This window comes from Sapajus apella, unplaced genomic scaffold (assembly GCF_009761245.1).
Source record: "Sapajus apella isolate SASKATOON/1434 unplaced genomic scaffold, GSC_monkey_1.0 scaffold80, whole genome shotgun sequence".
NCBI lineage: Eukaryota > Metazoa > Chordata > Mammalia > Primates > Cebidae > Sapajus > Sapajus apella.
In genome coordinates this window covers 586,313-658,401 of record NW_022437020.1, presented here as the reverse complement: position 1 = coordinate 658,401, position 72,089 = coordinate 586,313, and positions in this window count along the sequence as shown.

Sequence of the window (72,089 nt, the reverse complement as noted above, 5' to 3'; positions counted from 1 at the left end):
ATCAATTTCTATTACCACATCTTCAATAACTCCCAGGAGGCAGATCACTTTCTCTGGTCATTTACTAGTTCATTCTTCTCCCGGTACCTTTAAAGGGGAATCACATCATACCAACACATCATATTTGAATCATCTGCCCATTAACATCTGCAATTTCTTTCGATTTCACACACTGTCTGTCAATCATCTGTGTTGACTCTTTTCTGTGTGTGAAGAGCTAGGCCGCAGTATTGGCTAATTGTTGGCACACTCACTGTTAGTGGTTCTGAAGTCACATTCTCCCCCACGGGGACCCAAAACACAATGTGACACCCATCTGCTGCCCTAGGAGTCCAACAAAATAGAATACCCTCAGGAAATCTAAGGCCTTGAACGTGGGAATGCACAAGAAAAAGATATATGCAGCTTCACAGTCTAAATCTGAGTGTAGCTATATTAACTTTGTCATTTTGTTAGGATTGTTGATATTGCTATTGCTACAACCACCATTACTACAGTTGCTTCTAATTTGGGTTCAGACAGCTCCTGTGAAGCTGCTGGCAGCTGACTAACACTGGTGTCAACCATACATATTTGACTCCCTGACATGATTTCTGTGTGTGGTTGTGCCTATTCTTTTTGGCAGCGGCTGAACCTTGAGGCCATAATCCATGGTACTTGCAAAGGTGAGTGTCTTAGCATGATGGCATAGTGCAAAAGATACAGGGAAGAAAAGCACACTCCTGGAAATTAGCATATGCTTTTTTTTATTGCTGAAGGCCAGGAGCCGAGTGGAGCCGAGTGGATCTCCGTACTTGTGAGTGTGAGAATTCGAGCCCACTGCTTTCTCACGTGCTGTTTCACAGCCCAGGATGGCTAGTACGGCAAACTTCTATTGGCGGAAGTTCAAAATATCTGGTAGATGGATAGTCGAGGAAGCAGAGCAGCAAAATAGGAATATACACAATACTGTGTTTAAGGGAATATTTTTTAAAATATCTTCTTGAAACTTGGAGGAATTATATCACACAGAAGACTAAATGACAGAATTCACACCAAGCAGTTGCGCAAAGCCTTGTTGGACTTGGGCTTCGAAGTATGCCCACTGTGTGGCAGAGTATGTCTACTCTTGGATACAGCGGATGTATAGAGAATAAAGCTTAATCCCTCTCTTAAGTGGAACCCACTAGTGAAAAAGTCAGAGCACAAAAGAAAAAAAAAGGTATTACCACAATACCACACCACAAAATATGTGTACAGCACAAATAGCCAGTATTACATAGGGATGTGATACCAGGCTTTCTCAGAGTAGTTTTTTAAAACTAAGGAGTATCTGTGAGAGAAATAAAAAGTGTAGTTAACAATTGAACAGAAATCCCTGGATTGCTGAATTTCAGAACTCAGGGCTGAAGCTTTCATCTAACAACTCTAACACATGAATATTGTATCCTTTAAGTTCAGTGATCAGTGAGTAAACAATGACTATGTAACGTTTCATGTACACTATGTTAGTGAACAAGACAGATACGATCCTCTTTTTCTTTGGGTTTTTATATTCTAGAAAATGAAGACAGATAATAAATAAGTAAACAAAAAAATGAGAGGGACAGTTTCTGGTAGCGATAAACACTATAATGGAAATGAGGCAGGCAGGCCGAGATAGCGTGGTAGAGGGGACAAGGGGGTGGACTGCTTCTTTAGAATGTAAAGTCCAAAGACATTTGTGAACCAAGCGCAGAAAGCTGTTTAATAATAAGACCCTCCTGGGAAATAAATAACAATGGATGAAGAATCTGTTTTGAGGATTTTCCTCATTTCTTTTCACCCCCATTCAACCTGGGTGTCTGATCCAGCACAATTCTTACCAAAGAGTTAGGTAGTGTCTTAGTCCACTTGTGTTACTTTAACAAAATACTGATAGAGGGTAATTAATAAAGAATAGAAATTTACTTATCACAGTTCTGGAGGCTGTAAGATCAAGGCACTGGAAGATTCCATGTCCAGTGAGGGCTACTCTCTGCTTCCAAGATGGCACCTTGTTACTGTGTCTCCCAGAGGGGACAAATGTTGTGTCCTCACATGTCAGAAGGGACACAAAGGCAAAAAAGGATCTAATTAATTCTCTCCAGCCTTTCATAAGGTTGCTAATCCATGTACGAGTGTTTCACTCTCATGACTTATTTACTTCCTAAAGGTCCCACATCTTCATACCATTACATGGGGCTGTAAGTTTCAACATGAATTGTGAAGGAGACACAAACATTCAGACCATAGCAGGTGGTGATAAGAGCATTAAGCAATAGCGTTCACAGGCATGTTTCTAAAATCTTGGTGGTTCCTCCGAGGTGTCTGGCAGTTCAAAAGAGGACCCAGGGTCCAATTATGTTAATGTTGACAAATAATCGTCCTTTCTAGAAGAACAAAAAAAAATTTTTCACTAGTGCTTATATGCTCTGAAGAGTAAGAGCCCTGACTTCCTAAGTTAGGGTTAAGGTGCTGGCTCTGACAAGCACTAAACTTTCAACCTGGTCGAGTCTGTGTAGTCTCTGAAATACACACCCCAGGGTCCAATTCTACTTGCCTGTGATGTGACCAGGAGGCCTGAGCTATGGAGAAGAGGATGAGATTCCTGGGCTCCACTTCTTTCTTGCTCCAAAATCCTCTGCTCTTGCCTGACTCTTAAAAGTTTTCTGCCAGTTTTCAAAGGAAACACTTTCAGTTTTTGCCCATTCAGTATGATATTGGCTGTGGGTTTGTCATAAATAGCTCTTATTATTTTGAGATACATTCCATCAATACCTAGTTCATTTAGAGTTTTTAGCATAAAGGGCTGTTGAATTTTGTTCAAGGCCTTCTCTGCATCTATTGAGATTATCATGTGGTTTTGGTGTTTGATTCCGTTTATGTGATGGATTACATTGATAGATTTGAGTATGTTGAACCAGCCTTACATCCCAGGGATGAGGCCGACTTGATCATGATGGATAAGCTTTTTGATATGCTGTTAGATTCAGTTTGCCAGTATTTTATTGAGGATTTTTGCATCAATGTTGATCATGGACACTGGCCTGAAATTTTCTTTTTTTTTTTTTTTTTTTTTTTGATGTGTTTCTACCAGGCTTGAGTATCAGGATGATGTTGGTCTCATAAAATGAGTTAGGGAGGATTTCCTCTTTTTCTGTTGTTTATAATAGTTTCAGAAGGAATGGTACCAGCTTCTCTTACTAAAATAATAAAATACTAAAAGTTATTTATGACAAACTGACAGCCAATATCATGCTGAACAGGCAAAAACTAGAAGCATTCCCTCTGAAATCTGGCACTAGACAAGGATGCCCTCTCTCACCTTTCCTATTCAACATAGTATTGGAAGTTCTGACCACAGCAATCAGGCAAGAAAAAGAAATAAAGGGTATTCAATTAGGAAAAGAGCAGGTCAAACTGCCTCTATTTGCATACGACATGATTGTATATTTGGAAGACCCCATCATCTCAGCCCAAAATCTCCTGAAAATGGTAAGCAACTTCAGCAAAGTCTCAGGATACAAAATGAATGTGCAGAAATCACAAGCATTCGTATACACCAATAACAGACAGAGAGCCAAATCATGAGCGAACTCCCATTCACAATTCCTACAAAGAGAATTAAATACCTAGGAATACAACTAACAAGGAATGTGAAGGACCTCTTCAAGGAGAACTACAAACCACTGCTCAAGGAAATAAGAGAGGACACAAACAGATGGAAAAACATTCCACACTCATGGTTAGGAAGAATGAATATCGTGAAAATGGCCATCCTGCCCAAAGTAATTTATAGGTTCAATGCTATCCTATCAAGATACCACTGACTTTCTTCACAGAATTGGAAAAAATCACCTTAAACTTCATATGGAACCAAAAAAGAACCTACATAGCCAAGACAATCCTAAGCAACAACAACAAAAAAAAAAACAAAGCTGGAAGCATCATGCTACCTGACTTCAAACTATACTGCAAGGCTATAGTAATCAAAACAGCATGGTACCGGTATCCAAACAGAGATATAAACCAATGGAACAGAACAGAGTCCTCAGAAATAATACCACACATGTACACCATCTGATCTTTGATGGACCTGACAAAAACAAGCAATGGGGAAGGGATTCCCTATTTAATAAATGGTATTGGGAAAACTGGCTAGCTACATGCAGAAAGCTGAAACTGGATCCCTTCCTTCCACCTTATACAAAAATTAACTGCAGATGGATTAAAATTTTAAGCATAAGACCTAACACCATAAAAAGCCTAGAAGAAAACCTAGGCAAAACCATTCAGGACACAGGCATAGGCAAGGACTTCATGACTAAAACCAAAAGCAATGGCAACAAAAGCCAAAATAGACATATGGAATCTAAGTAAACTAAAGTGCTTCTGCACAGCAAAAGAAACCATCATCAGAGTGAACCAGCAACCAAAAGAATCGGAAAAAATTTCTGCAATCTACCCATCTGACACAGGGCTAATATCCAGAATCTACAAAGAACTAAAACAAATTTACAAGAAAAAAAAAATCCAATCAAAAGTGGGTGAAGGATATGAAATGACACTTCTCAAAAGAAAATATTTATGCAACAACAAACAGATGAAAAAAAAACTCATCATCACTGGTCATTAGAGAATACAAATGAAAACCACATTGAGATACCATCTCACATCAGTTTGAATGGTGATCATTAAAAAACCAGGAGACAACAGATGCTGGAGAGAGTGTGGAGAAACAGGAATGCTTTTACACTGTTGGTGGGCATATAAATTAGTTCAACCATTGAGGAAGACAGTGTGGTGATTCCTCAAGAACCTACAACTAGAAATACCGTTTGATCCAGCAATCCCATTATTGGGTATATACCCAAAAGATTATAAGTCATTCTATTATAAAGACACGTGCACACATATGTTTATTGTGGCGCTGTTCACAATAACAAGGACTTGGAACCAACCCAAATGTCCATCAATGATAGAACAGATAAAGAAACTGTGGCACATATACACCATGGAATAGTATACAGTCATCAAAAAGGATGAGTTCATGTCCTTTGCAGGGACATGGATAAAGCTGGAAATCATCATTCTCAGCAAACTGACAAAAGAACAGCAAGAAAACCAAACATTGTATTTTCTCACTCATAAATGGGTGTTGAGTAATGAAAACACATGGACACAGGGAGAGGAACATCACACACCAGGGCCTGTGGAGGGTAAGGGGCTAGGGGAGGGATAGCATTAGGATAAATACCTAATGTAGATGACAGGGTGATGGATGCAGCAAACCACCATGGCATGTGTATACCTATGTAACAAACCTGCATGTTCTGTACACGTACCCCAGAACTTAAAATATAATTTAAAAAAAAAAGCTTTCTGAACATTTATCACCCAGACTAGTCCTCCCTCAGGAGAAAAAACAAAGCATTATTGGCCTAGAATTTTCCATTTTGGAGATGTTTCCAATGACTATATGATATTACACTGAGTGTCCTCTTTTCCTTTCCTGGACACAGAATCCTGAATTTTGCCTTTGGTTGGAAGTGGCCCCCATACACAAGTCACAGGAGTCTTGGACCCTAGGGCTGTGATACATGGTCACCTTATAACACCTTACAATCTCCTTGCAGAATCTCAGGATATTTCTTTGGCCACCTGATACCCCTCGTTCCATTTGGGTATTCAAAGATTCCAAACTCCTCACGCCAAATCATGAGCAACAACACATATCAGACACAGAGAAGTGCATTTGTAGTTATTTTATATTCTAGAATTCCCAATCCCATCTTTCCAGTTTGGCCCCATCCCAGCATAACTATATGCCATCCATGTGACAAAGCGAGGTCATGGTGGGTGAACTGTAGACAACTCTTCCCTCCAACACTGACTTCATATTCCACAGAGGCCAGCTGCCATGGAGCTGTACACCAAACACCGCAAGAGCCTAAATGCTAGACTTTATATATGAGAAAGAGAAATAGGTATCCTTCCCCTTTCCCCTACACCCTTATACTCACACTGTCTTCATAGATGGTATGCTCTGACTTGGTGCAATGTCTGTAAGAGAGTGAGCTGAACAGAATGTTTTATGTGATTAAGCAGAGTGAGCAAAACAAGGCAAAGCCACCGAGGAAATCTGTCTCTTGGCACCCTTTTGCCCCGAGGAGGAATGGAGTGTATTTGCCTTCTCAGATCCGCTCGTAGTTATCATCAGCCTCCTGTTGTCAGTGCTGGGGTGGGGAGAGGGGTATTGCTTTTTCCTGCTTCCAGAGCCACCTCCTGGGACGTAGTAAAAGATGTTATTGACAAGAGTATGTAGGGCTTGTGAAATGGGTGGAGAGATAAAACCTGTTGTAAACCACTCCTAAAAAGTAATAGGTTGCTAATTAAGTAATAAGAAGCAATATTTTGGAACAGAGCCACAAGAACTTATGTGTCCAAATGAGTATTGTTTCCTTCAAAGTGGTCTCTGTGAAAATAAACAGTTATTCCAACAACGCTGCCATTGATCAAATTATTTCTGCAACTGGAATATTTTCCTTCAAGCCAGTTCTAGTAACACCAGAAAACAGCCTCACTGGAGGATTACATCTCATTTTTCACAATCAAATACAACTCCATACAGCCTGAGCATCCATAAGAAGCTTCCAGAGCTGCCTAGTGAGCCTGCTTTTGGGCTCAGATGGTGGGCAGCTACAGAGGAGCCATCTCTCACAGTGTCCTCTGTCTTAATCACCCAGCGTCGATGCTACTCCCATGCTCCCAAACCCACTGCATCAGTGAGCTAGTGACCATACTGGGTTCCTAACCTAGCCTGAGTCAGTGGGCCCTTTAGGTATAAATATTGGTTGGCTAAAGTCTTTCCTTCTCAGAGTTCATCTTGGTTATTTTGGCATTCATGGAAATGCACTTTGCAGACTTCCAATAAGGGTAATTAACCAGGAATGTCTTGGACCAAGATTCCCAATTGCTGTGCTCTACGTGGACATCAAGCTTCAGCCACAGGCTACTCCCAGCCAACCATGGAACAATGCATGGATACCATTTCTAGGAGCTCAGGATTCCTCTGATGGCCAAATTTGGCTAAAGGATGCCCAGGAACTGCATCAAACCTCTCTTAGACTGCATGGCTATTCAGAAGTTTCCATCCAGCCTCCTCCCCACCTCTCTCTCATTTGGGATCAGACTTGCTTTGAGGACTGAAGACTCTCTCAGCACCCTCCCTGCTTTTTCACAGGTGGGCATATCTCTTCATAAGAAGCCTTGCACATTTAATCTCATCTTGGCATCTGCTTCTCAGAGGACTCAGACTAATAGAGTCCTTCTGTTTGTTTCCTCAGTTTTAGCTTCCTCTGATTTCCAGTTCTCACACATCTGTAGCCTTCCTTTCCTAACCAGGATGCTTAGTGTGTGGGGACTCTGAACTATAACTGGAAGCATCCATTCTGGCCACCCCCGACCTGATTATCAGAGGGAGCTTAACTTCATCCTTTTATAATAGTTGTGTCTATTAACCTTTTGGCTGTTTGCTGTATGAATCCTTTACAGCTGACAATGTGCAGTATTGAGGATATCTCAAAATGACACACAAACTCTAGAGGCTCTTCCCAAGAGGAGATCCACGTCCTCACTACCACCCTAAGCCCTGGAAGCATCTCTAGGACAAATACCTAGTACCTGATAAGAACTATTTCGAAGATAACAACACCCATTTGACTGTTCTAATGTATTTGTTTAAAAAAAAAAATTGTGGTTTTATAGCCTCACCTCATGCACTAGAAATACATTAACAAGCAGAGAAGAAGAAAAGGCTGTCCCAAGCCAAATATACCCCAAGCACTTGGGTTGGGAGAGAGGGAATTATCATTGACATGAATTGACTGAACTGAGTTACAGGGAAGCACCCCAAACTTCCTGCCCAAGAAAACTGCTCCAGTTTCCAAAATCCAGTTTCCACATTTTTCTAGAACTTTATCACTCATGATTCTATTATAGACACTAACCTAGGCACAGGGCTATTGCTGACCACCCCATCAGAAGTATGCAAAACACTCAGCTCTATTTGCAGCACCCAGAAATACTCAATTTATTAAAGACCTAGTTCTTCCTACCCTTTTAGGAGCGTATCCCCTACTTTCACGTGTATTTTAGAAAAAAAACTTAGAACCATTCCCATTCCAAAAAGTTAATAAATTGGGATTCTCTATTCATGATCTGATTGTCAGGATGAAGTATCTCAGGGAAAAGTAGGGTAAGCAGTTGCATGCCTTGATCCAGAAAATATGCAGAAGATGTATGTATTGCTAGAAACCCATTTCAGAATTTAAAAATGCTTACCCAGGGCCAAAGCTTCTGGGTGATCCTCCCATTCACCACCTGTGCACAGAGACTATGAAAATAGAAGGGAGAGGAACTAAATGCTGCCTCTCCAAGCTTCACATAAGAAAACAGAGGAGAAACATAAGTGTGCAATACAGGGCAAACAGCGTCAAAAAGAACCACGAGAGATAAAACTATTCCAGTGTCTGAGAGTCATCATCTATGAGACTTCCTTAGAATCTACTGAATAGCTGCATCATTTTAGTGTCTCACTGTCCAAAGGCTTCCCCACCGAGCGAGGGTACAAAGTGGGTAAAATCCAGCCCTGCTTGGATTATCAAGTTATATTCAACAGTTTAAAATAAAATGTCCCTGACATCCTATTGGGGAGTAAACTTTTCAGTAACAGATTTGAGAAGTATGTATTTTCAAATAGGTATGGCAAATTAAAAAAAAAATGACAACGGAAGACAGCATCTTTCTTTTCTGTAGAGTTCTACCAATTGGAAAGGGTACCCTAAGATACTTGAGACCCCCTTCTTTCTGAGGTTAATAAAAAATGTCATTGGGGACATAAACTGTCTTGATACGTTGGTATCTTATATCTACATCTTATTATCTTACATCTAGATGATACAATTGTCTTTGAAAGGATATTGAAACTACCCTTCTATTGAACTACCTGGGAGAAAAAGCTCTGAAATTTCCTCCTTACCATAGCCAGTCCTGCTGGCCTTAGTTAAGTATGTAGGGCATAAAGTATCATTAAAAAATCACTTATATGGCCCCAAAGAAATGGATGAGTAGTGGCCTCCAAGACCACTACTATTACCAATTGACCCTGTTAAAGTGGATTTTCACATCTTAAAGGATTCATGGGTATTTCAGAAGTTTTGTAGAAAAGTATTCCATTGCTCCAAAACTCATTAAATTGTCATGGCCTTAAGCCCTCAATTCTCACTGGGAACACTGAGAACAAAGGGAGAGCTTGGGGACCACAGGACAGCAAAGTGCTGTCACAACTCCTCAACCCTTTGGAGATCTACAGGCATCACGTGTAGCAGGTACTAAGGTATTCAGGAGCTGTTTAGTGGGGCTTTAGATGCAGCATTTGCTGACCCCATTAGCTCTTTGTCTGCATTAAAACTACAGGTCTTGAAGGCCTACAGGTTGAACTATAGCAAGTTCAGGAAGCCCCTCATTCTCACCAGCAGAAGTCTGTCCAAGAGTGAGGCTTGATATCCCATCCACAAACTACATTGCCTTGCTGTAGCATGAGGAACCAGCGCCACAGCCTGTGTTTTACTTCAACATCAGAAGAGTTCGGTATTTCACTGGTAAAACTCCAGACGATATAATTGGTTTGTGTTTGGGTTATCTTGTATAAAATAAAAAATATTTTTAAAGGATAGAGTCCCTTGGTGTGCAATGTTCTTACACTGTGTGCAGCCTGAGAGACCTGGGACCCATGGAAGGAGCAGCTGGCTTACATCACAGTGTGAGGCACATATTCCTTGACAGATAATGGGACTTATCAGCCACACTTTTTTAAAAATTGGTATTTTTCCTGCTGAGCAGCTACTGTTGAATTCATATACATTAAAAGGTTGTTTAGCAGGTTTGAAATGTACAAACACAAAATTAGATGTGAAAGAATATAACTCTATTGTCTGTAACACCTTCATCCATCAGGATATGCTAACTACAGTAACAAACAACCCCCAAGTCCCAGTAGCTTCAAGTAACAAAGGTTGATTTCCCACTCATGATACATGTCTAGTATGGATCTGTTGTAGTCATTTACAACCCCAAGATGATAAAATCTCTATCATCTCATGTCATCACCATCTTAATATAAGTCTTCATAATCTCTGGTGGTCAAGCAGAGAGGAGAGTCGTGTTTCAGGCTGTTAAGTGATTTCACGCACAAGTGATATACATCATTTCCACTCATATTTCATAGTCCAAAAGAAATCGAATGGCCACACACAACTTTGTAGGAATAAGTGTCCTAAAGGAGAGGAAATACACTTTCATAAGCACTGGTAATGTTACTATATGAATCAACAATCATTGTAAATTTTGGGGCCGTAGTGGAGAGTTATCGTAAGATTTGAGGACATGGCTTCCAACTGTAAGACTGAGTCTCGAAGCACCCAGCGGAATGTTGCTAATGTTTACTATACACATCTTAGCTTTGGAACTACCGTTTCCACTGATGTTAAGCATTTCTTAATCCTGGCACTTACACAGGATCACTTTAAGTGTTAGGCAAGGCTCCTGCTCCTCCCTTCCAACATGAATTCTGTCTCTAGCCCTTCTATGTAGTAATTCTGGATTCATGCTGAAGGTAGCTCAGTCCCTTCTGGCTTAAATTGTCTCTTTGGGATAGTCAATCAGTTTGGGATCTAAACTCACTCAATCAGAGCTGTAGTCTTCTCACTCTCACTTTCCCACAGCCCCCAACACAAACTGGAGAAATGGCATGGGAAAATCATCTCATGGCTCAAATAAAATTTCCTGATTACTTTGGCCATCTGAGAAGGGAAAGAATCAACAATCAATATAAATTTTGGGGCTGTAGTGGGGAGCTATCGTAAGATTTGAGGACATAGCTTCCAACTGTAAGACTGAGTCTCGAAGCACCCAGCAGAAAAACTTTCTTCCATGTAAAACTGACCTGGAAATAACACAAAGCAGCACACCTCCAGTTAAGTGTGGGGGAAACCTTGTCTTTTTCACCTGACAGTTGGAACCTTGGGCATGCATTTCTAGTAATGGATCACTTCAGTTATTATGCAGAATCTTATCCTACCCAGAGACTCTGGGACTAGTAGCCAAACAGACATCCAAGGTAAACTGAGACAGATGTTCCTCAGTATATCAGTTTCCTTTTGGCACCCACTCTGATCACAAAAAGACTTTGAGTGTCTACTATTCTATATGGTATTCCAGTTACCTGGGATAGAAATGTTCTAAACTATACCTCATCTCCCTCAAAGGGATCTTCAAGTGAACTATTTAACCAAATGATATTTTTCCAAGGACACTGTAGCCTTATAAAGATACTTTTATATTAAAACCAACATGTAGAATGAACTGTTATGTGCTCTGCATTTGAGCAGAACTGAAACTATCCATTGATATCTACTTTGAGATGCAAGAGGGAAGTGGAAGTTTGAGAAATCTTTCTCAGTGTAAAGCCAAAAGAAAAATTCAAGCCATTTTTCAGTTTGCTGCATCTCAGCTCTCTTTAACCGTGATGGCAAGTGTGATGTCTGCATGTGAAGACAAGAACTTCCAACAAGGCATCAAATAACATGCTTAACTTGGGCATTCCTGGTAAACATAAAGTACCTGACCAGTTAAAGACTGCTTCTGTCAAATGCCTTAACACGAGGGGGTACTATAATGAATTGGCTGAGAAGCCCTTGAGTTTGGCTGAATCAAAAGATTCAGGGAAATGGCTAGTTGCCCCTAAATTACTGGAGGAAAGGGTTAGCTTTCTGCCACTCGGTTCAGAAAATGGAAACTAGGACATTTAAAGCATACCGTTACAGAGAGGAATCTTGAAAGATGCCAAGATGCATGTAAGACCTCACTGAGGGTAGGGTCGAGTAGGGCAGGATCTCAGGGCTAGAAGTCTGCCCTGATGACACCCAAGATTTAGGAGCCAACTAGTCCATGCTGCCAGCCTTAAATTTAACATGTAGCACTGGATGTCCTTGGGACATATTAAGAATCAAGGTAACAAGGGGTCTCATTCTGGGGAAATAGGCACCAATACAAGGGAAGACCCTCAGTTCAGACTAGCTCTTTCTTTGTCTATGAGTAGACTTGCTAGATAAGAAGCCACTAGGTTTCATGGAGGAACACGCCCTTTTCAAATCCTGGACCAAACAACTACATTTCTCTGATGACATCATAAGATTGCAATGGTTACAATGGCAACGATCAGTGGAGGCCAAGAGGCACACGGCAGTGGCTCCAGGTTTGCTTCAACCAAGCAATTGTGTCTAGGTTTGATGTGTAGAACACTAGAGGCCCTGGGAGCTTGGAATGTGCACAGAAGGAGTGGGAATCCTAGAGGTCAAAAAGTAATAATAATAACCTTGCCAAAGTAATGGGCTTGAGCCATTTGATTAGAAGAATAAAAAGATATTCTATTCCTTAGAAGTCCAAACAAAGGTTTTGAGGTAGAGCATCTTTGTTACAGAGCTTCTTAGGTGTCTGTTTGTCTCTTCAACTAGAATTTGAATTGCTGGAAAGATGGAAACCATGTTCATTCATCACTGTGTATTCTAGAACAGGTTACAGTTCTTCATAGTAGAGGTCACTATTTTCTATAAAGAGCCAGAGAGTAAATATTTTAGTCTTTGTGAGGCAGATAATCTTTGTTGCAGCTACTCAACTCTCACTGTATTGCAAAAGCTGCTGTAGATGATACACAAACAAGTGGGCATAGCTGTGTCCCAATAAAACTTTATTTACAAAAACAGCAGGCCACAGAATCATAGTTTTTTGACCTTGCTTTCCTGGTGGAAAGATGGTAAGTTCTCAGGCAAGATAATCCTTATTTTAGATTCTAGCTCTGCCTCTTACATAACCTTTCAATCAGTTTTCTTTTCTGAACAATAAGGTGTAATAATATACCATACATATAAATGAAAATGTATCTGTGAGAGATCTTGAAAGTATTTGTAGCATAACAAAGTACTCAGCAGATGTATTTCCCTGGTAGGTGGTTAATTCATAGAATTTAAATTTGAAGAAGTTTTACTCTAAAAAGTATCTTGACCAATCTTTCCTATAGAGTTCTTTGCAGTTCATCTACAGGTCATGTTTGCCATTGATTTCAGCAGAAAGGTTATGCAATCAAAAATCCTCAAATGGAATTTGGGTGGTAATTCCAATTGAGAGATGTTGATTTAAATCTCTAAGGCCAATGTACTAACCCAAAGTTGAAAGGAATCAGGGAAAGGGAGGCTCCAGACCTACTGTGTGATTAACCTTCAGCAAACAGAAAGGAAGAGCACAATAAATGTGCAGCATTTGCTACACTCTTTTGATGATGAAATTTAAATGAAATAAAGAGTCTGTAGACATCAGGAGGTTGTTCGGGAGACTCTGCTGAATTGGGTTAACGTCTCAACAAATCATCCTCTGATGAATCCCATAATGAGAGCATTTATTGACCTGCACATTGGAGAAAAACATCTTACATGACGAATTTGCTGTAAAATATGTGTTTAATGGGAAGAACAAAGCTAATGTTTGGAATGCATTTTTGTTTGCCGGGGGTGTAAACAAAGTGTTTTATTTCCCCTTTCTCTCTGTGGATCTCTGCTTTAAACATCATGCTATCATAGGGGCAATTACATATGAAGGGACATTGTTATGTTCATTTCCAGTGAAAATGGCTAGACTTATGAGCTCTGTCATTGTGTTGTTCAGTTAAGCACCGCAGCCTTGGAAGGCTGGCACTGAATTCCTCTCGGCCTTTTTTCAGTATGCAAGGGGCTACTGCAACACCCAGGTGTGCGTTTCTCTTTGTGATATTTAGTGTGAGCTGGATTGAATGTTTCACAAGTTGCTCCTTTTTCCAGGGATTTTTGTCTTTCCATTTCTCTCACCAAAACAGCTTATGAAATTTGCAAATGAATTCTGACTGCAAATGACCAGAGAAGGGACCTGGTATAAGTTATCATGCTATTCAACTCCTCAGTCTCTGTTTCCCATTTATAGTATGGGAGAATAATAGCTATGCTTCAGGCAGAGGAAATCAAATGATAATGAATATAATACACACAGCCTAATAGCAGGCACAAACCATATGATCAACAAATAGCATCTATTATTACTTAGATATTTTTATATTTACCCAAATCAGTGAGTTGCACTTTTTTGGATACAGTGAGTTAGCTGAGGAATTAGGACTGCTAAGAAGAATTTCAATAAAGAGTGGAGTTATTCAATAAATATTGCTTGATTTGATTTGGCACAGCCATCATTCTTATGCTCTGCTGGTTCCAAATTAGGCCATAGATATTTTCTCAACTATTTTAATTAGAATCAGATGGAGGAAGAAACAGAGGCAATGAATATAAGAATCTGTTTTATATCACTCCCCCGAGGATGGACAGAGGAAATAATAGGTCTTTTCAATGTTTAATTTCAATGACTCAAACAGGAGGAAGGTTGCCAGGACAAATGGGTCTGTTTTGCCTCCCTGGGTGAAGGATAATTTGATGCAAGCTCCCTTTTCCAACAACAGAAGTTGGGGCCATGACTCAGCAGACCAGGCAGGCAAGAGACTAAAAAAAACTTTCTGTGTGTCCTTCTGGACTTTGGATTGAAAGCTGCCTGTTTTACCTGGTCTACGTATCATATTACTCCACAACTGTAATAGGTGCCTTGTTACAGTCTTGGTTCACCCTCATCAAAACAATGTGCTCATAAGAATATTGATGTCAAGACTGTGGCAGGTGAATGGAGCGCTTTGTTGAGTGTGCCTCTCTTTTCATGTGCTTAATAGCATGTGCGATGTGCACCTGCCGAGCACAACCATATATGTACAGGTTGCAGGGAGGTGGTCTTTGGCTGCCTCTGCAGTGCTCAGGCAAAGGGATTCAACATCACTGTGCATCTTCCATGAGCAGGCTAAGGAGGTCAATTACATCTTACATATCCTATTAAATCCAGCATTTGTCCTCCTTGGAGTTAAATTTCTAGAATGAAGCAAAGCAATAAAGAAATTGTAAGCCACTCAAGTTACTGTAAGACCACCTGTGACCAAAGGATGCCTCAATTTCGAAAAAGAACTCTGGGAAAATGTGCCATGTAACCCACAGCCTAACACACACAACTGTTCTCCTTTATTTAGGCTGTGACGCATATTCCCTAAGGCAAAGACCAGTAGGATGCCACACCCTGAGAACACACATGGGGCTTGATCTCTTTTTTTTTTTTTTGAACCGACAGCCAACTGAACAACAAGTGCCTTAGTCCATCTGGGCTGCTATGACAAAATACCATATACTGGGTGGCTTATAAACGAAAGCAGTTATTTCTCACAGTTCTGGTGGCTGGGAAGGCCAAGAGTAAGTCCACAGCAGATTCAGCATCTGGTGAAGATCTGTTTTCTAGTTAACAGATGACACCTTCTTGCTGTGACCTCCCATGGAAGAAGGAGCAAGGCAGCTCTCTGCAGCCTCTGTGGCCCAGAGACTGAATATGGACACTAATCCCATTCATGAGGCCCCACCCTCATAACCTAATTACCTCTCGAAAGCCCAACCTTCTAATACCATCACATAGGGAGTTAGGATTTCAACATATGAATTTTGGAGGGACATAAACATTTAGAACATAGCAGCAAGAATGGGGGAAAGCCAGTTTAGATCATCTACAGGTTTTCTAGGAGCTAATTTAGTTTCCTTTCTTTTGAGTTTAGTTTCATTGTGTCCTTTATTAACTTTTTGCTGGATTTATTCTTTTCTTAGTCATGGGCTAATTTATGCTATAGTAGAAAAGAGGAACTACAAAACACAATGCCCAAAGCATGAAAAGCACGAACAGTGAGTATGATGCTGGTAAGCTGGCTTCTAGGGCAGTGGAGAAGGAGCCTGGGTTATAGCCTTTGCCAATTCCTATGGTGTAAATACTTCAGTTGTCATCAATTTTGAGCTACCAACAGTTTAACAAGTAGCTCTTAAAATTTCTAGATATTTAACAGTAGTCTCTTGCAAACCATTTCTAGAAGAACCGCTGGGTAAGCCCAATGCCGAGAGGCAATCCTTGCTCAGAAAATGGTTTATCTCTAGTCATTTGGTTGCACTTTCCACACAAGCATAGATCTATATTATAAGTAAAACATTATCTGTTGGTTTTCCTAGTGCTTGCTTTTTGGATTTAATCCATGATCACATTGTATGGATTTTTCACAAAGAGCTTGAGTAGCCAGCTTTTTTTTTTTTTTTTTACGTGGAAGAAATTGCACAGAACTTGGAGGCAAACAAAGCTAAGTTCAAATAGTGGAGTGACTACTTGCCAGTGTTGTGAATATAAGAACACTACTCAACCTTGTGGAACCTTATTTCCTTACCATCCAGATGGACATATTAAATATGTAATTTACAGGGTAAAAATAGTAGGCATTTATTAAGCAGACACAAAATTTTAGTTCCTTTCTTCTCACTTCCAACCCTGATTCAGAGGTTGGTTTCTGTTTGTTTGTTTGTTTGTTGTTGTCTTTTGTTTTTGATTTTGTTTGTTTTTTGAGATGGAGTCTCACTCTGTCACCAGGCTGGAGTGCAGTGGCATGATCTCAGCTCACTGCAACCTCTGCCTCCCCGGTTCAAGCGATTCTCCTGCCTCAGCCGCACAAGTAGTTGGGACTACAGGTACACGCCACCACACCCAGCTAATTTTTGTATTATTATTATTATTATTTTTAGTAGAGATGGGATTTCACCATGTTGGCCAGATGGTCTCCAACTCCTGACCTGATGATCCGCCCACCTCAGTCTCCCAAAGTACTGGGACTACAGGCATAAGCCACCTTGCCCAGGTAGTGTTTGGTTTTTTTCTTTCTGCACACATCAGTCTTACCAGTTGGGAATATTCTTCCTGGGTTCCTTCTCATTAGAAAGAAAGAACAGAACACTATTATTGCATAAAGTGGCCTATATCCTCAGATGGCTGCAGTTTCTTAGAGGGTCAGGCTCCACCTTTTTAAGTTGCTGTGCTTTTATCAAGTTGACTTTCTAAGCAGAGTGGCCAAGTTCACAGACTGCTAGTCAGGAGGAACAAGGGCTGTTGATTCATGTGATAGCTACTTGGATTCAGAGAATATCAATGCTAAAAAGGAACTGGTAGAAGAACTAATCCCAATATTTGTTTTTACAAAGAATGGAAGCTGCAAATAAGCAGAAAAATATTGGTTATGTGATCGTATAAATACACATTGTATCAATATTGGTGACACGTAATGCATTTAGTACAATGCTTATATTAATAAATTTCATGCCTCTCTATTGGAATGAACATATATTTAATAGATCAAAAGTGTTTCACTGGGTGTGGACAATCTGAGAGCTTCTCTGTTTCCTCCCATTGGAAGAGGCAATGTAGCATGAAATTGCATAATCAAGGCTGAAGAAGAAGACACAATAGTGGATCCACACATGGCACAGATTGCTAGCTCCCTGCTGACCATTCTCCTTCTCCTTTTCACAAATAGAATTTCCAGCTGTGGAAGCCTAGGCCCCTGACGCCAGCACCAATGCTGTGCTCCATATCCTGGGACTCATTTTACATGAAAGTAAAGATATACTTTTACCTTGTTTAAACCCCTATTATTTGGGGTATCTGTCCTATACTGTGAAACCTAATCTTATCTGATACGTCACACAATCCAAATCCAAGAGATCTGATCCCTGAATACATAAAGTGAACGGAACTGGAAAAGTGAGAAGCCCAGCCAGCTGGACCAAAGGGCATGTGACTATAACAATCATAAAAACAGTAAGCAGTCAGTGGTCACCTACTATGTGTCAGACAGTGTTTTGAGTTTTTAAATGTCATTTTATCTAACCCTGTGAAGTAAACATTGTTCTTATTTTGCTCATTGGTAAAAGAATAACTCCGAGGTTACTTTAGACAACCTGCAATGGAGCCAGGATTGAACCATAAACTTGTCTGACTCCAAATCTCATAATCTTAACATCTTGTCATCAGCTTTTTCAAAGAAATAAGGAATCTGAAAGCACATATGCAAGGTCTCAAAAACCCACAGTCCTTCTATAAAGCTCTTAAGTATGTGTTAGGGCCCCAATCACTTCTGCAACATGAGTGAAATGGATGAAAATTAATTTTAATATTGATTTTAAATTAATATGGAAACTAATATTTAAACTAGATCAGCTGAAGAGTCCCAGCACTTACGTAAAAAGCAAGTGAGTATGTACGGAGAAATTCATCATTCTGTACTCTACATGCCCGTTAGCACTTACTGTTCCTGTCTGGCTGTAGAGCTTTACTGGATAATAGATGACTGCGCCTTTGGAATACCTCACCTGATTCCAATTCTTCACTTCACTTCATAACCCTCTGATTGAAAAAGAATTCATTTCCTTTTCTTTTCACATTTTTGTAAATGTACTTTAAGTTCTGGGATACATGTGCAGAATGTGCAGATTTGTTACACAGGTATACATGTGTCATGGTGGTTTGCTGCACCCATCAACCCATCATCCATGTTTGGTATTTCTCCTAATGCTACCCCTCTTCTAGCCCCCCGTGCCCCAGACAGGCCCCAGTGTGTGATGTTCCCCTCCCTGTGTACATGTGTTCTAATTGTTCAACTCACATTTATGAGTGAGAACATGCAGTGTTCGGTGTTCTGTTGTGTTTGTTTGCTGAGAATTACGGTTTCCAGCTTCATCCATGTCCCTGCAAAGGACGTGAACTCATCCTTTTTCATGGCTGCATAGTATTCCCTGGTGTATATGTGCCTAATTTTCTTTATCCACTCTATCACTGATGGGCATTTGGGTTGGTTCCAAGTCTTTATCGTGAACATTGCTGCAGTAAACATATGTGTGCATGTGTCTTCATAGTAGAATGATTTCTAATCCTTTGGTTATATTTCCAGTAATGGGATTGCTGGGTCAAATGGTATTTCTGGTTTTAGATCCTTAAGGAAGTGCCACACTGTCTTCCTCAATGGTTGAACTAATTTACACTCCCACCAACAATGTAAAAGCGTTCCTATTTCTCCACATCCTCTCCAGCATCTGTTGTTTCATGACTTTTTAGTGATCACCATTATGACTGGCATGACATGGTATCTCATTGCGGTTTTGATTTGCATTTCTCTAATGACCAGTGCTGATGAGTTTTTTTTCCTATGCTTTTTGGCTGCATAAATGTCTTCTTTTGAGAAGTGACTGTTCATATCCTTCACCCACTTTTTGATGGGGCTGTACCGAAAGCAATGGTAACAAAAGCCAAAATTAACAAATGGAATCTAATTAAACCAAAGAGCTTCTGCACATCAAAAGAAACTATCATCAGAGTGAACAGGCAACCTACAGAATGGGATAAAATTTTTGCAATCTAGCCATCTGACAAAGGGCTAATATCCAAAATCTACAAAGAACTTAAATAAATTTACAAGCAAAAAAGAATTTTTTATTTCTATGGCAACCAGGGTTTTGTTCCCTGTCCCCTCCATTTAAAAGTCCAAGCAGATGCCCTTTCAGAAATGAAACAGTGGAAACAGGTGAGTCTATTTTTAAAACGTGCTTTCCTCTATATGTGGTCTCTTGCCATGAAGTTAGAAGAAATATTCCTTACAACTTACCTTCCCTGTGCCTTCAATTGATGGGGTGGAGAATTCCTTTAAGGTTGGTTGATCCTATAAAGGATCTATAGGATCCTATAAAGGCTCTTACTAAAGTGAATGAGACATCTCTATGTCAATCATGGGTGTCTCTGTCTGTTCCAGAGACTCTGGAATGAGATGTCTCATTCACTTTAATAATAGCCAGCAGAAACAAGGAGTGTCTGTAAAAGTACAATTAAGCATAGCCCTGTAATGTCTTCGACACTATGCAAAAGCATGGAGGCCTTTAGAATGGGCATTTCCAAGTATCAGAAGCCTAAGAAGTACTCCCTAGAGTTGTGATGCCATCAGGTATCAGGCAGAATAGGGCCCAGAAGATGAGACCTTTAAATCACAGCTAGACCCATGAGCTCACCGGAGCAGCTCACAGCCTTCTGAGATATCCTAGTGGCCAATTACCCATTGCCTGTTGTAAACATTCCACCCCATAGTGAGCTATTGCTGGAAGTTTTGGCCCACCTTGTCATCCTCCCCACTTTGTTCACTCATGTTCAGTGGATGAAATATGTTTCACTGGTACTGTGTGTATGTTTTTTAGCCCCGTCTTTCAGATAGTATAAAGACATAGTTACAAGCCAGGGGCATATGGTCAGAGTTCCTTGCTGCTGACTTTCAGGAAATTATTTGACCTGTGTGAATCTCAGTGTGCTCATCTAGAATTGGAGTCAAAAATATCAGCATCACTAAATGAGATATGAAGCACCTGACACAGTACCTCATTCATTTTTAAAATTTACTATTTTCATGTTATTTATTATTATTTTGGGGACAAAGTTTCGCTCCTGTTGCCCAGGCTGGAATGCAATGGCATCATCTCAGCTCACTGTAACCTCTACCTTCCGGGTTCAAGGGAATTCTCCTGCCTCAGCCTCCTGAGTGCCTGGGATTACAGGCCCCCGCCACTATGCCCAGCTGATTTATATATTTTTAGTAGAGATGGTTTTTCCCATGTTGGCCAGGCTGGTCTCGAACTCCTGACCTCGGGTGATCCACCTGCCTTGGCCTCCCAAAGTGCTGGAATTACATATGTGAGCCACTGCACCAGACCTATTTTCATTTTAACATTTATTCAATAAGTATCTCATCATCACCCTTATTACTACTTTCCAAATGGAAATTATAACCTTATGTCTGATTGTCACAGTGGAGCATCTGTCATCCTAGATTTGAGGGAAGCCTATTTTCATTAACCTCATCAGTTCTGAGCTTCTTTTAGTTTACCACCTTTTAGTGTACCAGGATTCTACATAGAAAACACCATTAAAAAACAAGTGCTTTTAAGAAAGACCTTCCATTAAATCCCAGTTCCAACGTATGCCTGTTGGTTTCATGAGCATCAGATGAGTAAGGCACTGGCCTCTCTTGCCTTCAGTCTCTCCTTTGTAAATTTGGATCACAGTATCACAATACTTTTCAAAATTAATTTATAAACACGTCAGATAAGGTCTATGGCAGTTCCCAGTACAGGGCATGACATATAAAGTGTTAATGCTTTTGCTGAGAGGATGTAGTTTTTCAAGCTATTATGGTTGCTTATTGCTTCAAAAAAGCAGCCCAAAAACGTAAGAACGTTTATTATTTACGGTGCTCATACACGTGCATTTTGAGTAAGACTGGGCAGGAAAAGCGCATCTCTACTCCACGGGTGGCTGTCAGGTGGGTAATTCAGCTTAACTAGAGGACAGGACATCCACTTTCAAGGTAGTGCCCACAGGCAGCTGAAAAATTCATTCTGAATATTGACTGGGAGCTCAACCAGAACCAGGGACCAAGGCCTTGGTTTCTTTCCACATGGGGCTCTCCCTGGCCTGCTCATGCTCCCTTACAGCGTGGTAGTGGGGCTGCAAGAACACGCATTCTAAGAGAACAAGGCAGTAGTAGTAGCTTTTTATTTTTTGTTTTGTTTTTGAGATGGAGTTTCGCTCTCGTTGCCCAGGCTGGAGTTCAATGGCCATCTCAGCTCACTGCAATCTCTACCTCCTGGGTTCCAGCGCTCCTGCCTCAGCCTCTAGAGTAGGGGATTACAGGCATGTGCCACCATGCCCAGCTAATTTATACATTTTTGGTAGAGACAGGGTTTCACCATGTTGGCCAGGATGGTCTCCATCTCTTGACCTAGTGATCTGCTTGCCTCGGTCTCCCAAAGGGCTGGGATTATAGGCGTGAGCCACTGTACCCAGCCACTACTAGCTATTTTTATAACTCAGCCTTGGAAGTCACATTGTATCTCTTGTTGTGGACTCCATTAGTGGAGGCAGTTGCAAAGGTCAGCTCAGGTCCAAGGGTTAGAAGACAGGCTCCACCACTCAACAGGAGGAGAGCTGAGATCAGATTCTAAGAGCACGCCAGATGGGAAATAGTTTTGTCACTATCTTTGTAAATACAATCTGCCACAGAAGCACTTGTCTGAACTAGTAACGGTCGGTACTGGTGTTCTGTACTTAATGATGGAGCTGTACCAGGCATAGTGTTGCCTTTCCATTGGGTCACATGCCTGCTAAGGCTCTAGAGTCAGACTGCTTATATTCAAAACCCAACTCTGCCTCTTACCCAGGTGACCTTGGGGAAATTATTTAATTCCTCAGTTTTAGTCTGTAAAATACAAACAATAATAGTCCATACTCCATAGGGCTGTTGTGAAGAAACTTGTGAGTGTACCTAACATATAGAAAGTAAGTTAACTGTTGTGTTTATTACTCATTACATTTGTCACGTCTTATGATGGTCAGAAAATTATGCCGGTTCTTGGTAAAACAATGATAGCCTTTCCACGGGACATCTGGAAAATGACTGGAGGAGTAAGCAGGGATTATCCTACATCTCCCCAGCTCTTATTGTGGTGGATAGAAAAGAATGTAAACTGTGCACTGACAGACTAGAGGTACATCCTGGTTCTATTTCTTACCAGCACCACGACTTTGGGAAAGCCGCACAATCTTTCTGACCTTATTTATGTAAGCAGTTCATGTTATTATGAGCACCAAATTAAATAATGTGCATGATTATGTCATACTGCTCAAATGATAAGTATTTATTGGAATTGAGAAAGTCATCAAAGTTCACTAACAATATGAATCATAAGCACATTCATGGAAGAGAATCCAGGTTAATGAGAACTTGAGGAGAGAGCAAACCTACACATTATGTTGAAATTTTGAATCCCCAAAAGTGAATCGTCTAAAAGTCCATTTGGAGCTGACCAAGTAGAACAGCTTCTTTTGGTAGAGTGACTGGGTGTGCACCTTCGCAATGGAGCTTTCCATCATGAAGGTGGCATAACAAGAAAACCTACATGCGACAAGGATGTGGTTTAGAACTGGGGGCAGAGAAATGCGTGGCACAGCCAGCTTATCCTGGGGGAGGGCTGGAAGGAGTTTGCATGGCAGATCAAAGATGAGTTCATAAGGTGAGGAGACTGGATTTTGTGAGAAATAATTTCACTAAAGCTTCAAGCTTAGGTCCTACCGCATTGTTGGGAAAAACAGGTTCACCCTGTGGGAATCTCCCCTACAAATTTCCTTCCTAATCAAAATTCTGATCCTGACTGAGGGGGGAAAAGATGCATTGGGGAACCTGGCTTTTTTATTATTGTACTCTAAGTTTTGAGGTACACGTGCACAATGTGCAGGTTTGTTACATAGGTACACACATGCCATGGTGGTTTGTTGCATCCTTCACCCCATCATCTACATTAGGTATTTATCCTAATGCTATCCCTCCCTAGCACCCCACCCCCTGCTGTCCCTCCCCTAGCCCCTCACCCCCTGACAGGCCCCAGTGTGTGATGTTCCCTCCCTGTGTCCATGTGTTTTCATCGTTCAACACCCACTCATGAATGAGAACATGCAGTGTTTGGGTTTCTTCCTGTTCTTCTGTCAGTTTTCTGAGAAGGATGGTTTCCAGCTTTATTCATATCCCTGCAAAGGACATAAAGTCATCCTTTTTGATGGCTGCATTGTATTCCATGGTGTATATGTGCCACATTTTCTTTGTCTATCTTTGATGGGCATTTGAGTTGGTTCCAAGTCTTTGTGATGATAAACAGTGCCACAATAAACATACGTGTGCATCTGTCTTTACAACAGAATGATTTATAATCCTTTGGGTATATACCCAGTAATGGGATTGCTGGATTAAAAGGTATTTCTAGTTCTAGATCCTTGGGGAATCACCACACTGCCTTCCACAATAGTTGAACTAATTTACACACCCACCAACAGTGTAAAAGCGGGGAACCTGTGCTTTCAGTGCTGATAGGACACCACTTATAACATCAGCAGCAATAGTGACCCTTTGATCTTTAAAAAGCAAACATCCTCCTCCTACACACACCTGCAGCGATTCTCTAACCCATGGTTAACTTGCAAAGGGAGGTTTCACAGAGAATAAACTGAAACCAAAGGAGTTCTGACAACAGCTGCTTTCCCTAGAGCATCAAAGACAAAACAAAAGCAGTGGCTTTCTCAAAAGGAAGGTGTGATCTAATTACTTTTATTGACTCTCCATGTTTTCTATGATGTTTCATTGTTAGCATATGCTATTCCTTCCTATTGTGGGCACAAGTGTCTTTTGTGGGTTACTGAAGAACTTAACCACCATATGACATTGTTTCCATAGGTGAATTGTTTCCTAGTTTTCACCAACTGAATTAGAAACTTGCTGATCAAATGAATCTCTTTTGATTAGAACTACTTATATCACACAGTGTGTCTAACAGGTAAGATCACGATGGCTTGTTTACTGTTCCCAAGGTTTTGTGGAAACCTACAAACATACACAAAAGAAGAATCACTTAATGAGCACCTGTACCCATCATCTTGCTTCAGTGCTTCTCAACACCACCACCTTCTTGTTCTTCCTCCACCACACATGCTCTCCTTTCTCCTGGAGGATTTTTAATGGGCACTGCGGGTCCTCCACCAAGATTCACTTGGATCCTTTGACCATTTCTGTGTACCCCTCTTCAGGCTTCAGTGTGCTTCTATCTGCAAAGATGTACACCTGCAACTCCTCTTCTGAGCCTTGTCCTTAGACTCCACTGCTGCTTTGCTCACGAAGTACCTGAGAGCTTATGCCCTCCAAGGTGGTTTGTAGCCAGTGATGGGTACACATGGAAGTATAATAGCCCAGCTCCCTTGTTTCAGGGCAAAGCTGCTCTGAGGTGTGACATATGCCAAGCCATCTGACTTCGTCAACAAAAATTTGGCACACAAAAGAGGTTTGGGCTTTAAGAGCCTCCCATGCTACCACTCTGACAAATTGCATCCTCCTGGTTTACTGGGACACTTGTCAGTTTTGTACATTGGTAATTAGATGCAGAAGTTTGATTGAATTTAGCTTTTTCTTTTTTCTCAAAAAATATCTCTAATTGTGAATTCGTACTTTGCCTTATATAAGGAGGCTCATAATGTAAATTCAGGTTTTGCCAGTCTAATGCAGCCATTATAAAAGTCACTGTCAATCTTTCACCTGGAGGCTTTGGCAGCCAGTGATGAGTATTAACTGCCAATACTATTTTATTATATGTCGCCAAATAGTTAACTCTAATTCTCTTCCTTCTTCTGCATTTGGTAGCTAAAATTCACCTCTAAAGAACATTCTCTCACTATTTGGCTACCCTGAAATATAATTTGTATAAAAAGTCCTTGATTCTTTACTTCTATCTGCAGACTTTTGGAACAATGACTTGGTATCCTAGCAGCCTTCAGAGGTGACCAACTGAAGGTGTATTTTTGTAGGAAAAATCCTGAGGAATTCTTAGATTTTTACATATTTGATACATTTTAATCTTTTGAGGTATTCTTTTGGATGATTAAATTGTGCCACCTTTGGCCATTGGGACTACATTCAAATGGGCTCCTGTAGCCTTCTAGCACCATCTCACACACAAGTCATTCCCAGGTCTTATATAATTTCTTCCCCAGACATGAAGTTAGTCATTTTTCTAAGGAACTTGATTTCCTAGAAATCAAGAAATGACATACAGAGATACAATATGGGTGCTAATGTTGCAACAGTACTGAGTTATATTACTTCTACATCTTTTTCATAGCCAGAAATAGAAAAAAATCTTAAATTCATATTGATATTTCCTATTCAAATGAAAGACTGTAGCATTTTACTTAAGTTCTTTGATTTTACATGTCTTTGGTCTTACTCTTGAGAACCTTTCCCCCTAACTGCCTTAACTATTTGCTTTTATTCTTAAATATATAACTAATATATTCAAAATGCTAATATTAATATTTCTACTTAAAGTAGTTCAAGATCTCTCAGTGGTTCCTTTCATTGTGAGAATTATCTTACCAGCAATGTATAGTCAGGTGGTTCCAATTCTGTGTTTAAAAGTCACATGTACAAATTTTTCTCTGCATTATTATGCCATCAGCTTCATATGTTACATATTTATTCTTGTTTCCTCATTCTTGGGATTATGAAATATTTTCCTTTTTGTTTATCTAGAGCATTTTCAGATCTTCAAAGTCAAAACTATAAAAGCACATTCCTTCCCATTGTCTTTTCTACAACCATGAAGGGTAACTATTTTTACTAGCTTCTATCTTTTCTTTATTCTTTCCTTATTGTTAAAAGTAAGCAAGTAGGCATATTTTTAGATACACCAAAAAGCAGATGTACACTTGTTCTGCACCTTGTTTCTTTTTCCTTATTTGTTTTCTTTGTTTGTTAGACAGTGCAGTGGTACAATCATAGCTCACTGCAGCCTCGAACTCCTGGGCTCAAGCAATCCTTCCAATTTAGCCTGCTGAATAGCTGGTACTACAGGTGTGTTCCACTATGTCTGGCTAATTTAAAAATAAATTTGTAGAGACAGGGTCTTCCTATGTTGCCCAGGCTGGTTTCAAACTCATGGGGTCAAGTGGTCCTCCTGTCTCTGCCTCCCAAAGTGTGGAAATTATAGGCAAGAGCCACCATGTCCAACCTTGAATTTTTCACTTAATTATCCTTGTAATGAGAACCACAGGATTTTCCCGTGGAATGTTATTTTTCTTTCTGTTTCTATCTCTACTTAGAGTACTTTCCACTAAGCTGTATAGTCACTTGCTGCATTGAGACCCATTTTGCAAAATCAGTCCCCACAGGGGTTCACAAGCCACCAGCCACATATCTGAGCAGTGCGCAGAGGGAAGCTGCAGACTTGCCAACATGAAGCTTGGTTGATGAGAACTAAGAAACACTAGAAAAGGGGGGATACTTCTGTGGCCCTCAGCATTGAGGACAATCATTCAAAATCTCATTGTCTAGGTACGCAGGAATGAGGGTATTTAACAGCAGGGGAGTGTTTGTCCACCTGTGCTGTTAGAAAGAAATACCTGAGGCTGGATAACTTATAAAGAAAAGAGTTTATTTGTCTCACAGTTCTGCAGGCTGCACAAGAGGCAAGGCGCCAACATCTGCTTCTGATAAGGGGCTCAGGAAGTTCCCACTCATGGCAGAAGATGAAAGGGAGCTAGTGTGTGCAGATCACATGGTAAGAGGGGAGGCAGAGGGCTGGGGGGACGTGCCAGGCTCTTTTCAACAACCAGCTCTCTTGGAAACTAACAAAGCAAGAGCATACTCATTACCATGAAGATACCACCAACTCGCTCATGAAGGATCCACCCACATGATCCAAATACCTTCTATTAGGCCCCACTTCCAACTCTGGAGATCAAGTTTTGGTGTGAAGTTTGGGGAACAAACATTCAAACAATAGCACTGGGGCTTTACAGTCAGACACACTTGAGCTTCCATTTGCCCATAATGTAACGCTGAACAGAGCACTTTACCTCTTTGGCCTGTAGGTTCTTGGTGTAAATAGTAAGAATGGTTATGAATAACCTAAAACACATTGTGAATAGTAAATGTGATCATGTACATAAAGCCCCTCACAGAACGCCCTAGTTATGATGGCCATCATTTGATATACAGTAGTCTCTGTGACAAGGACTAGAGAAAATCTTATGGGGTGCCCCCACAATGGCCTCCAGTCCAGAGACAGTCCCAGGGATGGCTCAGTTGGATGAGTTGCTTAAAAGAATGGCTAAAGAGCAGCATGAGGTGGCAGGAGGAAGCCAGACAGAGCAGCAGGTCCTAAGTAGGAAGCCAGGAGGAATGGGAGCATGTGGAAAGTGTTTTTCAGAAGCTTTGAGGCCAGCGGATTGAGACTGTAGCTAAGAATAATGCCAGAGTGTTGGGAGGGGTAGGGTGCAAGCGGCTTCTCTGCAATGCAGGCTTAGATTTACAGTGATATGTTGGAAGCCTTAATTCATCTGCACAGTATCAGGTCGCCTGGGCAAAGTATTCCCCATCAAATTTCATGTGTGCATTCAAATAGGTTCATGGAAAAAAATCATCCATAGAGAATAAATAGAATAAAGGAACAAAGTAGGGAGCAGCTCTCTACAAGCTACAGGGAATGTTATATGTGATACCATTTTTGGTGTCAGACCCATGAAGAAATGCAAAAAGTCTAGTAGTCCAGAGCCTGGGAGGAAGTCTGCAGTCCACCACATATCCAGAAACAGCTGCTGATGCAGTATGACATACACAGTATGCTAAAATCTATGTGCCCTACACAGGGTGGATAAAACCAATTCCCAACCCTGAGGGACTTTGGCATACGTGGAGTTTTACCTGCTCAGCACTCACCTACCTTGAACTGGCTGTGGGCAAAGGGACCATATATCATAGGTCTAGAAAACAAACCAAAATGGACATTCCCGCCAAGGAGGCAAATAGAATGGAGAAATGGACACTAAAGTGTGTCTCTGGGTTTGCTCTTTCTCTCCCAGAGGTTTTCAATCTTGAAAAATCTCTCACTCTTCCTGTTAACCATGCCTACTTCTCTTCTTCATTTTAAATGCTAAGCTTTCCCCTAAGCACATTTCTGATTCTTTTCAGTGAAGCACCAAGTCATTAAATACTTGAGCTTAGTAAAGTAAAAACAATCATTTATTTTAAGTGGTCCTTTCTATATTTCCATTTTCATCAATAATAGTCTACATATTTATAGTACACAAATAGGTAGTATATTTGTTATGCTAAAAAAAAAAAAAAAAAAAAAAAAAGGACCTTAGTTGCTCAAGGATTTAGCAGTCTTTACTTGGGGCACCTTTTCACCTTAACACTTGTTGCCTTCTCTGTATGCATAGATAGTTTTGACTAACTATATAATTATATACATAAATATATACACATATGTGTGTGTGTGTGTGTGTGCTCGCGTGTACATGCCATCAGGTCCTACAAAGTCTTCTCTGACCTTACTGGGTAGAATTTAACTCCTTTTTTTTCTATATCTCATAAAACTTTATTTATTCATACCTATATTTTTAAACTAATCATATTTATTTATCTATTCACAAGTGTCTCTTTCAAACTGTAAGAATTTAAGAAAGAGGAAAGAAACACGAAAAGGTGCCTTGTCAGTTTGGACAGATTTATTTTAGAGAAAACAAACCTGAGAAGGGCTTCTGGCTGCGTTAGGTCAAAGTCACACTCTCTTAGAGAGTAAGAATTTTTAAGGACTCAGGGTGGGAAAGTTTATCAGAGGCTTAGACTGCTTCTGTGTCCCTTCGTTGTGCTTATCTGGGAGGGAGAGGTGTGTGTCTGTTCCCATACATCTTCCTGCAGCTGCAGGCATGTCCCGAGTCTTCTTTTGCTTCCCTATCTTAGTGCACCTGAGGGGAACGGAATGTGCTTATGAAAGCCCACTGTTTTACTGGGGCCCACTCTATGAGGGTGAAGCTTGGCAGTTACCCAGGAGACTTTCCCCCCACTTCCCTCTGTGCCCAAACTATCTTATCTGTGTTTTACCGTCTGCTCTTTCTGGCTATTTGTAGTTAGAAGAGAAGTGACTTCCGTGAAACGCATGAGGCTAGAAAGGGAGCTGAAACTTCAAGTGGTGGTGTTTGTCCAAGATGATGGTGCTACTGCTCTGTCACCAGCTGGGCTCATGGAAAAACTGCATGCCATTAACTTTATGTCCCCAGTACCTAGCAATAGCAGGTAGTCATCAGATGGTTACTGAATGGGTTCATGTTTGCAGGCCAAAACTCAAGCAATCCAGAAGTCCATTTCTCTAAACTCATCAAATTCTTATCAAGTAAAGGGAAAAAAAAAAGAATTATAGACAAACCAATCAGATAACCCCTTTAATTGGATAAATTGAGCACAATCACTGTAGACCTAACTTCACTTGACTCTGTAGCTTGTGTGTCATGAATGTAATAAGAATCTATACATCATTTCTGCTCAAGCATCCATCTGGTACATCATTTGAAAGCATAGAGATGCTGAAATATTATTCTGGCCTGCGGAGAAAAGTCACTGAGCATAGATATATTTGTGGGGGAATTTCAAAAGTCTGGTATGAGTCAATTGACAAAGACCATCTGCTTCCCAGACCAACAGAGAGGGTCCAATACAGAAACACAAAAAGGAAGAAAGATGTGGCAGTCACATCAAATGAGCCCACGCATTAGGAAATCCAAACTAACGTAAATTATTAAAATATGAGTGCCTTCACTTACTGGCAATTTAAAAGTATTACCAAATTCTCTAGGAAAGTTTAGATGATTAAAAATAAATACCACAGGTTTTTCTTGGTTTCTATGTGTCCCCAGATGCTCCAAGTTGTGAACAACCCTGACTCCAGCATCAGCCCAGGTTCTGCCTCTGTGTGACAGGAAGGGAAGCCTATTGACTTCTCTCATCCTCAGTCTCCTGACCTCAAGGTTAAGGTACAACCATTTAAAAGGGTGACCTTGTGAAATGTGAAAGAAAGAGAGCAAGGTAAAGGCAGAAACAAAGTGTGTTGTTCAACATTCATGCCACTGCCTGACATATTCTGAGACCCAGCAGCCAAGGGGCAGATATGAGAGAAGGAGTCACTGATTTGGCACAGTCGAAAATGCTGAAAGGCAAAGGAAATGAGAGCACCCTTATTTGGGAACCAACTTCTTAAAGGGTAAAAAAAAAAAACAGAAAGAAAAACATCGTAGAGAAAATACAGTGATGAGAACAATTTCCCGCTTCAAGCACCAGATGGTACCATTGACCCAGAGCATCCAAACTTAGAAACAATCTGGTAAGAAGGGGAGAAGGAGTTGCCCTGAGTGGATCAAAGTGGGAATGTATTTTGGTGTCTGGCAATTTGCATGAATACGCTCTCTGTAGGTTGCATTTTTTGTTACTTTTTTTCCAACTTGGAGAAAGACTCAGGAATACTGCAGCGGTGCTTGAGATAGAAAGAGCAGAGCTTTCCAAGAAAAACAAACATTTCAGGAGCAGTGTAATAGAATAGCGTGGGCCCAGAGAACTTTACCTTCACAAAGAGTGGCTGGCATTTTACGTCCTGGCACAAGACTATTTGCTTCTCCAAAAACAGAAACGATGGCTGATCTGGTCTGCCAAATCTGAACCATAAAACTGCAAACACTGGACCAAGCCTCACAATTCAAGTGACTTTCTATTACTAACACCTAAAGTGACTTCATTAACATGCAGTTTTAAATAGAAAACTCAGAGTTGACTCATAGTATGTAACTGTATTTACAAGGAGTTGACAGAATTATAGTAACAGATTATATATTCAGAAAATTGCAATGCACTAATATAACCTCAGTATGCAGTGGTCTGAAAAACAATCTTAGTTCAATGATTCATCACCACTTAGTTGCTAAATAACAAAAGGAGGAGATGAGGAATTAAGCTGTAACATTTTTCTGTTACCCACATAGGATAGGAGCAGAAGTATTATGCAGTGATTTTTCAGTATTAAGGTAAGCTGCCCCTGTGTTAATATCTACAGATGTAATCAAGTCTCCAGCTGATACAGGAATTAAGAAGAAATAACTTAGGCAGACAGTAAGGGTATGAGAGTCCTCAGTAAGGCTATACTTTTTAATGCAAAGCAGTCCCAAATCATTTTCTAACAAAGAGAAGCCTGTAAAGTCAAGCTTCAGACATATACAAACAAGCTGGGAACTTGCATGGGTGAATGCCAGCAGGAACTAAGGACTAGACATGTTCAAGATGGCAGCTCCATCTTCCCTTCTCTGTCAGCCACATGTACAGTAAGAGGCAGACAAGTTGTCCCCGATCACCTGGGAATCCCGTTTACATAATAAGATTAGGGTGGGGTGACCAGCCTCCCCCACACCCCCCACCACAATATGTAAACGTCATACCTGATTGAACCAATCTGTGAGCCCTACGTAAATCAGACACCACCTCCTCAGACCTGACTATAAAATTCAGCACATCCACCACCCACTGGTCCTTTCCGTTCAGAGATCCCTTTGTATACAGAGAAAGCCTTTTCTCTTTCTCTTCTCTTCTGCCTATTAACCTCTACTCCTAATCTCCTTATGTGTGTCTATGCCCTAAATTTTCCTGGTATCTGACAATGAACCCCAAGGCATACCCCCCAGACAACATAGCCACTTTATAGCTACCAGGTTTCCCTCCCATCTTCTCCATGCTTGAAAGTAATTTTCAAAATTCAGTTATAATATTAGGAATGTTTACAAATAAAATTTATCATAAAATTAGCAAATTTGGGGAACTTGAGGAATTTTTAAATAAAATGTACAATCTATAACCACCAGACAGATAAGGACTAGAACAGTTCTATTCTACATCTTCACAGTCGTAGTTTCCCTCATACTCCACACCTAATCAGCATCCTACCCTGAAGTTAACGACCATTCTGATTTCTATTACTAGTTTTGACTGCATTTGAGAATCATAAATGGAGTCATACACTACGCAATGTTTTATCTCTGACTCATTTCACTCCACATAGTTGTGAGATTCATCCATGTTAGTATGTTTATCAATAGGTTTTTTCATTGCTGTGTATAATTGTACCAACTTATTTCTCTATTATAGTTTTTGATGGAAATTTGGGTTATTTCCAGATGTAGACAATTATGGGCTGGGGCAGTGGCTCCTGCCTATAATCCCAACATTTTGCGAAGCCAATGCAGACAGATCACTTGAGCCCAGGAGTCTGAGACCAGCCTAGGCAACATTGTGAAACCCTGCCCCTACAAAAAATATATAAATTAGCTAGGCATGATGGCACATGCCTGTAATCCCAGCTACTCAAGAGGCTGAGGTGGGAGGACTGCTTAAACCCAAGAGGTCAAGGCTGCAGTGAGCCGTGATAGTACCACTGTGCTCCAGACTCAGCAACAGAGTGAGACCTCACCTCAAACATTTTTTAGACAATTATGAATAAAGTTTCTCTGATCATTCTTGAACTTGTCTTTTAGTGAACATAAGTATTCATTTATGTTGAGTAGGATTGTTGGGTCATAAAGTAGAAATGCATTCAGCTTTGGTAGGTGCTGAAAAACAATTTTGTGAAGTGGTTGTAGCAATTAAACACTCCCACTGATGAATGAGTGAGTTCCAGTCATTTAGATTCTCACCAACACTAGGTACCATCAGCTTTTTGATTTCTGATCACCACATTTCTGATAATGTGGTGGTATCACACTGTGGTTTTAACTTGTTTTTACTAATCACTAACAATATGCAACATTCACCCCATTAATAATATTGTCCAATAAATTTTAATGAAGTCTCTATCAATATTTTCTTTTATGGTTAGTGCATCTCATGCCCTGTTTAAAACTTTTCTGCTAAACCAAACACCACATGTTCTCACTCATAAGTGGCTGTTGAACAATGAGAACACATGGACACAGGGAGAGGAACATCACACACTGGGCCTGTTGTGGGGGTGGCGGTGAAGGATAACATTAGGAGAAATACCTAATGTAGATGACGGGGATGGATGCAGCAAACCATCATGGCATTTGTATGCCTATGTAACAATCCTGCACGACATCCACAGGTACCCAAGAACTTAAGTACAATTTTTTAAAAATTAAAAATAAAAAAATAAAAGAGGAAGAGAGACCTGAGCTGGCTTGCTCTTGCCCTCTTGCCCTGTGATGCCCTCCACCATGTTATGACACAGCAAGAAGGCCCTCACCAGACACGTCCCTCAATCTTGAACTTACCAGCCTTCAGAACTGTAAGAAATAAATTCCTTCATAAGTTAAATAAAAAATAAAAAGTTTTCTGCTTATTCCAGTATCATGAAACTATTTTCTTTTGTTGCTTTTAAAGTGTTATTGCTTTAGGTCACAATCTATAGGTAAGAATCATAGTTGACTTTTTACATACAGATACTCAATCAACATCAACTTAGCACAAATCATAGAGAAGATCCTATGTTCCTCACTAACGCTAGTATGGTTAGTCATTTAGTCCAAAATAATTTTTTAGTTTTATTTTCAAGCTTCTACCCTTTATCATAAACTGATTTTGAATTTTATAAAGTACTTTTTCTATATCTATTTACCTAGTCATGTGGTTTTAATTTTTATTAAGTTATAATAAATTATAGTTTTGATTTTCAAATACTAAAACAAGCTTACTGTGATACAGGAAAAATCTATTCTAACACTCTTTTTCTCTATACCAACACTCAGTACTTCTGTGACTAGGTGTGTGCATTTTCTCCCACGTTGATCGATTTTCCAACACCAATGGGGTGCCCTTCAACTCAGTTCAATTCCATCACTAACCAAAGTTAATAGAGAACCTACAGGTTAGGGGCTCAGTCCTGTAAGATTGTCAGCAGCTTCGAGTGTCAATTGCCAGGAGTAGGCTCCCAGTGTTAAGTCAAGCTGGGCCTAAAGCTACCTCTTTACGTATTTTAAGTTTGGCTTAAAGGTTTCCCTGTACATTGTGAACTGTAACAAGTAGAGGTGTAAACAGACTGTAGCCTACTCTTGCGCTAATCACCAACTTCTGGCCAATCAAATGTGCCAAACTCTTTGAACCATGGTCAAATAAGCCAAATGCAGAGCTATAACTAATCCCCTGTTTCTGTACCTCCCTTCTGTTTTCTGTACATCACTTTCCTTTTTCTGTCCATAAGTCTTCTTATACCATGTGGCTGCCATGGAGCCCCTGAGCCTACTCTGGCTTGGGAGGCTATCTGGTTTACAAATCATACATTGCTCAATTAATCACTTTTAATTTTAATTCAGCTCAAGTTTTTCTTTCATCACCAGTTTACCCACAATTTCTAACTGACTACAAATCAGAGGTTCCCATAACCTCCTTCTCTGCTTTACTAATTTGCCAGAGGAGCCCACAGAACCAAGGAAAACCATTTACTTACTATTGCCAGTGTAATACAAATGATATTTCAAATGATACCAATGAACAGCCAAATGAAGTGATACACAGGGCAAGGTCTGGGTAACTCCTGAGCCCAGGAGCTTCTCTCCCATGGGGCTGGGGTGCACCTTCCTCTGGGCACATGGATGAGCTCACCAATGCAGAAACTTATTGACCTTCATAGTTCAGTGATTCTTACAGAGGCTTCACTATGTAATCATGCACAATGAACTCAATCTCCAGCCCTTCTCCCCTTCCCAGAGGATGAGGTGTGGGGCTGAACATTCCAAGCTTCTAATTATGACCAGCCCCATCCAGGATCCTACCAAGAGTCCCCTCATTAGAACAAAAGATCTCCTATAATGCAGGAAATTCCAAGGAATTAAGAGCTCTATGTCAGGAACCAGGGTCAAAGACCAAATATTAGAACAAAAGACGAACCTAACACCCCTACTGATCAGGAAATTACAAGGGTTTTAGGAGTTCTGTGTTAGGAACAGAGGGCAGAGGCTATTTATCTATCTGTCTACCTATCTATATCTGTAACTTTATTTTTAAATATGTCATATTTAAATTCTTAGAATAAACTAAACTTACTCATAGAACATTAACCCATTTATACATTGCTGGATTTGGTTTACCAACATTTTTCTCAGGAATTTTGCAAATATCCCTTCGATAATATTAGCTTACAGTTTTCCTTTCTCATATTGATCTTTTTGGTTTAGTATCAACGTTATTCTAGCTTCATAAAATGAATTAGAGGAGCGTCTATGCTCTTTCCCAATCCTCTGGAAGGACTTATGTATGACTGGCACTATGTATTTCATAAACATTTCATCAAACTCACCAGCGACACTATCTGGAAATCAGACTGTCTGGATTCTCATGGATATGCAGTAAGAGTGTATTGATTGTGAAATCTCAAGAAATAAAAGAGATGCAGAGATGCTGATGTGTGTGTGTGTGTGAGAGAGAGAGAGAGAGAGAGAGAGAGAGGGAGAGAGAGAGAAATTTTGAGGTCTGGTAGGAAGAAACCTAACATGCGTCACTTTGGTAGAAATTCACAGCCTGTTAACAGTTCCTTCCCAGAGGGACCCACGGCCATTTACACAGTTACTATGCACCAAGAAAGGGAAATACAAAGATCTTCCAGGAACTGTTAGAAATGGATCCTGAACTGCTGCTCCTTTTCAGAGACATGAATGATATGGTGTCCACCGGTCACAGTAGGGGTGACAGACATCAAGTAATAGATGGAGTTTTAGCACAGTCCTAATGGGACTAAAGACCCATAATGAATAATGAAAATAGATGTACTTAGTATTGGATACAATGTCCACGTTGGTTTTCTGACATGAGGAGTGGGGGCCATTCTGCTAGGAAGGACCAGACTGGGTCTACCCCTTTTGCTAAAACAGGAAACCAAAAGCAGAAATTCATCCTTGGGTAGAGGCAGAAAGTAGCACAGCTATCAAAAACTGGAGAGAGGCAAAGGTTGGAAGAATTCTTGCCATAAATGTTTTGGTTTGTCTGTATCACTGGTACAAAAGCCAGATGGGTTGTGGCAGATGACAGCAGATTATTACAAGCTGATACAAGTGCTAAGGCTGAACAAGCAACAGTTTCAGATGGGATGTCTTCACTCAAGGAAATCCACACTTCTCCTGCTACCTGGTATGCAGTTACTGACCTAGCAGGTGCCTGATTCCCCACTCCAAACAAAAGGAGTGTGTATTTACGTGGCAGGGACAACAATTTACCTGTATGGTATACATGGCTGTATAAAACTTTACTATATTGTCTCATGGTTGTGTAAGTTCATTCTCACTCCCAACAGGATCCAGAGGAAGTTTATTCACCCTAATAGCTCACAGAATATGATGACTGTTTGTTATATAGATTAAACGATGCTAATCAGATCTGGTGACCAAAAAGTATAAAGCATTCAAGAAGCGTTAGCAAAACACATGAAGTCAGAAGATGGGAAACAGACTTTTAGAAAGTTTAGGGGCCTGCCAGAATGATAAAAGTCTATTTCTGAAAGTCTATTGATCTATACAAAGTTGACATTTTCCCCTTAAAGTTAGAAAAGGTGCTGAAACTTGCTTCACCCATGATTACAAAAAAGAACCAATGTGTTGGCTTTTGGAGATTACATATTCTATCTTCTGTTATATTTCACTAAATACTTTATAAAATCCTTGTATCAATACCACATTTGTGGGTTAATATAATGCCTTGCCTATTGCCATGGACTGCCCCTCCACATCATCTCCATCCAGAAAACATTTTTTTTTCTTTTTCTTTTCTTTTTTTTTTCTGAGATGGAGTCTCACTCTGTTGCCCAGGCTGGAACAACAGCACAATCTCAGCTCACTGCCATCTCCACCTCCTGGGTTCAAGCAATTCTCCTGCCTCAGCCTCCCAAGTAGCTGGGATTACAGGCACCCACCATCATGCCCAGCTAATTTTTGTATTTTTAGTAGAGACGGGGTTTCACCAGGTTGGCTAGGCTAATCTCGAACTCCTGGCCTTGTGATCTGCCTGCCTCAGGCTCCCAAATTGCTGGGATTACAGGCATGAGACACTGCACTCAGCCCAGAAAACATATTTTATAATAAAATAAACGCAGTGATGAGCTCATGCCTATGGGATGCTCTGTCTCCTATGCACTCGCACACAGAAGCACCTTGCTCAACAGAATAGTGGGATGTCCTGCTGAAGGCTCTGTTATAGTGCTAGCTGGGAGACACTCCCTTTCAAGGCTGGAATGCTGTCCTGCAGGACATGGCATGTGCCTTAAACCAATGGCCAATATATGACACTGTCTCCCCCTACAGCCAAAATGCACGTTTGTGAATCAAAGGACAGAGGCAGGAGTTACATCTCATAACTTGAAGAATTTTTGCTTCCTGTTCCTGCAAGCTTGAGCTCAGTGGGTTTGGAAATCTCAGTACCAAAGAAAGGAATGCTTCCACCAGGCAACACAATCATAGTGATAATTCATTTTTAAAAAGCCCAGTTGGAGCTTTTCATGGTACTGAACCATCAGGAAAGAACAAGATTGTATTGTCCAGTATACACAGTAGACTTATTAACAGGGAAAAATTGAGCTGCTGCTACTCACCAGAGGTCAGAAAATCTGTGTCTGTGACCCAGGGTATTCACTGGGGCCCATCCAGCTGAGGTGCTGGCAAGAGAAGGGAAAGGAAACAGGCAGCAGAAGATAACAAATACGTGATCCTCAAGTTAGGCCATCAAATCAACTCCACACTGGGGACTGTGGCAGCTGTGCGTGTCACTTATTTTGTTACCCCATTTTCTTTCACTATCCTATAGCAGAACACTGATAGTGGCTCACGTTTTAAGTTTCTGGTGAAAGTACAACTGAATTTCTAGCATCTCTTGATGCTATGGTGTCTGGGGGGACTTCACTTGTCCCCTGTGATGAATAAAACCTCTTTTCAGCCAGGTTAAGGCAAGAGTGGATGTTGAAGGAAATGGCTTGAGTTGTGACAGATTCTATTTGCCCTTCCATCCATGCCCCACCCCTTGCCATTCTGCTCCCTGCTGACCTGCATGAACTACCACTTCTATCTTTCATGAACTCTCCTGGCCTTTGGTTCCCGATTTCTTCTGGCCACAGGGAGCCCCAGCAGGAGAGAGAAAGAGAGAAGAGAGTAAGGTAGACTTCCCCCCTGCACAGCTGCTTCTTTCCAGATCAGCCTCTCTACACTACTCTCTCCTTTATACTCCGTGGACCACTCCCTCCCCTCATCCTTTTGGACCAATTGGTGATAACAGCTCTGCTGTTGCTAGACTCAGGGTACTTCCCTCTTCCTTGTGGCCTCTGCTATTCTAAATTGACAGCCCCTTCTTCCTGCTGGGACCCTGATTGCTACAGGTTGTTCATCTATACTCTCCTTCCACTCACATGCCTGCAAAACTATGACTCCAATTATCCTAAATGCTTCCCTTCTCCCTCCTTCCTTTTGAAGCACATAGCAAAGAATCTTTTCATTCAGTTAAATCTTTTTTAAGAGGTGGGAGGTATTACTGTATCTTATGCTTTTTGCCCAACAAAATCCTACAGACAGGGAATTACAAGGGCCTTGCTCTCTAGAAGAGGTGGGGAGGGAAGGAAGGATCAATACAAATAAATACCTTAAAAATACATTCCGTTATAAGCTTCCCTGGCTGACAATCTGCCTGTTTCCCCACTCAGCGGCCTCATCCAGAGCCCACTTGGCAGTAAAAATCTAATCAAAGGAGGGCAGATGCACTTCATTGCTATGTCAACCCTAATTGATTGGCTCCTGATGCATGATATTGGGAACAATTCTGAGGCCTCATCCCAGCTCAGCAGGAAAGAGTGCTGTAATCAATTAGGGATGCCTACCCAGTGACGTAGCCAGAGGTACAGCAGCCAGAGCTGTGTGTCTAGTACTCCCCGTCTAATCTAATCTCTCCCTCCGTCTCAGCAGCAACCCCTTTCTTGGCTAGTTAACCCCCAGGTGTTCAAGAGGCCATTTTCTCCTAGGGAGAGGTCGAACTGGGTGCTAGGGGAAGAACTGTAGGTTTCAAATTATAATCCCTTTCATATGAAAGAGTGGTTGTTCTGTACAGGCTTGTGCTAATACCTGCTGGATAGACATTGGTGGATGATGATTCTGTATCATCTCACAGTCTTGCTATGTTTTTAAAGCTTTCTTCTTTCCGCCCATTTTTAAAATAAGGTGCCACCAAAGTTGACGCCAATGTTACAGAGGAATTGCAATATTAAAGAACGGCTCAATTGAAGAATGAAGTGGAGAGACTTTTACACTCCTTTCAGCAATTGTTCTGCTTATCTTTCCCCCACGTTCTCAGCGTCAAATTCAAGGACATCTCCCACGTTATTTTTGTGTGTCTACTACGTCTAGTTCTGACCCTATTCTTGAAATCAAGAAGGAGCCTGCAGCTTCTGCCTGCCACTCACTGAAACTCAGCATTGGCAATCTGGCAGATCTGGTTTAACACTGAGCTGCTACCTTGGTGTCTCAACAGACTCGCGGCCCTATGTTTTGGTTGCTGTGATGATGAGCCTCGATTCCTGGCACTGGAAGGAGGCTTGAATCCCTTATAGGAAGGAGCCTTTCTACTCCTTAAAAATCCTGATGACTCTCCACTGCAAATCCCCTTCTCTGCAATCTCCTCACCTGCAGGGGGCCTACCGTATCATTTTGCAACCCTCCCCATACATGGATATCTGTTAGATGTGCCTTAGTCTTGGATCTTACCTATACTACTGCCTCTTCTTAGGGTCAATTCCACTGACCCATGTCCAAATCTGGATGGGTAAGTCCCATAATTGGTGTATACTCAATTTCCACCCCTACGTCCACATTGCTGCTGTGGAGTTATGAAGATATGCACCACCTGAAACTTCAGAGCAGGATTTGCCTTTAGATGCCAGAGAGATCACATACATGAGCACCACAGTGTAAACCACAAAACAGATGCCCAGTGAAAGAGGGGCATATGCAACACAACCTTTGCTGCTGTAAGCCAGAATCTAGATTACGTGGAGCCTCTCAAATCATTAATATTGTCGACTCATTCACAGGTTTCTTAATACTGCTCTAATCCACACAGCACTGGTTTGTGATTTCTGCTCTAAAGAGAGAAGGTAATTTTCTAGGAACACAACTAACGTTCACCTTCCTACATCCCAGCTTACCAATTTTTTTCAAATGACTTGAGCAGTTTGCACATAGTGGAGAGCTCATCAAGAATTTCTCTATCTACGAAAACAGATCGTATTTGGAGAAAAAATAAAAAGTCTTTCTTCGCTGGGTAGCATTACACACTAATTTAAAATAAAACTTTATTTCAAGCCACATTTATTCCCTAAGAAATGAGATGAAAAGAGACCAAATGAATCAGCCAGACGATTCTAGCTCTTTCATCACCAGCATCACTATTGCTAATTGAATCTTCAATGCACATCAGTCTCACTCCCCAAGGTGCACTAAAACAAATATTTAACACGTCTCCTTAAGATGAAAGATTTCACGTTTGAAATTAAAAGTACCCATAAATTGCAGCAAAGGCAGACTAAGGCATGTAAATAGGAGATGGCAACCTTGTAGTGGAGGCAATTACATTATTCATTGGATCATTGAGGTTCAGAACCAGAAGGGTTCTTGAGAATACGGGTTTCCCAATAAAATTACAAAGCCTAGCTGTCAGTGTTCTTAACCAACATAATGAAGGTGATACCTCTGCGTTACCTCGAATCTATCTCTTGCTGCTTTTATTATGGAATCAGATTTGGGATGCTGACTGGGTTGTAAGGGTCAACTGTTTTGGTCATTATGACCATCAAAATAGCCAGATCTTCCCATTAATTAGTTGGCAATTGACCTGAATTTTTTATGATGTAGTTGATTCATTGTTGCATTTTGATTTGGTTTCCAAGGTAAAGAGTTGACAGTGAGAGAAATATTCAGCATTTGTGAAAAATGTCCCTGGTCCCTTTCCAGCTACAGAGTCTTAAATTTCATTTTTTCATATTCATAGAAGAAAAGAATGGAAAAGCTAAGTTTGGGCACAAAATCAGCCAAATTGTAGTGAGCTAATTGCTTTGCAAAATACGCCTGTAAATGAATATTAATCAGAACAGGAAGTGACTGTGAAAGGCAAGGATCCATCTTTAAAGTTCAACTGAACCCTTTAAAAAATTTTATTCAAAAACATAAGAACATATCACATATATAGACATAAATTTTATGCATATAGATTATACATATGAAGACACATTTTGAAGACACATTTTGCCCCATTTTACTGCAATTATATGTTGTATTGTCTGTAATTAAAACAGGGCCTATAATAAAATGTTTTAAACATTATATTTCAAGAAATAAATGTCCCATTATAACAGATTTGTGCAGTATTGGTCCTGGTTGAAACAAACCTAAATTTGATATTTTTCCAGAGAGAAAAAATTAAAGAAGACAAATTTTAATAGTACTAAAATGTGGGGAAATATTAAAGCTATAAAATATGATGACCACTAGAGAGATGCAGAGACTATGTTTTACTCTTGGTTTTTCTTTTTGATTTTTGGTTTATTCATTTCAAACATTATTAATTCCTGGAAAAACACCTGCCTGCTTTTCTAAGTGTGATCCGGAGTCCAGCACAATTGGTATTTCACTCAGATCTTGTAAGAAATTCTGGCTCTGCCCCATCCAAGTCCCCCTCCACCCTGACTACTGAATCAGAATCTGATTTTGCAACATCTTTAGGTGGTGTGTATGGACATTAAACCTTGAGAAACACTATTCTACAGGGCACTAAAACAAAAATTCAAAGTGAGATTGGCTCCTGACCTCAAGTAAGTCATATTCTAGGTAGGCAAACAGATCAAGTGAACAGGTAATTATGAAACAAGTGTCAGAGTGTGTACCAAGAACTTTGGGGACACCGAGGAGAAAGTATGTACCTTAATGGAGGAAATTATTAAAGAGGTAGAGAAATCAGAGTTGGGGCTTGAAGACCACGTAGAGTGAAAAGCATGCCCGGCAGCAGGTTAGGGAATGGCAGCCCTTTTCAAAGAGTGGACTGGCGATGATTTGAACCCAGGGGCTGTGATGGTGAGTAAGGCAGGATGGCAACCATTGTAGGGACCTGGCAATGGAGAACAAACTTTGTCCTTGGGACAATAAGGAGACATTAGAGTTTTGCAGAAGGGCCATGACTTCATCACAATTCTGTTTCAGAGATGTGTGCAGTGTATGCAGGCCACAAAAGATGAAGAAGCTACCAGTGAGGAGGCTGTTGTCAGGCCTGTATAAGGAGCTAGGAAGGATTTAAAAGGCCAGTGGAGGACAGGATTGACTGGGTGTGATTTTTGACCCCTGAGGTACATTTAACCAGGGTATCTTTAATACCTATGGAACTCTGAAGTGATAGATATTCACTAAATGGCTTTAGAGATTTTACATCTTCCAAATACTCCAAAGAAATGCATTTATGCCATGTGTACTTGCTGCCTTGAAGGAGGTTTTACAGTCTTTCTTAAATAAATTCAGAGTTGATTTTTAGCAGTTTTATAGGAGGATTATATTTTTCACAAAGATCATCCTCATCATTTCTTGGTTCAGTTCCGTTACATTCAATGCACATGAGCTAAATCAGATGATTCTCCTCTAGAAGTTTTTTCTTTATCACCAGGCAGGATCTAGCCCATTAAGCTAGAAGCAAAAGAGAACCAAACACGATTGTAATCTAATGACAAAAAGGACATCAGAGTCCATCCAAACAGAGAGAAAGTAAGCAACAAAAATGAGCAACAAAAAGTTTTAAACAATGCTAATTCTCATTGGCTTAGATTTTCTATACTAGAAAGATTAATCAATAAGTCAGCAACCTTTATTGAGGTTGTCTATGTGACCTTTGCAAAGTCACAGATATTGATAGAAAAAGAAGATGCTATTCTATAATAAAGTATGAATTATAGACACACATGTATATAACCACTCTTAGAAGTAAAGATCAAGGCTCTGGAGCCAGATTAGGTTCAAATACTTATTGACTGTGTGACCTTTGGCAAATTATTTAACTCTCTAAATCTCAAGTTCTTCACCTTAGGTTATTACCTGTAGATAATAACAGTGCCTATCTCACAGATTCTTTTAACTATTAAGTGAGATAAAATGTGTGAAAGTCTTAGAATCATGCTTGACCTACAATAAGAACTCGGTCAATGTTAACCTCACCGTCCTTTTTAGGAGACCCATTAGGACTGTAGGGGAAGACCTGCCAATTCCAACAGAAAAGTTAGAGGTGGCATTTCAACCAAACCTTGAAAGTTAACCAGTCAATCTTCCAGAGAACAAGGTAAGAGAAAGAAGGGGAGCGGGAAGACGCAGCAGTGGTGTAAGCAACAGCTGGGAGGTGTGTTTTAGAACATCATATGTTGAATGGTCTAGGAATATAGGAGAGAACTCCTACAGTCCAGGGGCCTGTGGGTGAGGGGCTTAGCTAGGCCACTGAACAGGAAATGAAGATGAGGGAATATACCGTAAAGCACAGTAAAGCCACAGGACTTGTGCATCCTAGCTGATGTGGGTAAGGTCAATGGAGGCCTCATGACGACCCTCTCTCAAACTTCCCACTTGAGTAGGTAGGGATCCTGTTAACTAAGACCAGGAATACAGGAGATAGATTTCAAGACATGATAAATTTCATTTTAGACAGTGATTTTAGGCGCATGGAGGACCTTCAGATGGAAATGGCCAATAGCAGTTATATACAGTGGTGGCACATCATAGGGACTCAGTGAGCATTTGCTAAATAAATCATAGCACATGAGAGAAAGATCTAAGCTGGAGATGGACTTCATCTCAACAATGTAAATGCATGCACATATTATTTTTATTTTTTTCAAGTATCTGTGAACATTTTTTAAAACAATAACTCACTTTTCAAAATAAAAGTAACTTGTTTTGGCTAATTATAAAAGCCATACATACCTACTGTATACATGTTAAAATAGTAAATTAAACAATGAGAAAGTACAGTAAATTTTAAAGAATAAGAAAATCACCAGTAACCCAATCCCATTACCCATAGATAATGACTCAACATTGTTTTATAACTTTCTAGACTTTGGTGATGAAATTTACATAAACACATTTTTATAAGATTTAGTCATATCTATAATGTTTTGTACCCTGCCTTTTCTATTACCGACTTATAGTTAACTATGACTGTTTATGTAAATATGACTGTTTCAGCAGCTGCCTTGTATATCACTGTATATATATCCCATAATTATACACATAATCTCATTTTACAGATATCCCATAAAAGGGAGTCCGCCATTTCTTGATATTACAAACAATACTGCGAGGCCCTTGGAAATACATAATGATTCACATATTCAGCTATTTCCTTAGGATAATATCCTAGGGTAAATTTTTATAAGTAGAATTTCTGGTTTAAAGGAAATGCCCACTTAAAATTGAATAACATGCCAAATTGTCATCCAAAGGAATTTACTGATATACCTTACCAAAAACAATACAAAATAATCCCAATCCTCAGCCCTAGTCTGTCGCCGTCATCAACGTTGCTTTGAAACATCAGTTTTTAATAAGAAAGTTTTGCATACTTATCATTTCCCTGTGCTGAGAACATTTAAAATTCACTCTTTCAGCAATTTTGAAATACACATTAACTATAGTCACCATGCTGTGCAATCAATCACCAGAACTTACTTCTCCTGTCTAACTGAAATGTTGTATATTTTGAACATCTCTGCCCTTTCCCATCCACTCCTTTCAGCTTCCAGGAATTCCCATTCTCCTCTCTGCTTCTGAGTTTGACTACTTTAGATTCCACATCGAAGTGAGATTGTGCAGTATTTGTCTTCCTCTGCCTGGGTTATTTCAGTTAACATAATGTCTTCCAGGTTCATCTGTGTTCTACAATACATACACGTATCAAAACATCACATTGCACCCCATAAGTACCTATAATTATTATTTGTTGATTAAAAATAAAATGTAAAGAAAGAGAAAAGACAGGTAAGCTAAGGCCTGATCTCAAAGACACTTGGAAGTCTGGAGAAAGACTGAGACTGGGGTGGTGACTGGGGGGAGCGGTGACTATGGGAGTGGGTGAAATTGTCCAGGGTGAATACGTAGCGTGAGAAGGAAAGTGAGCCCAGGGCTAACCTCTGAGAAATCCTTCAGTAAAAAAGACGGATAAAGGAAGAAGAGCCAGTGACAAAGATTATGAGAAATTAGTCCAAGGAGAAACAGCAGGAGAGGCGGACACAGCACTCTAGCTAAGGCAAGGGCTCTGTGTCTTCCACAGTTGCTGTCACTGACTCCAGAGTTGAATTCAAGTCTGTGATTCCTTTAAGGCCTCTGTTAGTCTCAATAACCAGAGTCAGGTAGGGTCATAGAAAATAATTAGCACTATATACCAGACATTTTAAGAGATGTGAGAATATTCCTTTATCTTTCAAGTGAGGTACCCCAGAGCAACCTAAGCTGTGTGGAATTCCTATTAATGGTTCTACATAAGACACCAGGAGATTGAAAACTCCACAGTTAAAAAGCTTGATCTCACATCATTAAATAGAAAAGTCAAAATTATTCCATTAAAGTATGACTGAAGATGCAGGTGTAGATATTACAGAGACAATGGAGAAAACATGACCAAGAAATCGAACAAAAGGTAACTTCCAAATAAATAAAAAATTGTTCCTCGCCTACACACTTTTCAGTATCTGGCAGGGTAAGGCTTCTGCTTAAGTGGAAAAGAATTATTTAAGAATCAGGTGAGCCTGGCTTTAAAAAAATTTTTTTACTAAATCCAAGACTTGAAAATCACTGCAAGTTAACCTTCCTAGCCTCCAAAACAAAATAAGCTCCTTAAAAAATATATATGTGGGATTGCAAGAGCAATGTGAATATTGCATGAAAAGATTCAAACATTTTAAAAGAGGTTTTTTTTCCCTAAAGTGTGAGCAAAGCTCTTTTTTGCTGAATATTTTTAGCATGGCATAACATGCCAAATTGTCATCCAAAAGAATTTACTGATATAACTTACCAAAAACAATGCAAAATAATCCCAGTCCTCAGCCCTAGTCTGTCACCATTGTCAACGTTGCTTTGAAACATCAGTTTTTAGTAAGAAAGTTTTGCATGCTTATAATTTCCATGTGCTGAGAACATTTAAAATTCACTTTTTCAGCAATTTTGAAATACACATTAACAATAGTCACCTGGGTAGGTGGTAGTTACCATAGGTAAGTGCTAGATTCATAGAATAGTTATAAAAATTTCTTAATAAGTAGTGTTGTAGTTTTACCATTACTGTAAGTTGAAGGATTTTTCTGTAATTTTCAAAGTAAAGCAATCAGGCCTGTCTTCTGTAAATTTCTCTCCCTGGTCAATATTTTTTTTCTTTTCTCAGGTATTTTTCTGGAAAACTTTCTCCTATGCTAGTAGACACTTGAAAGAGGAAATGTGAAAAAATTTTAATTCTTGTAAGTTCAAGAAAAATAGAATTAGTGCATACGTGGGCCTTAGAAAATATACTCCAAAAGCTTGGCCCTTCGGGATTCCAAGCCCTTTGAATTAACATAGGAAGGCCTGAGAAAGAAGCCTCAAAACCAAGGTCTCTCTCAGACCTTCTCTTGCCCACGCCCCCACCTCCCTGCCCCATCTCTCTGATTCCCTTTGTTTCCCAAAGTGCAGGAACAGACTCTCTCGGGAATTTTCTAACTATGGAGACCTTTTCCAAAAGAAGTGCAGTTGTCCTAAGAAACTTGTCCAATGACCAGGAAAGATTAACCACTGGAGAAAAGAAGAGACTGAAAGTCTTCACCCCACCCAAACAGGCGTTTCACCTATTCCTTTGAGTGCGGCTCTCAGAGATTGCCTGGGAGACTTTATCTGCATAATAAGACAAACTTTGCTCACAGTGAAGTTTTGCCCCTTGCCTTCCCGAGAGCTCAGAGGAAATTCATCCCAGACTATTGTTCTTTGGGCTCATTCATTTGCCCTAAAAATCACTCACTATTTATCTAAAATTACCTACATCCCCAACTTTCCTCTCCCCTATGAAGAGAGGATTTAAGCCTCAACATTTTATCCCTTCTTTGAGACTCAAATTTTGGGGAATCCCACGTCCATATGCCTGTTGATAATTTGTGTGTCTTTTTATTCTATTAATGTTTATTGTCAGTCATTTCAGCAAAACTTCAGTGGGTGAAGAGGCCTCTGCACATGTTTTAGATTGCCCATATATGATAGTCAGCTATCATTCCTGTTTTACAACTCTTGACACAGTCAAGTTGTTAAGACAACAGAAAAATGTTCTCAAATGCATAAGGGCTTAGAACACACACAGTATATTTTCTAGGAATATCATCCTGGAAAAAAAAAAAAAACTTATTTTGAGGCATTGTAAATCTGATTGGAAGATTAATTATAGTCCAGTGGAAAAGGATTGGTAATTAGCATCATAGCAAATTTAAATAACTATAAATCATGTAATTACAAACATGACTACAAAATGAAGCCAATAGAAATATTCATGAAACATAAAGCATATAACATAAACGTTATAATGTCATAATGATCATCTGGGTCCCAAGTTCCCGAATGGCCTTAGATGAAAATTCTAATCCCTCAAAGAAGCCAGAGACCAACTAGCCCTTTCCTCTGGGGCCCACAACTACAAGGCATCTCCCAATTCTGCAGGCCATGGGGTAGTGTTCCACAAAGAAAATGGCTATAGAGATGTGAATTCCACTTCCAGGCCTTCCATAAAGCCTCCCTTGTAGGTCTCTTCTCTTTCTTCCCCATCCCCAGGCTGGAAGTGAATACCAAGGCAACTTTGGCAGTCCCCATTTGAGGACAGCAGGGCCTTCATCCTCTGGATTCCTAGTTGACTGCATGAAAAGCAGGATCCACCCCACCCCACCCCACCCCACCCCATCTGTCTTCACCACTGCTGGAGGAACATTTTACATAAGTGAAGCATAAAAAATGAATGAAAGATCTTTTTCTGCTAAGCCACTGGGAGACTGGATTTTAATTTGCTGTAACAGTTTGCTTTACCTTCACTAATATAATATCCTACTCAAAATCTGGAAAATCAGTGTCTTTGTCAAGAACATCACTAGCTCTGGGGATTTCTGCTAACAGTTCTGATCCCTGGACCATCAGGATTTATGACCAGCTCTGCTGCAACTTCTCAAAGGTCATGCTAATATCACCACGCATGACTCTCTTCTCTTTTTTTTTTCCTCTACATTATTTCATTGACAGTAAGGGGAAGGAAGAAAAGACAAGAATCATATCTGCACAATAAAAGGAAAAAAGCAATTTATCAACTCCTCCCTCAAAAAATAATCTGACATGTCTACATAGAAATTGAATCCACAAAGGAGTGGTAAAGAGGAGAAAAGAACATAATTTAATTTATTCTCAGCTAACAGGAAACTAAAATCCATACGGCTTTCCTCTCTCCTGCATGCCAGACAGGTTGGAGAGCCACATCTGTGAGAAATATGCTTTATGTCAAACTGATTAGGAAAGCCAATATTAGACATAACCTCTTTCTCTTTAAGGGTAGGCAGGCACACCCCATTATCCATTTATTTCTCTGGTGGGGCTTAAAGGGAAGCCTTAATCAACTTGCCTTATAACCTAAAGGCATTTGGAAGAAAAATCTATATTTGTTTCCTTAGTCAGATTGCTGAAGCATGAAATGGGATGTCTTGTCCTGCTGCCTTTGGTGAGAATGCCATATATTCTGTTTATTTATTTGGAGGGGGAATACAGGAGAATTGTGGAAAAGTTTTATATATTGCCCACTGACTTTGAATGATATGGTTCAAATGGCTACAGAAGGATAGGCAGATGCTTTCATGCAGAGAAGACTTGCACAGCAACTCTCCCTTTAAATCACAGGAAGACAGCCATTGCAGTCGCATCAATGCAAGAATAAAGAAACATTCTTAAAGTAGTTCATTTTCACCTAACTTCTTTGGGTAACTTAATTGGCAAAATTACAAACACAAACTACAAACATCATCTGAAAAGAGTCTCGTGGCTGAATCAAAAAAAGGAAGATGCAGGCTGGTAGAGGACCTAGGCAAAGACCCCAGGCTCAGGACTGGAGGCCTGCTGGAAGGAAATGTGAGGGAGAGGGAGAGGACAGAGGAAGAGCCTCCACTTGGCTTGGCCTAGACCAGGCCTAGAGAGAGATATAGAACTCATCCCAGGAGGGATTCTGCCTAGCTGCTCTGTCTACCTAGGGAAGTATGTTTTCTCTGTGCCCTGTGTATAGCACACAGGCTGCCAGGAAGACAAGAGAAACAGGTTTAGAAACTGATCATGGCAAAGGGGCTAGGCAGCAGACAGGACCCACTCTGTGAACTCACCACAATTATCATTACACTCTGGATGGCAAAGCTTGTCCTGCTGCCTCTACTGACCCTGCATGCTGGATACTGGCTCCAGTGGCACTGCTGTAATTATCCTAATATATCCTTCATGATCGCAGCTTCTGTGCACCACTACCTAAGTCCCTGTTCAAAGTCTAGGGTGAATGCATTTGACTTATGAAGCTTGGGTCTTGTGCAATGCCCTACTGCTTACCAGGGGCTCAATGAGGGAGTGTTTGGCCTTTGGACATTTAGAGTGGAGGGAAACTCAACCTTCCAAAAACATTATAACTGGAGAATTCCCAAAACATAAGAAGATCCTTAGCAACAGCCTGAAAAATGACAAAAGCTCCCCACAAGGGGACCATTCACTTGGCTCAACTGAACCAAGAGAAATCTGTGGGGAAAGAGGGAAAGTGGAGATGACAGTAAAAGTTCACAGACCAGAGTGACTCAGGTAGAGGTGTTTCTGGGGAATTTTGGAGAAATTATGAGCTTATAAATCATTTAACTTAAATGTTCAGTGGCAGGAAAAAGCTCTATTTGAACTTAAAGTAAACATTGACAGTGGACGATATTACAGGAATATAAATGCTGTATTTATTTTTAAAGGCATGTTAACTAATAATGGAATATGAATTTCAGGATCCTTATGATAAAATAAACATAGGAGTTGATGTTGGAAATCCGTTGTAAGTATTCTTGAGAATCTGAACATGTCAGGCAGCTCTCCAGAGTTTTAAGTTTACATATTTATTAATAGAAATAGCAAATTATCTCAACGCCAGAGGAAAAAAGTTCTAGATTCTGTCAGAATCAGAAATTACTAAAAGATAGCTGATATCTGCCCAGAAAAACGCCGGTTTGGCTCTATATTGAAACAATGTAAGTCTAAAGCCAATATTGGATATTCCCTCCATTCTTTCCCTATAGAGCTAGGGCCTCCAATTTAAGTTCAGTAAACTGGGGGAGAAACACAAAAATAAAATGAGATTTTCTAAACCTCCAGAGTAGTCACGAGCTACATTTTTTTGTATTTGGAACTATTCAAGGAAAAAAAAATCTGACTGGTAGCCACAACTTTTTCAAAGTGAAATTGCTTTTTTGTCTTGTTTTGTTCTCTAATTTAAAAAAGAAGCAGGGCCAGGCATGGTGGCTCTTGCCTGTAATCTTAGTACTTTCGGAGGGCCGGAGGATCCCTTGAGGCCAGGAGTTTACGACCAGCCTGGGAAACGTAGCAAGGCTCTACCTCTACACACACATGCACCAAAAAAAAAAACAGATGAATGGATAGAAGAGAGAGAAAAAGCAAGGTAAGACAGATGGAAGGAAGAAGAGAAGAAAAGGAAGGGAGCAAGGGAGAAAGGAAGAGGGGAGGGAGGGAGGGAGGGAGGGAGAGAGGAAGGGAGGGAGAGAATCCAGCTGTAATAATTCAAAAAATGCCAAAAAATAAATAAATAAAAAAGAAGGCAAAATGACCTGAATTTTTTTGCCCCAAAGAAGGACAAAATACATATAATAGCTACCTCTTTATTTACTCCATTTGTTTGCATAGAGAACCACCTACCTCTAACTCATACTTGAATACTAATGTATTTTTACCAATGGGAGGCTAATGCCAGATGCCGACACATTTCTGGCCACTCTGGTCAAAAGTAGCTCCAAGTCTTTTCTTGAGCACCAAATTCCATTACTTCTAAATAACCCAGGTAGGTAAGTCATGTGGCCTTACCAAGCATAGGAAATGTATTTCTCCCAACCCCTACCAGACCTTCCCGGAGGCCCAGTATACCTGCCCAGGTATAAGGTCACCAACACCAGAAATACTTCACAAGGCACAGGCTCCAGTGGACGGTAGGAGCTTTTATACATGTAGAAATGCCTTGAAGGTTATTCCTGAGTTATTCAAGGGAGGAGCCTTCCCTGTCAGCTCAAAAACCCTGTTGAGTGCTGGTCTAAGTGCCCTGATTTATAATTGCTTTTATTGTCCGCTATGCAACCATATTCACTGACTCCGTGTGTTTCTTCATGACATTGTTTTGTACTTTTTTTCACGATTAGAATATTAATTCTAATTAATACAGAGAGTTGTAAGTTGAATATTTACAACTTGCAATTTTTTTACTGGATGCTAGGTTATTACATACTATATTTATATGGGGAAATTATATGGTTTCTCCTACAAAACTTCTTTAAAATTAATACCACTTATTGTATTATATAAAAATCATTTACCTTTTTCCAAAAAAAGTGTTTTCTTACTTGATGGTGATTCATTATTTCATACTAAGTTCAGAAATAAGACAAGAATGTACTGTTATCACTCCGGTTAAACATAATCCATTGGAATAAAGCAAGAATAAGAAATGGAGAACAGATTAGAAAGAATAAATAAAGATCTATGTTATTCAAAAAGACGTGTTTATCTTCCCAGAGAAATCCACCAAACTCTTCCTAGAACTAATAAATCTGTTTACTGAGGTTGCAGAAATACAAAAGTCAACCACCTTTCTAGGTAGTAGCAATGAACAACTGAATTTTGAAATTTAAAGACAATGTCATTTATAATAGCATCCTCTGCCCCATTGAAATATTTAGGTTAAATTCTAATGAAATGTGCTTAGGAATTATATACTATAAACTGCAAAACACTACTCAAACCAAGGAAGATCTAATTAAATATAGAAATATGACATATTCTTGGATTGAAAGGCTCAATGTGGCAAAGATATCAGTACTCCCCAATACAATCCTAACCATAATTCCACCAAGTATTTTTGAGTAGATATCAACAAACTGATTCTAAAAAGCAAAAAATACTAGAATAGCAAAATTATTCTCAAAGAGAAGAACAAAATTGAAGGATTTACAACACCCAATTTCAATACTATTTTATTTTTTGAGATGGCTTTTCACTCTGTCACCAGGCTGGAGTGCAGTGGCACAATCTCAGCTCATTGCAACCTCCGCCTTCCAGGTTCAAGTGATTCTCCTGCCTCAGCCTCCCAAGTAGCTGGTACTACAGGCATACACCATCACGCCCAGGTAATTTTATGTATTTTTAGTATCAATGGGGTTTCACCGTGTGGGCCATCATGGTCTCGATGTCTTGACCTCGTGATCTAGCCACCTCAGCCTCCCAAAATGCTGGGATTATTATAAAGATACAGTAATAAAGACAGTAGCAATAGATCAATGAAATAGAAGAAAAGGCCCAAAATCAGACCCACACAAATATAGTCAATTGATTTTTATACATTTTGTGTTGTTAACACTTGTGGTGGTTACCCTAGGTTTTATACCATACAATTTTAAATAACCTAAGTCCACCTTCAAATAAGAGTCTTGCCACACATGTAATGTAAGATCTTACAACACTGCATCCCAATTCCTTCTTCCCATCTCTCGCACCAATGCTGTAACTCATTTCACTCACAGACACTATAAACATATATTATTAAACAGTCAAATTACTTTTTATAGCAATAAAATATGATAAAGTATATTTTCACTTCATTTATGCCCTGTTTGCAGACCCAAGTTCCTGATCTATACCAAATTCTTTGAAGAACTCCCTTTCATATTTCCTGTAAAGTAGGAAATATTACTGAGCCTCCTCAGTTTATGTAGGTACGCAAAAGTATGTATTTGTTTTTCACAGCTGAAGGAGATTTCTCCTGGATGTACAAATCTGGTTTGACAGGTTTTCTCTTTCAACGCTTTAAAAGTCTCACTCCACTGTCTCTGACTTGCATGGTTTCTGTTGAGATGTCTGCTGTGATACTTGTTCTTATCCCTCCATAGTGACAGCAGTCCCTGCCTATCCATGGTTCCACATTCTGCTGGGTCAGTTACCCACGACAAAGCCATAAGCTATGTTAAGCTAACTTTGCTGTTTTAAAGAACACTCATTTTGAGAAGAAGTTCATTTTGAGTTGGTGCCCGTCCTTCTCTCCTCCTCTCCCTCCTCCTTTCTTCTCACATCCTTTTAAAAATTGAATTGGTGAGATATAAAATGTTAGAATTTATTTGTTGTTTTTTCACGTCCTTACTTGAGAAAATAAAATTTTACAAAATAATAAAAAACAAGATATTTGGTGAGAGAAATCTCATTTATAGTGTATGGTTATAATTGTTCTAATTTATTATGATTGTTATTGTCCTCTTACTGTGCATAATTTATAAATTAAACTTTACCGTGGAAATGCATGTATAGGAAAATATTATAATATGTATACTATATATAGGGTTTGGTGCTAGCTACAGTTTCAGACATCCCCTGAGGGCCTTTGAATAGATTCCTCACAGAAAAGGGGAGACTACAGTAATGTATGTTTTCCTCTGGTTGCATTCAAGAGTGTCATTTTGGTTTTGGTTTTCAGCAGTTTGAATAGGCCTCTGTGTTTAGTTTTGTTCTTGCATTTTCCTATTTCGTATTCTCTGAGATTCCTGGATCTGTGGTTTGTTATCTGTCACTAACTTAGAACAATTCTCAGCCATTATTTCTTCAAATATTTATTCTGCCTCAATTTCTTTTAGTTTTTCATCTGGCATTCCCAATAGGCACATGTTAGAAAGTTTTAATTATCCCACGACTTTCTGATGCTTCATTTGTTGCCGTTACTGTGTCATTTCCTAACTTTTTCCTCTTGGCATTTTAGTTAGGGTAATTTCTACTGACCTATTTTCAAGTTGACTATTATTTTCTTACACTATGTTGAAAGCATTCTTTACTTCTGTTATTGCGGTTTTTTTAATTGATATGTCATAGTAGTACATATTTTGGGGGTACACGATAGTTCAATACATATATACGAAATATAATGATCAAATTAGCATAATTGGGATATCCATCACCTCAAACGTTGACCTTTTCTTTGTGTTGGAAACATTACAATTCTCCTCTAGCTACTTTGAAATGTACAATACATTAAGTGCAGTGTCCCTCCTGTACTATAAAATACTAGAACGTATTCCTTCTACCTAACCGTATTTTTGTACCCATTAGCCACCCTCTCTTCATCCATTTCTAGTGTTGTCATTAATGCTCTCTTACAGCTTTTATCTCTCCACTGAAATTACCTGTCTGATATTGTATACTGTCTATCCTTTTATCAGACTTTAATGTGTTAATTATAGTTCTTTTAAATTCCCCATCCATTAATCCTATTATCTGTGTCATACCTGAGCTTCGTTCTGATGATAGTTTATCTTGTCACACTGTACTTTTATTGCCATTTGATAAGGCTCATAAATTGTTGGAAGCTAGACATATTATATATGACAGCAGATACTGAGACAAGCACTTTTTATGATGAGAGATGAGCATGCATTTGCTTTAACTAGGCTCTAGTGTAAGGGTTTGTGTTAAGCTAGTCAGGAGCTGAGCTGTGTTTGAAGTTCATTGTTGCCATAGTTACCAGACTTGGAGTTTATTGTTGATAATGGACACCAGAGACTCCCAATCCTTCCGGTGACACTTTATTTTTGTCTCTCTGATTGGCTTTGGATATTTGCTTTGTACTGCTCACCAGAGATAATTTGCCTCTTACAGCTGTCCAGGCAAACTTCCCTATTATGTTTCTACATGAGCTGGTTAGCATGCTGGTCATGTTGTGTTGGGGAGGAGGACAGCCTCTGGTATTTTGTCTAAGCGTCAGACCTGAGCAGGTACTGGGAACCTAGTTCTCAGGGGAGTGTCCTTCAAAGGAGTTTCTGCCCTTCCTCCAGAGGTAGAACCTCTTCTGCTCCTGTCCCCGCTCCTTAGCTGCAGTTGGTATCTGCCAACATCCAGGCTATGGTTTTAACAACCTGACCCCTGCAGAATGTGGCTTTTGATTTTTTAGCTTAAGGGTAATAGAGGGATGTGTCTGGGCAGAGGTTTGGTGATTGTCTCTATTCTGCCCCTGCCCAAGCTGCAGTGAGACTCTGCCATAGCCCTGGCTACAAGCTTTGATAACGTTTCCCTGCAGACTAAGCTTTTGTTATATAGGAGAGATGGGAGACGAACCTGCCTGGATTTCACCTTGGTGGCTGCTGTTTTCATCCACTAAGAAGCACCACAGTTGGAAGGGCGACAGGGAGCTTTCCCTGAATCCTACCTCGTCCTCTCTGTGAGCTCTTAAACAAAAGGCCTACACAGGGTTAAAAACCTTCTCTATCTGCCTATATCTGCTGCCCTCAAGGGCTTCGTCCTTTTCTTCCAGCCCACACTCAGATTTTAGCACTTTAGTGAAAATTTCTGTGATTCTTAATCCACCTCTCCTGCTGTAACAGAGTATCTGTGACTCCGTCATTTATAAAGAGCAGAAATGTTTTTCTCACAGTTCTGGAGGCTGGAAGCCTAAGCTCAAAGTGCTGGCAGGTTGGGTGTCTCATGAGGGCCATCTCTGCTTCCAAGATGACCCCTGCTGCTGAATCCTCTGGAGGGGGCAACACTGTGTTCTCGCATGACAGAAGAGACAGGGCAAGAGAGCATAACTAGTTTCCTTTGAGCCTTTTTTTTAAAGGCACTAATGATCTCCTAAAGGCACCACCTTCTAACAGTATCACATTGATGTTGAAGTTTCAACATATGAATTTTAAGGGGACACATTCTGACCACAGCGTAGTTTAATTTCCTCATAACTTATACAGCATCCATGGTTGTGTGCTCTACACACACATAGGCTTGGGTTCAATTTCACTCTGTAGACTGCTGTATCTCTCCAGAATTCAATTTAGTTGCTCCCTCTGTCATCCCAGTTCTCTAGTGTTTTTAAGCAAAGCTAATTTTCCATTTTTCTAGCTTTTTCTTGTTGTAGAATTGAAGTGACATTTTTTTTAAGCTATCTACATCTCCAGACAAAAACCAGAGCCAGGTCAATTGATTTTTGACAAGGTGCAAAGGTAATTTCATGGAGAAAGGGTAAGTTTTTCAATAAAGAGGACTGGGACCACTGGGTATCTATATGCAAAATGTGAACCTTGATACATACCTCACAGCTTTACAGAAATGAACTCAAAATATATTGTAGCCCTCAATATAAAATATAAGAAAGTAAAACTTCTATAAGAAAACATAGGCAAAAAATTGTATGCCCTTTGTTTTGGCAATGAGCATTTAGATAGGACACTAAAGCGTGATTTGTAAAGAAAAAGATATAAACTAGACTTTATTAAAATTAAATACATTGCTCTACAAAACACTCTGTTATGAAAAGCTAACCCACAGAATGAGAGACAATATTTCTAAATCATCTATCTGATGAAAACCTGATACACAGAATATATAAAGAACTCTTAAAACTCAGTAAGGTAATGATGATTCCAATTTTTTAAATGGGGAAAAGACTTGATTACACACTTCACTGAAGAAGATATACAGATGACAAAATAGGCATATGAATATGTGCTCAACATCCTAGGTATTAGGAGAAAGCCATCTGAAACCATGAGACCCTATTATGTACATATTAGAATCACTAAAATAAGAAAAACTGATGATATTGCACACTAAGGAGGATGCAGAGCTACAGGAACTCCCATTCATTGCTGGCAGAATGCACAACAATGTAGCCACACCGGAAGTTTCACGGTTTAACTTTTTTTTTTTTTTTTTTTTTTTGAGACGGAGTTTCGCTCGTTACCCAGACTGGAGTGCAATGGCGCGATCTCAGCTCACCGCAACCTCCACCTCCTGGGTTCAGGCAATTCTCCTGCCTCAGCCTCCTGAGTCGCTGGGATTACAGGCACGCGCCACCATGCCCAGCTAATTTTTTGTATTTTTAGTAGAGACGGGGTTTCACCATGTTGACCAGGATGGTCTCGATCTCTTGACCTTGTGATCCACCCGCTTCGGCCTCCCAAAGTGCTGGGATTACAGGCTTGAGCCACCGCGCCCGGCCCACAGTTTAACTTTTTAAGCATATGCTTGCCATACAACCCAGCAATGCCCCTCCTAAGTATTTGCTCTGTTTACTAAAGTGAATCAAAAACTTATATTCATACTACCACTTGTACTCAAATGTTTATAGTAGGTTTATTCATAATCACCAAAAACTGAAAACAGCCCAGATGTCATTCAACGGATTAAGGGATGAACAAACTCTAGTACCTCTACTTAGTAACAAAAGAATGAAAAATTGATAAACAATTGTCCAGCAAGTATACGAAGTGAAAAAACCTTAAATACATTTTCCTAAGTCAAAGAAGCCAGATCCAAAAGGCTACCTATTGTGTGATTCCATTTATATCATACTCTGGAAAAGACAGAGTTATAGACATGAAATTTTTTAAAAAGCCAGATCAGTGGATGGGGGAGAGATTGACTACAAATGGCCACACAAGGAAATTTTCAGGAAGATTAAACTATTAACATTTGGCGAAGCTGGGTCATGGGTATATAGAACTCTGTGAACTATTGTTGCAATTGTCTGGTAGATCTGAAATTGAATTTTTTATAACAGGTTTGAAAGCAAACAGTAAGTCTTAGCTCTGTAACTGATGAGAAATAAAATAGATTTTTTCACCTAACACACTAGATTGTATTATGAGAAACTCAGAGGATGGCTAGTTTAACTAACTTATACTTTAAAATTTACAGAGTACATAAAAGATTAATTGCCAGTTTTCAAGAATCCATCATTATTCATGAGCTATTTAAATAACAGGAAGAAATAAAGAATAAACTATCCATCTTTGAGAATGAAATAATAGTGAACATAGGAACATGGATATTTATTCTAGAACCAGAAAGTAACACTCTTCAATAATTCTTATATCAGTTTACTTCAAAAATGTACAAATGTAGAGAACTTAAAATGATTTTTTTCTTGTAAGTTAAGTGAATAAAATAATTGACTGCTCTGAAAACAAAAAATTGGGATGTGTTGTAACTTGCATATGTTGACAAATAAGTTACATTATTTTTGGAATCAATGTGTCCCATTCAACCAGGCTAGGAAATACAACGAGGTTAAAGTTATTTTAACCTTCAGATGAAATGACTCATTCCACGTGGATTGCTGGGCCCCATTTCTTGTTGAGAGAAAGTTTTTCTTGCCTCTCTGGGACACTTCTGGATGTGCTATTAGGTTGGCGCAAACCTAACTGTGGTTTTTGCGTTGCTGAAATTTGCCAGTCAACATTGGAATACATTCTTAAATAAATGTGGTTACATCATAAGCCATTTTAATGGTCATTTCTCACTTTATCTTTTTTTTTTTTTGCTAATGACATATTAATTGCTATTTTATGTTTATTTTAGGCTATGGAAATAATGTTAGGCAAAAAGCAAATTTGAGAGGTTTTCTTATTCGAGTTCAAAATGGGTCATAAAGCAGTGGAGACAACTCATAGCATCAACACATTTTGTCCAGGAACTGCTAAAGAACATACAGTGCAGTGGTGGTTCAAGGAGTTTTGCACAGGAGATGAGAGCCTTGAAGATGAGGAGCTAACTGTTGGCCATCAGCAGTTCACAAGGACCAACTGAGAGTAATCATCAAAGCTGATCCTCTCACAACTACATGAGAAGTTGCCGAAGAAATCAGTGTTGACCATTCTATGGTCATTTGGCATTTGAAGCAAACTGAAAAGCTGAAAACGCTTCATAAGGAGACGCCTCATGAGCTGAGCAAAAATAAAGAAGTTGGCATTTTGAAGTGTTGTTTCTCTTATTCTACACAACGAAGAACCATTTCCTGATTGGACTGCGACATGTGAAAAAAAAAAGTGGATTTAATACAACAATTGACAATGATCAGCTCAGTGGTTGGACAGAGAAGAAGCTCCAAAGCACTCCCAAAGTCAAACTTGCATCAAAAACAGGTCCTGGCCACTGTTTGGTGGCCTGCTGCCAGTCTGATCCACTACAGCTTTTATATCTGAGAAGTATGCTCAGCAAATAGATGAGATGCACTGAAAACTGCAATGCCTACAGTAGGCACTGGTCAACAGACAGGGCCCAATTCTCCATGACAACGCCCAATACATCACACCACCAATGCTTCAAAACTTGAAAGAACTGGGCTACAAAGTTTTGCCTCATCCAGCATAACCCCGACCTCTTGCCAACCAACTACCACTTCTTCAAGCAGCTCAGCAACTTTTTGCAGGAAAATGCTTCCACAACCAGCAGGATGCAGAAAATGCTTTCCAAGACTGTCAAATCCCGAAGCATAGATTTTTATGTTACAGGTATAAATAAATTTATTTCTCTTTGGCGAAAGTGTGTCGATTGTAATGGTTCCTATTTCGATGAATAAAGCTGTGTTTGAGCCTAGTTATCATGACTTAAAATTCACACTCCAAAAGTGCAATTACTTTTGCAACAACCTAATACCTCCCAGTCCTGCAGCTTTTCTCCATCCCGAATCCTAGGACCATTAAAAGAGGAAACTAGACATCTGTGCCACCTGCCCAGGAGGTGATTGATTTTCAGCTCTGGTTGCTGTCGCTGTCAACTAATGCCCTTCTTGAAACAGATAATCCAACCACTGTGGTGCCATTCTTGTTCCCTGGTTAACAAACTAAGTCAGTGGTTCTCCACAAGCAGCCCCCTGGCCAGCAGCATCACCACAACCTGGAAGCTTCTTCCAGATACAAATTCCTGAGCCCCACCACAAGACCTACTGAGTCAGAAACTACCTGGTAGAGCTCAGCCACCTGTTTCATCAAGGCCCCCAGGTACTTCTGATGCATGCCATGCTACAGTCGAAGAACAACTGACCTCTGGTGACCTGGACACAGGCACATACAAAACATTAAGGACCCAGAAGTCGGGCCCGAAACAAAGGCCTTCAGTGGCCAGGGCTTTCCCTGCACTGCTGGTCTGCCATGGTACTCTCTGGCTATGAAGATAAAACAGAAAACTGGTCTCTCCCTCAAAATCAAGTTTAACTGTGGTAGCTCTACATCATGGTAGGTTACTCCTGCCATTATGGCTCTTTTGTTACCCACTGACCCACAAATACACACACACAGAAAAATTTCCCCAAAAAAATACCATGAAGCCAAGATCAAGGGATCCATAGAGTTTGTTGCTGTTGTTGTTTTGAGCCAGGTCTCAGTTTGTCACCAAGGCTGGAGTACAGTTTTACAATCACAGCTCACGGCAGCCTCAACCTCCTGGGCTCAGGTGATCCTCCCACCTCAGCCTCTCGAGTAGCTTGGACTATAAGTGCACACCACCACACCCAGCTATCTTTTTTTGTAGAGACAGGTTTTACCGTGTTGGTCAGCCTGCTCTTGAACTCCTGGGCTCAAGTGGTTCTCATGCCTCGGCCTCCCAGAGTGTTGGGATTACAGTTGTAACCTGGCCAGTTTTGTCTTGTTTTTGTTGCATTTTTGTTTTTCATTTTAAAAGACGGGCTGTGCCTAGAACTCCCCTCTCTCTCAACCTCATCATCCCAAGAATAGATTCAGTAACCCAATTTGAAACCCAAGGTCCATCCTGAATTTCTCTTCAGACAAATGACTCCCAGGCTGAAAATTCTCTGAGTTTCTCCGAAAATGTATATTCAATTTTTAACTATTTTTTCTTACAACTTAGAAAAATGTCAATAAGGAAATTGGCACCGATTTTTGGCCACTACAATGTTACTATCTGGTGTTGTTTGAAAAGTAGCAACATGGAAGCAGTTTTCTGATTTTATCCTGAAATTCTGAAATTAGACCACAACCCATCTCACCAAGCCAGATGGGCCACATCTGACCTGTGGGCTCACCCCTCACTGCTCATCATCACCCTGAAGTTAAGGCAAAGCAATTTACCACCACAGGTGGCCTCTGCTTTTCATGGCAAAAAGCTATGGGAACCTCTGACACTCTAGGTAAACTGAGGTCACTAAAGCACCCATCTAGGGAGCAGTGCTTTCAGGAGCTTTCCTGGCGAACAGCACATGTTGCATTATAATTTGAATAATTTTGTGAGCCACAGGCCCCAGCCCTCTCCTGTTTGAAGTCAGACAAATATAATAACACCTTGCATGGCTCAGCACGTTAATGCCAAGCACATCCCTGTGCTAAGTGCAGCCCATGGAACCATGAGTCAGAAAGTCTGGCTTCAACACCTACGTCTCTACCTGTGTTCTCTCCCTCAAATCACTCAACCTGTCTCACTCTGCTTCCTCATTCAGCGAGAGTGGTGATGCCTCCGTGGCTGGGCCATGGTAAGGACAAATGAACAATGCGGAAGAATGTCTTGGTGAGTCGTGAGGTGCTGCATATATGGAAGAATCTATCATTACTCCTCAATAGGAAAGAGCAAGCTGTCTATACTGTCTTGAATAGGCATGGTCAGAGGCTCTAAGCCCCATATTGTTCACATCCATTAAAGACCCTCTTGTGATTTGGCCACCTGGTGATATAGGAGTTAAGAAGGAGTTAAGAAGGAATTACTCAGGCAGATAGCAAGGGCACGGGAGTCCTAGGTAAGGCTTTTCTTTGTAATGAAGTGCAGCCCCAAATCATTTTCTAACAAAGAGCAGTCTACAAGGCGTAAATGCCGGCAGGAACTGAGGACTAGACACTTTCAAAATGGTGGCTCCATCTTCACTTCTCTGCCAGCCACGTGTACTGTAAAGGAGCAGGCAAGATGGCCCCATCAACTGGAAAGCCATCTGCATAAGAAGATTAGAGTGGGCAACCAGCCTTCCTGACTATGTGGATGTCACACCTGATGCAACCAATCTGTGAGCCCTATGTAAATCAGACAGTGCCTTCTCCAGCCTGCATATAAAATCTGATGCAGGTCACCACCTCCCAACTTTTCCAAATCTCTCTCTCTCTCTCTCTGCCTCTTTCTCCTCTCTCCCAAGAAGCTGCTTTCCTCTCTCCTTTCTTCTGTTAAATGTTCCACTCCTAAACCTACCGACATGTGTCTGTGTCCTGAATTATTTCTCAACAGTGACAATGAATCCCAGGGTATATAACCCAGAGAACACAGCTGCTTCCCTGGGAGGCTGGTGCTCTTATGTGGAAGGTCAATGTTCAAATTGTTTGAGTGATACTTCTTCCCAAATTGCTTGCCATCTCCTCACTCATTTCAGTCTCTCAGCTGAGAGCACATTTACTTTCACTCCACCTGCAGCCCAAGGCTCCAGCAGTGTCCCCTGCATTGGCCATTCACTGGAGGATTGCCACCTGGAAGACGGCAGGACAGTGACGATTCCACTGCCTCTCCCTGCTGCTCTGCCCTTCTCGAAACTGTCCTTAGGTCTCCAGAACCTCAGAGTACAGAAGAGAGGATTCAACACTTAGAATTATCCCTTCTAATCTCCACCTGTCCATTAAATCCCTCTCTGCCTCCTGGGACACTGACTCAGCTTCTCTGGGCTTCAGGTTTCAAAACTGATGAGAGATAATGTCACCAGTGAAGATTCTCAGGATTTTGTGAAGTTGAACTTATAAAATGTAGAGCATGTAAGATAACAAGGGCCTTAGGAGGGCTGCAGAAATCTGGCCAGGGGAATTTGTACATGCCAAATTGAAACTCACTCCTTATTTTATTTGTACAGCAAAACACTACATGTTTTCAGCCTCATATCAAAATCTTAACATTTCTGCCTGAACGTTCTAGCCAGAGCAATCAGACAAAAGAAAGAAATAAAAAGCATTCAAAAACTGGAAAAGGAGTCAAACGATCTCTGCCAATGGTATGATTTTATGCCTAGAAAACCCTGGCGACTTCTCCAAATGACGCCTAGATTTGAGAAATGAATTCAGCAAAGTCTCAAGTCACAAAATCAATGTACACCAATCAGCATCACTGTTATACACCAACGACCAAGCTGAGAATCAAATCGAGAACTCAATCCTTTTACAATAGCTACAAGAAAATAAAATTCCTAAGAATATACTTAACCAAGTAGGTGAAAGAACTATAAAATACTGCTAAGAGAAGTAACAGATGACACAAACAAATGGAAATGTGTCCCATGCTCATGGACTAAAAGAATCAATATCATGAAAATGACCGTAATTCCCCCCAAAAATCTACAGGTTCAGTGCAATTCCTATCAAAATACCAATGTCAATTTTCACAGAATTATAAAAATCGATCATAAAATTCATATGAAACCAAAAAGAGCCCAAATAGCCAAAGCAATCCTAAGCAAAAAGAACAAATCTGGAAGCATCATATTAGCTGACTTCAAATTATATTATAAGGCTATAGTAACCAAAACAGTATGATGCTGGTGTAAAGATAGATACATAAACTATGGAATACTACTCAGCCATAAAAAGAATGAAATAATGTCTCTTCCAACAACTAGGATCGTACTGGAGGACATTATTCTTTTTTTGACATTAAAAAATTTATTAATCCACAAAATAAACTTATTGCATATAAACACACAATTGTTTTCATGAAAAATAACTATAGTTTTTGACCAAGTGTTTACAATTACCTATTACTTACCCATGTAAGTTTTGTTGACTAAATTTTAATCAGATTTCTCTCCTCCCCATGGGCCCCTAAACTTTTGCTTGCCTCTAGGTTTGAGCAAGCCCTAAAGCACAAAGGTGCAAAACATCCTCTGGTAAAAGCTCTTTCTGAGAACTGCCTAATCACAAGAGAAACATCTCTTGTTGAAGTATCTGATTTCGTCACCTGTTCACCCTCCTGCTTGCCCTCCCCCACCACAGTCCCTGCCATCTCTGCTTACTCTTCCCTATATACAAAAAACCTTTTTCTGTTTCATTTTAAGACGCTTGCCCATCCTGAGGTCAAATCATTCTCCTATTGCAATTATCTTTCCAAATAAAGTCTCTCCTTATCTAAATCTGGTCTTGTTTCTATTTTTTTTTTTTAACTTTAAGTTCTGGGACACAAATGCAGTACATGTAAATTTGTTACATAGTGGAGACCATTATTCTAAGTGAATTAACCCAGGAATGGAAAACCAAATACCCTATGTTCTCACAAGTGGGAGCTAAGCCATGGGTATGCAAAGGCACACAGACTGGTATAATGGACATTGGAGACTCAGAAGTGGGAAGGATGGGAGGGAGGTGAGGAATGAAAAAACATCTGTTGAGTATAATGAACACTACTCAACTGATGGGTAAACTAAAATCCCAGATTTCACCACTAAACAATTCACCCACACAACCAAAAATCACCTGTACCCCTAAAGTTAATGAAATAGAAAATTTAAAAGATTAAACATTTCTTCCTTTAAAACTTTCTCACAGCATTTGATCATAGGATAGATGAGACCATAATTATTTGAACAGTTATGAAAAGGAGATATTTATTTGAATATTTGTAAGGAACAATGAGGTTATATTTATGTAAATATTTCAATATTTTTTGGGCAGTATCTCAGTGTAGCTGCTTGGGATTCAAAGATGAATGAGAAACATTCACCACATATGAGGAGTTGACCAGATGGTGGTGGAAACAGGTTGTTATCAACTGAATATTTGTGACTTCTCCCAAAATTCACACGTTGTAGCCCTAACCCCAACCCCCAAAGTGATGGTATTTGAATGTGGGGTCTTTGGGAGGTGATTAGGTTGAGATGACATCATGAGAGTAGGGCCTGAATGGTGGGATTAGTGTCCTTATAACAAGAGGAAGAGGTCAAAGCTCTCTCCCTCCCACACTGTGTGTGAGCACATGCCAAGGAGGTGGTGCTCTGCAAGCCAGGAGGAGGGCCCTCAACAAGAGCCCAACTCCATGAGCACCTTGGTCTTGGACTTCCAGCCTCTAGAACTGTGAGAAAATCAAGTGTCTGTTGCTTAAGCCACCCAGTCTGTGTTTTGTTATAGAGCCTAAGCACACTTAACATGCAGTTACATAAAATTTAGAGTATTGCTGCATCTGGGTGGACATATCTATACCTCAAATATATGTAGATTATCAGATATATCTCTGATTATATATACACACACACACACACACACACACACACACACACACACACACACATATATGTATATGGAAAACAGGGTAAGGAAAAACTTTCTTGCTCAGAGGCAGTCACAAGTAGCTTCATCAAGGAGGTAATATTTAAACTAAGACTTGAATTCATTGATTTATTGACTATTTATTACATATTCGTTGAATGTTGACTATGCACGTGGTGCTGTTCTGAGCAGTAAGATTATAGCGGTAAACATATACATTAAAAACTTTGTTCTTACACAGTTCAATTCTAGGGGAGATGAAGTCACAAGGCCATCAATTATGGAAGGAATGAGATGGTTCAGTCACCTGGAGTGTGAGGTGCTGAGAGGAACGGTAAGAAACAAGCATTGTTTCAATGGTAATGAAGAACCAGATTGCGATGGGCCTTTCTTCCTTCAAATATGCAAAGGCTGGATTTGCTCAATGGTGTTTAGGTTTACAATGCTGGAGTTACAGGGGCAAGACCTCTTTTCATATTGAAATTCCTCTGGGAAAAGTAATTTGCATTTGCAAGTCTGCAACTGCCTGCCAACCCTGGTTCTTTACCAAAACCTTTGTTATAAATATCACCGTTGTGGAGTTTATTAGGAGCAGAACCCTCACCACAGAGCAGGATAAACTCTGCTGTGCACACTTAGTTTAGGACCAGGTTAGCTGAGCTGCATGCTGGTTGCTACACCACCAGACTGTGAGCCTAAGAGCAGAGACTGAACTGATCATGGAATTCTAGGCATGAAGGCTGACGTCTGGCACACAATAGTTGACCAACAATTAGCATAAAATACCATATTAGGGAGTTTACCATTTCCACTGCATGTGATAATTATTTTATTGCAATACAGCTGTTTAATTTTATTAATTTTAAATACACTATGTAAAAAAAAAAAAACAACTTCTGATCCCTAGAGTATTAATCTCACCCATGCCTCTGTCTCCTGCTTACACAGATGTCTGTCAATTAAGACTACAGAGCTCCCAGTGGGAGAGTTTATGCTGAAAACTAAGACTTTAGAATGCAACAAAAGAGATAAAGCTTAATCTCAAATGAAACTAAAAAACTGTACAACTGCTTTTAAAAAGAAGCTTGAATTACACATAGAACAAAGGCCCGTGCAGCCCAGTCTTGGGCTGGAGTCACTCTCGCAGACCAGCCATGAACAATAATGAAAACACGGCCAGACATGTCTTCCATCTTCAGATGAATCTGAAAGGGGATGCAATGAAGAACCACTGCCCTGCCTCTCAGTATTCTCTTCCCCTTGCCTCTTTCTCTCCACCTATGTTTCCTGGCTCCGTGACTCCACCCCTTTTCACAAGATCCCCCAAATCCCTCCCAGCCCACGAGTGCCTTGCTTTTCCTCTTGCAGCTTTCTTCCCATCTTTATCGCTTTTCCCCACAGCTAATTTTTGTTCTTTCCAAAGCAATGCTCTCCCTGACATTTCCACTTTTGTCTTTATTTCCCCATTTCTCCAACTACTGCAGCCAGAGTCGAGACACCAGGCTTTGAGGCCCAGCAACTAAGTTGGCAGCTGCAGAGGGCCCCAGGCTTCAGGTCCAAGCAGGATTCTCTTCATTGTGCAGAGAAGAGGTAAAGATAACAAACACTTGTAAAAAAAAAAAAGAAAAAAAAATTTCCTTTAGTTCTGTCACCAATACAGAGTTGTTTCACTTGCTGAAACTATTCCAACATCTATTGGAAGAAAATTTTTTAAATATCTTTTAAAAAAATATTGTCACTCCTTAAAAGGTCATCTCCAAGTAAGGCATAACTGTAATGAAATCCAGAAACCAAAACTGATGTGAGAAACATAGAGGCAGGGGAAATTCTAAGCCAAGAACAAGGAAGCCATGAAAAGAAAAGGTGGTTGAAAAGGTCTGGAGGTCAAGGAGGTCCAGCATCAAATCCTGAACCCAGAACTTAACATGGGTGCGACTGGGGATTGGCATTCAATAGTTCTAAAGCTCCATTTCTTTGCTGTAAAAATCATAGACCAATCTTAAACTATCAAAGTTGTGAAAGGGAAAGTGGTCAGCGAAGAGCTCTGTCCAAACTAAGTGTTTTTTGTATGTTGGTTACTATCATGATCACGTGTATTATAGTCAAACCTCAACTCTAGGCCTGTTTCTTTCCAGAGCATCAGGTTTTGTGTGGATTAACATTACAAAGTGTTTCCTACTTTTTTGTGAGACCTTCAATTCTTATTACAAAGTTCCTGATTTGTCCTCATTGTTTCATGCTTAGATATAATGGATTATTCTACATGTGTTCTTGGAGTTTTCTATAAGTCTTAAAACGACTTAGAGAATCTCAAGCTGCCATCTGGTGGAATATCGCATATGAGGGTATTGTCATATGAGCACATATATCTACACACACACACACACAAATACATATATGCATATATGTGTGCTTGTGTATTTTTTAAAGCCTTAGATTGCATTATTATTTTAAGCCACCAGGTTCCAGCCAGTGCTCTGACAGTGTCATCAGGACAGACAGGCTGAGCTAAGTCCTTTCTAAGGGTGTGCTGGATGATTTCATATATATTTTGCTATTTATAAAACCCTAGTGAAATAATAAGCTATCCTCCAGGCAGCCTGAGAAAGTCTTATGAAATTGTTAGGATTTGTTTGTGAGAGAGAGGACAAATTCCATGGTAATCTTCACCGAATTTTAATAAGGATAAAAGGAAGGCTTAATTAAGGAGTTCTTTGTGGCTTATTTTTAAACACACACACACACACACACACACACACACACACAGCCTCTGCAAGCACTTCCCCATGGCGTCTTATCGCTATAGTACAGACACAGTTGCATCTTTATCATGTGCAGCAGGGGCTGAAGCACAGAAATACATAAAAATAATGGCAATGCATTTATTTTTAAAGACAACACTGTCTGCTTTTCTTTCAGGCATCTAACTTCTGTGCTCGGATGTGAGTTGCTGTGTTTAAGCATGGCTCCTATCTAACCAGCTTTCTGAGAATCATGGCCATTGCACTTTAATTCTTTTTTTTTTTTTCCTCTTTCCATACACATTCTGAATGACCATTGTACTTTAAAGTGTAGTACTGTTTCTAGGGGATACATTTTTCTAACTGGGGTTAGGGTTGGGTTGTAGGATAACAGAGTTTTGTTTTAAAAATTCAAATGGGGCCTAAGGATTATTTAAGAGAGTTTAACTCTGTTGCGGCTTCTTCAGCTACTTACCCATTGGTTGCAACCAGTATAAAAGCAACTTGAATGTTCAATGACAAGAACTTGGTGTTAAAAAATTAGGGTACGTTCATATGAAGGGATGTTTGCTGTGCAATTTTGAAAAATGATCTTGGAGAAGAATGTATATTACCATGCAAGTAAGTCCACTGAGTGAAAAGGAAAGAAAAAGAACAACACAAAGCCACACGTACTACATGATCTAATTTTGCTTAAAACACAAACCAACAGAAGTGATGCTGAAATTTTTATCTGTCTGTTCTTTATTATCTGTCTTATCTGTCTATTCTTTATTATCTACAATGAACAGGCATTAATTTTGTAATTATTACAAAAAAAATCTTGAAATTGTAAGCTATGGGTGTAGTTTTGGTTGTGGAGAAGACGTTTTAAAGACACTCCACCCTGTCTCTCTCACTGAATGCACCTATAATTCTTGGACAGAATGCAAGAAAGAGCTACCTGAGGACTGTAATACATGGATGGTAACAGGTGGATAGGGGGACAGACTCTGAAGTCTTCCTGAACCAGTGGTGAGTTTTCCATTTTTTCCCTTCAGTATCATCCATCCCGAAATCAAAGGCACCCTGAAGCCCAGAAATGCACACCAGGTGTGAACAGAAAGACCACTGGGAGAAGACTTCTCTTGCCCTTGTCTCCCACAGCAATGTCCAATCAACACTCCAATGACACTGGCAGCAGCACTGAAAGCCATGACAGTAGGCAAGCATCTGAAACTCTGAGGAAAGGGAACTCTTCTCCCTGATGGAAAGAACTGTGGTCCTTTGAATTTTCAGTGGATTCACATTGCTACTTCTGTTTTGTCTCTTTTTCCTCCTACCACTTGGTCCTGGACATAGGCACAGTTGCAGTAAGTTTGCACAATGTTGGGAAAAACAGAACTTTAGATTTCTAGCTAGAGAACTGAGAAAAGAGGACCCAGGGAACAGGAGTGCACTGGTGGAGTCACAGAGAGGAAAGGGATCAAGAAAGTGACCCCATCCCCATAAAGTTGTGTACGAAGTCCCAAGTGCCCCTCCTGCCTGTGCATTTGTAAATCGGAACTTTATCAGCATATCACAGGCTTTGAGAATTGAGCTATGGGGCCACAGACTAGCCACTGAGACTGGTCTCAGCAGCAACAAAAATACTTTCAAAATGGAATTATGCCAGCCTCAGAGAAGGCTGGTTAGAATTTGCAGACCAAATGTAATCAGGGTGACTGCATACCAAAACAATGGCAACAAGAATTACAAAGTTAACATTCTCTTTAACATTTAAATAAGACTTAGGGTCTCATAATGTCCAGAATATAATCAAAAATTAATTGGCACACAAATAATCAGGAAGATCTCAAGTCACAATAAAAAATGTAATTAAGAGTTGCCAACTCTAACATTCATAAAAGTTAGAATTAACAGACTTCAAAGCAGCTATTATAACCATGTTCCCCAAATTAGATGGTCTAAACATACCAAATAATAGATTGTAAATGTCAGAGTGGTTAAAAATAAACCCAAATATACACAGGTACTCTCTCTAAGAAACCCTCTTTATATAGGTAGGCTAAAAGTGAAAGGAAGCACTAAGATATACCACGTGTACATGAATCAAAAGAAAACTGGAGTATCTACATTAATATCAGATGAAGCAGATTTCAGAACAAGGAAAATTACCAGGAATAAAGAGAACATAACATAATGGTAAAACAGTCAATTCATCAAGAACCCATAATAATCCTAAATGCATATGCACTTGACAACAAACCCTCAAGGTAAGTGAAGCAAAAACCAATAGACCTGAAAGAAAGGAACTAATCCACAATTATAATTGAAGACTTCAACAAACCTACGTCAGACATCAATCCAACAAGTAGAGAAAATCATCATGGATATAGAGAATTTAACATTGTTATAAACTACATCTAATTAAAATTTATAGAACATCTCACCCAGCAACAGCATAATACACAGTGTTTTCAAGTACACATAAAACATTTTCCATGGTGGACTATTATTGTGTCATAAAACAAATGTTAACAAAAGAATTTGACCAAGTATATTCTCCAAACATAATAAAATTAAACTAGATATTACTAAGAGAAATGTAACTGAAAAATTTTCAAACACTTGGAAATTAAATAATATGCTAAAATAATCTATGGGCCAAAAATGAAGACTCTAGGGAAATTAGAAAATACTTTGAACTGAATGAAATAAAAATACAAAATATCAAAATTTGTGAGATTCAAACAAAACAATATTTGAAGAAAAACTTATAGAATTAACTGCTAATTTTTTAAAAGAAATGTCCTAAGTCAACCTAATAAATTGAAAAAAAAAACAACAAAATAAGCCAAAAGCAAATGGAAAGAAATAATAAAAATAAAACCAGTAATCAATGTAATCAAAAATGCAAAATCAATAAAAAATTAATGAAACTAAAAGCTAATTCTTGGAAAGATGAATAAGAGTGATAAACCTCAATCTACACTGACAAACAGAAAGTAAGAGAAAATATAAATTACCAATATTAGAAATGAAGAGAAGATTATCACTGAGGACTCCATATACGTTAAAAAGGAAATCAGAGTATGTACAAACAACTCTATGCACATAAATTCAACAACCCAGATAAAATGGATGGATTGTTTGAAAGCCACAAACTACCAAAACTCACCCAACAGGCAACAAATAAACTTAAATATCCCAAATCTATTAAAGAAAGTGAATTATTAGATAAAAAGCTTTCCAAAGAAGAAATCTCCAGGCTTGTCTGCTTTTACAGCTAAATTCTATCAAATGTTTGAAGAAACAACATCAATCCTACTCAATCACCTCCATAAAAGAAAAGAAGTGAGAACATTCCTCCCCATCCATTTGATGAGGCTGGTATTACCCTGATACCCAAACTGGATTAAGACAATATAAGAAATCTTCAGCATATATTTCTAATAAACATAAATGCAAACATCTTCAACAACATATCAAATTAAATATATGGTATACATGATTAAATATATAACAAATACTAATACACATCAATACTATTGTTCGGTGAATACAATAC